This window comes from Grammomys surdaster, unplaced genomic scaffold (assembly GCF_004785775.1).
Source record: "Grammomys surdaster isolate TR1022 unplaced genomic scaffold, NIH_TR_1.0 125849, whole genome shotgun sequence".
Taxonomy (NCBI): Eukaryota; Metazoa; Chordata; class Mammalia; order Rodentia; family Muridae; genus Grammomys; species Grammomys surdaster.
Window position 1 is genome coordinate 3,093,290 of NW_021620675.1, and position 53,145 is coordinate 3,146,434.

Below are 53,145 nucleotides of genomic sequence, written 5' to 3' on the forward strand. Positions count from 1 at the left end.
AGAGAGAGAGAGAGAGAGAGAGAGAGAGAGAGAGAGAGAGAGAGAGAACCCAGAATCACATGGTTTTAGTACAGACTTCTACCAGACTTTCAAAGAAGAGCTAATACCAGCACTCTCAAAATTTCCACAAAATAGAAACAGAAGGAACACTGCCAGACTCATTCTATTAGGCTATAGTAACCATGACACCTAAATCACACAAAGACTCAACAAAGTAAGAGAATTTCAGACTAATTTCATTTATTGAAGACTTATTCACATTGAAGCAAAAATACTCAATAAAATTCTCACAACTGAATCCAAGAACACATCAAAAACATCATTCACCATGATCAAGTAGGCTTCATTCCAGGGATACAGAGATGGTTCAATACACAAAAATCTATCAACCTAATCTATTATATAAACAAACTGAAAGAAAAAAAATCTCAGTAGATGCTGAAAAAGCCTTTGACAAAATCCAACACTCTTTCATGTTAAAAGTCTTGGAGAGAGCAGCAGGGATACAAGGCACATACCTAAACATAATAAAAGCAATATACAACAAGCCAATAGCCAACATTACATTACATTAAATGGAGACATTACATTAAATGGAGAGAAACTTAAAGCAATCCCACTAAAGTCAGGGACAAGGCAAAGCTGCCCACTTTCTCCTTACCTATTCAATGTAGTACTTGAAGTTCTAGCTAGAGCAATAGGACAAAAAAGGAGATTAAGAGGATACAAATGGGAAAGGAAGAAGTCAAGGTATCACTATTCAGGGACAATATGATAGTATACATAAGCAGCCTCCAAATTTCCACCATAGAACTCCTTAAGTTGATAAACAACTTCAGTAAAGTGGCTGAATACAAAATTAACTCAAAGATATCAGTAGTCTTTCTTTATACAAATAATAAACAGGCTGAGAAAGAAATCAGGAAAATAATATCCTTCACAATAGCCACAAATAATATAAAATATCTTGATGTAACTCTAACAAAGCAATGAAAGACCTATATGATAAGAACTTCAAGCCCCTGAAGAAAAAAATTCAAGAAGATATCAGAAGATGGAAATATCTCCCATGCTCATGGGTCAGTAGGATTAAAATAGTGAAATTGGCCATCTTATCAAAAGCAATCTACAGGTTTAATACAATTCTCATGAAATCCTAACATAATTCTTTACAGACTTTGAAAGAGCTATTCTCAACTTCATATGGAAAAACAAAAAATCCAGGATAGCTAAATCAATTCTTAACAACAAAAGACCTTCTGGAGGAATCACTATCCCTGATCTCAAGCTGTATGTACTACAGAGCAATAGTGATAAAAAACTACATGGTATTGGTACAGAAACAGACAGGTTGATCAATGGAATCGAATAGAAGATTCAGAAATAAACCCACATACCTATGGACACTTGATTGTTGACAAAGAAGCCAAAGCCATACAATGGAAAAAAAAAACACCCATCTTCAACAAATGGTGCTGGTCTAACTGGATGTCTGCATTCAGAAGAATGCAAATGCATCCATATTTATCACCCTGCACAAAAATCAAGTCCATGTGAATCAAGGACCTCAACACAAAACTGGATACACTAAGTCTAAAAGAAGAGAAAGTTGGATATATCCATGAATGAATTGTTACAGGAGACAATTTCCTGAACAGAACACCATTGGCTTAGGGTCTAAGATCAATAATAAATGGGACCTCTTAAAACTGAAAAACTTCTGTAATGCAAAGGACACTGTCAATAGGACAAAATGGCGGCCTACAAATCTTTACTAATCCTACATCTGACAGAGGGTGAATATCCAAAATATATAAAGAACTCAAGAGGTTAGACTCCTACAAACCAAATAATCTAGTTAAAATGGGGTTCAGAGCTAAACAGAGAATTCTTAACAGAAGAATCTCAAATGGCCTAGAAGCACTTAAAAAAATGTTCAACATCCTTAGTCATCAGGGAGATGCAAATCAAAACCCTGAGATTCCACCTTATAGCAATCAGAATGGCTAAGATAAAAAATTCAAGTGATAGCACATGCTGGAGAGAATGTGGAGAAAGGAGAACACTCTTCCATTGCCGGTGGAATGGCAAATTTGTACATTCACTCTGGAAATCAATTTGAAGTTTTCTCAGAAAATTGGAAATAGTTCTATCTTAAGGCCCAGCTATACTGCTCCTGCACATACATGCAAAAGATGCTCCACCATACCACAAGGACAATGCTCCATTATGTTCATAGCAGCTTTATTTGTAATACCAACAACTGGAAACAACCCAGATGTCCCTCAACTAGAAACAGAAAATGTGGTTCATTTATATAATAGAATATTATTCATCTATTAAAAAACAAGGATATCAGGAATTTTGCAGACAGATGGATTAGACTAGAAAATATTTTTCTGATTGAGATAACCTAGACCCAAAAGGACATGTGTGGTATATACTCACTTATAAGTGGATATTAGCTATAAAGTACAGGATACCTAAGATATACTCCATGGACCCAAAGATCCTAAACAAAAAGGAAGGCCCAAGCAAGGATGTTTGAATTTCACTTAGAAGGTATAATAGTCATAGGAAGCAGACGGAGGGAGGGAGTTGGATGAAGAGAGGGGATGTGGAGTGTGGGGGGATTAGGATCAGGCAGGGGGAGAGACAGGAGAGAGGCCCAGAGGGCCAGGAGAACGAATGGAAATCTGTAGTTCCTGGGGGTGAGGGATGTGGAGGGAATCTGTAGGCAGTCCCAGAGACCAGGGATGGGGGAGTCTCCCAGGAGTCAATGTAGATGACTGTACCTGAGATGCCTAACAGTGGGGATATGGAACCTGAAGAGGTCACCTCTTGTACCAGGCAGGACTCCTAGTGGAGGGATAAGGACACCGACCCACCCATAAAACTTTTGACCCGAAATTTGTCCTGTCTAAAAGAAATGTAAGGACAAAGATGAAGCAGAGATTGAAGGAATGGCCAACCAATATCCAGCTAACTTGAAACCAATCCCATGGGTAAGCACCAACTCCTGACACTATTAATGATGCTGTTATGCTTGCAACAAGAGTCCAGCGTAATTACCCTTGAGGCTCCACTCAGCAGCTGACAGATACCCACAGCCAAACACTGGGAGGAGGTCGGGGACTCTTATAGAAGAGTTGGGGGAAGGACTGAAGGCTCTGAAGGCTCTGAAGGGGATAGGAACTCCACAGGAAGACCAATGGAGTCAACTAACCTGGACCTCTCAGAGCTCTCAGAGACCGAGCCACCAATCAAAGAGCATATGTGGGCTGGGTCGAGGCCTCCAGTACATATGTAGCAGATGTGCAGCTCAGTCTCCATGGTTGTCCCCCAACTGAAGCAGGGGCTGTACCTAAAGCTGTTGCCTGACTATGGACGTCTTTTCCCAAGGGGTCTGCCTTGTCTGGCCTCAGTGGGGAGGATGAGCTTAATGTTCCAGAGGCATGATGGGCCAGGGTAGGGGGATACCCAGAGGGGCCCCACCCTCTCAGAGGAAAAGGGGGAGGGGAGGAGGCACCCTGTGAGGGGAACAGTATTTGGGATGTAAATAAATAAATTAATTAATCAAAAAAAAGAAAGAAAGAAAAGAAAAAGAAAACCAGATTTTAAAGAGAGAGATGGGTCAGAGGGTAAAGGTTCTTGGTAATAACTCTGATGACCTGAGTTCAATCTTCAGGACCCACATATTTGATGGAGAGAACCAATTCCCTTAAGCGGTCCTTTGACCTTTCCACATACACTGTCATGACACACATGCTCCCACACATACTACACAAATAAATGTGAACACAAGAAGCAAATATGCTTTCTAGAACATTAATCTCCCAATTTATTTTAGCACCTGAACATACACACACACTCAGACAAATAAATAAATAAACATTCACAGAGAGAAATTGGATACAATAGAGAGAAGATGAAAAAGAGATACAATTGGAAATTATGCTGTGTCTAAAAACCAAGGTAAGCTGGATGCTTCCTTGGTAGAAGCCAGGAGAGAGATGTGGAAGTTCCCACACAGAACCTTAGGAAGCAACATTTTGTTAATACTTTTAGACTCTGGTGTTTGGGACTGTGACAGTGACATTTTTGTTTGTTTAAATCAGGTAGCTTGTAGTTCTTCATTATAGTTCCAGAAAGCTAACAGAGCCTTCTTCCAGGGATGACAGCTACAGTGTTTCAAGATACAATAGCACAGGCAGAAACAAATGAACAGTATTTTAATCTCTAGGGCCCCAGACAACTGAGGCATGGGGGCTGTTCCCAGGGAAATGAGCTGTGTTCCCTAATATGACCAGAGATGTTTGTTCAGATACAAACCTAGCTTTGTAACATGCAGTGTGGCTTACGCACATACGCACCTCACTTACTAAATTCCATACATTTATCCCTGCCTTTGGTTTTCTTGCATTTCCATGTTTGCAGTCAAAGTTTCAATACAGTCTTTTTCTCCCCCCCTGCAGTCCACAGCTGAGCAGGTCCTATGCTTGTTAGCTTTAAAGTCTATTCACGTGTCAGAACCACACTTTTGTCCTAAGGAGATACAGATTACTGTCAAGACTCTCCCAGAAAGTACTTCTTATGAAAAATCCAGAAGGTGGAGAGTGAGTCCCTGCAGACTTATTTCAGAGGCTGCTCTGCAGGGGCTTGAGGACAGACTTTCCCTGGGGGATTTAGCAGCTGTGGAGAGATAGGTGCCGCTTCTGGAGGGGGGAGAACCTCATGCAGAACAGTGTGGAACTCACCAGAAGTTCTTTTATGTCAAAGGTTTGTCAGGATCCAGCTTTATAAATAAGGCTAAACCAACAAAAGAACAGATGATTGTAAGTCAACTGTTTGTCATTTGATGAAACCAAGCAAGGAGACACAGAAAGACATTTCTTGTCTCTCTATCTCTCTACTTTCATTTCTTAAAAAACTTAATCGACTTTTGGCTGATGGTAGTGGCATACACATTTAATACCAGCACACAGGAGGCAGAGGCAGGGTGACCTTTTGAGTTCAAGGTGACCCTGTTTTTTATAGTGAGTTCTAGGCCAGTGAGGGCTACACAGTAAAACCCTCTCTCAAAAATAGATTAATTAATTTTTGACTCTTGAAGTCATTACCTTCCATCACTTCTGCCACGTCCCGCACTACTTCATGATTCATTAATACTTCTATTAAGAGGTAGCCCGGATGCAGATTGGAATCACCCACAAATAACTATTTCTAAACAGGTCCACATCCTCTTTTTGCCCTATAACTTTAGATGGTTATATATAACCTTGGTGGATGGTGGGCTAGAAGGGAGGTTAAAGCATTTAAGAGCCTTTATTAAAGTAGGTTTTGAAAAATCTAAGATTATACTTTTTTAAAAAATTTTTGCTCTTGTATAGAAAATAAAAATACATGCTCCTCTGAAAGGTATTTATTGAAATGAAATTAATATATATGCATATAGAGTAAGGTCGCTTAGAACGATTGGGTAAATATTGTTTGGCAAACTCATTGTTATGGATTGACCAATGTATTAGACAAAGCTTCACCTAACATAGCAAAGATAAATGCCTAACGGTAGTTCTGGATTTACCCAGGTAGTTATATCTGCTCAAGTTCCTAGGGTTCTCTTGCCTTTTGTTGTTGTTGTTGCTGCTGCTGCTGCTGCTGTTGTTGTTGTTGTTGTGTGAGTTTGCATGAAAAATGAAAGATCTGAAGTCTGAGGTTCACAAAATGGACTATTCGGCACCTGTCGTTCTAAATAAAACCTTTGCAAAGAAGCAAAAAAAAAAAAAAAAAAAAAAAAAGAGGTAGCCTGAGCTAACTGATATGGAAAGGTTTAGTGAGTATCCTAATAAATTTTTCCTGTCAACCTCTCAGCCTTGGCACATGAGAAAGGGGTCTCAGTTGAGGGATTGCCTATATCAGATTGGTCTGTGGGAGCACAAGTTCTGGACTAAGAAGGCTAGGCATGAGCCTGCTCACTGAAACAGAGTACCTCCGTGGGACACTGCCTTGAGTTCTTATCTAGACGTCCTTCAATGGTGGATTGTGACCTGAAGTGTGAGCTAAAATAAATCTTTTCTTTCTTTAAACTGAATTTGGCCAGGGCATTTTATTACAGCAACAGAAGCAATCTAGAATAGAAAGACTTGGATTACAAGCCTCAGCCTGCAATGGAGCTGCAAACTGACTGTGGACTCAGATCATTAACGCCAGTTTTCCACTAACGTGAATCTATGCTTTGCTCATTTTTTTTTTCAATTGAAAATGAAGTTGGGATGCACCAATCCTGGGACCATAGCAACCTCCTATATTGCTATGAGATACAGTCCTGGAATTGGATCAAAGGATATCTCACTTCCAATTTTGATGGATTATGGCAAATAGGCCTTTCACTAGCAATCTATAAGAATGCCTCTAGTCATAGATCTGGATATATAGCTCAGTGGCAGAGTGCCTGTCTAGTGCCTAGCATGTACAAAGCCTTGAGGTTTGATTAAGCACTGAAATATACCCCACCTGCAAAACCAAACCAAACCAAACCAAACCAAACCAAACCAAACCAAACCAAACAAAAACAAAAACAAAAACAAAACAACCAACTAACCTAAGCCAGGTTTGGTATGGTGACTCAAGTCTATAATTCAGGTACTCAGGAAGTAGAGACAGTTATTTTTTCTACAGAGCAATTTCAAGGCCAGCCCAGGCTACACAAAACCTTGTCTCAAACAATAAACACTCAAATTAAAATCCAACTCCAAAGCATTTAACTTGTTCTGTTCATGGCATGAAACTCAAAATTTCTGTGTGTTAATGAAAGCAAACAACCCTAATCCAACCCAACCTCCAAAAGAGGCAGTGGCAGCTCCTTACCTGTTGCCTCTGTGTATAAAGTCTTCTCATCAATACTTTGAATAGTACAGGAAATAAAAAGTTTCCTTCCTTCAATTTTTTGAAGTTGACTATTTACCACAACAACAGAAAGAAGGGGGATAGGTCTGCAGAAGGAAGAAAACAATTTTTTTCATTAAACCTATGTAATACCAAAAGATCATCAGGTGCACAACAGAGTGGATAGTCATACTCAATGCCAGTGAGCGGTGACTATATTAGCTAGAACATTCCTTAGAGTTCCAACACCAACAGTTTCTCCTGCTTCCTTTCTCTCACACTACTGCCTGCAGGGAGGAGCAGGTATGTGGTCCCAGACTGGGCTTCTGGGCTTCAGTTCAAAGAGATCACTAGGGTTTCCAGCTCTGTTGTGGGAGAGATTTTCCCATTAGGAGACCCAGAACCTAGTCTGATGCCAGTAGGAGGAAAACAGGAAAACAAGCCATGGGGGTAGTTCTTGTCAGCTTCTCTGCGCTTCTCAACATTTCTTGGGCCAGTTAGATGGCTCAGTAGGTGAAGACTTTTGCAGCCAAACCTAAAGGCCTGAGTTCAGTCTCAGGGACACACATGGTAGAAGGAGACCCTGCAAGTTGGCCTCTGATCTCCACATGTATGTTGTGGCATACATGTACCCCACCCAGACATAATGAATATATAGATGTAATTAAAAATTTTCTTATCTACTTCTTTTTGGAGCACTTGTCTGACAACAGCCAGTGCTATCCGTAGAACTTGCTATGATGATATAAACATCCCATAGTTGAGCTGTCCAATGTGGTAGCCACATGTGGCTACTGATCACTTAAAATGTGGTTAGTATAAATGATAAATTGAATGTTACAGTTTATTCAACTTTAATTAACATGTACTTAAATTTAAGTAGCTATAAGTACCTAGTGGCTAGTCATTTGGGGAATCCTGGAGATAGAATGGAGTACCATAATGAAAACGACCTTCTTTGAAGGTCAGAGGCTGATGTGAAAGTCATGGAAGTGTCCTGTGCTCCAACAGCACCACCATGTGGATGAAGGGACTCTAAGACACAAGGAAGTTGTCACTGTGACTGCCCACTGGTGCAGGTGTCCTTCCTGTGACCTTTAAACATTCCCTCTCAATTAGCTTTTGCTGACCCCATTGATATAGAGAGACATCAGGATTTGCTTTTCTCTTGGTATCTCCTCGAGATTTGCCAAGGACCTGGGTTGGGGATATTTTATGTTCTTTTCTGTTCATCATCTCATTTTCGTGTTTCTGCTTCTTGCTATTCTGCAGGATGCAGACACTGACACTGGCCCTGCTGTTGAGACCTGTGTTCTGTACATGCACCATTTACTTGCTCACTGTCTTCTTCCATTGTCTGTCTCTGGTCATTCTGTCATGGCTTTCCTTCCTTCTTTGCTAGTCCTCTGTATGTTCTCTGAGCATTGCCCTATTTTTCTATAACCTTTCTCAAGTTTTGGCTCAATGAAAACCACTTGAGGTGAAGATGCTGTCTCTGCTGTTGCTGTTGGGAGGTTTATTGCTAGGGTAATGGTGCCCTCTTGTGGTGCTCTTTTATGGATGCTGCTTCTCTGTCTCTGGGTTGGTTTTGCTTTTTTTGTTTTTTTTTGTTGTTGTTTTTTTGGTTTTTTTTGTTTTTGTTTTTGTTTTTTTTTTTGAGACAGGGTTTCTCTGTATAGACCTGGCTGTGTTGGACTCACTATATATACCAGGCTGGCCTCAAACTCAGAGATTCCCTCTGCCCTCTGCCTCCCAAGTGCTGGGATTAAAGGTGCGGACCATCACACCAGATTCTTTGTTTTCTTTGGAAACCATCCTCCCCCCCAACCCCAACACACACACACTATTTTGGGACTCTTAGTGGAGCTTTGACCTGTTCCTGTTATATCCCATCCCCCTTTCTCTCTATAATGAATTCAAAGCATCTCTCTCCCTCCCCCTCATTCTTGAAATACATTTAAGCCACTATTTACCATATTAAATTGCCATTTCTGTATACATCAGTAGTCCTAACATCCTTCTAGGAAAGGTGCTCTCACCTCTTATTGGATCTGAAGGGCAGAGAGTAGCCAATGCTGTATTAACTTGGTAGAATCATGTCAAGCTGACTGGAATTCTGCTTCTCACTTTGCATTTAAGCTTGGTATGTCTGACATTAGTTTAGCTGCAGTGAGCATGTTAATAAAATTGTGGGATATACTTGAGCACCTCACTGAAATAATGGAGCAGATGAGTAATGCTGACCAGCACCACCACACCACCACCACCACCACCACCACCACCACACCACTACCACCACCACCACCACCACCACCACCACCACCACCACCACCAAGCATTGCAGTCTGTTGAATGGAATCTGGAATAAATCTTAATAGAAGAGGAACCATCATGTAGGGAGATGTGATTCGAGGTTACACTGGGTTATGAGATCATAAAACCATGAGATTATAGAGGATGTAAGTGAATATTTGGTGAATAGCACAGGGCGGGATTTAATTTAATTGTGAGCTTCCCGAGTGTGTAACTAACTGCACACACTGACCTGAACTTCTGAAAGGCAGGGTATTCACGCTGAAAATTCTGAGAACAAAGTATAACCTAAACTCTTACAAGGACAAAACCCATCTAGCTAAGGATGCCTGCAGCCATTCTCTTTTCTCTTAAAGAACAGGAGCAAAGCTTTGCTTAAGTAATTGTAGTGGACTAGCTAGCATTACAGAGTGATTTTCTAAGCAGTAAGGATTCACTTTCAAAACCCTCATGTGGTAGTGAGACCCTTTATACAGATGCGCCACAAAATGAGGCAATTACAACAGAAAAAGAAAAGGAAGCTTGGGCCATGGGTTTGAATTTCTCTGTCTCTCTCTCTCTCTCTCTCTCTGAGACAATGTTTCTCTGAGTTGTCCTGGCTGTCTTGGAACTTGCTCTGTATACCAGACTAGCCTTGAACTCAGAGATTCTCCTGCCTCTGCCTCTGCCTTCAAAGTGCAAGGATTAAAGGTGTGCACCACCACCATCCAGCCAGTATTTCTGCTACATGGAATCAGGAAGCCCAGTCTGATATGTCATGAAGCAGTTATAGGCTCAAACACTGCCCCTTTCAGCACCACCAGTTTTGAGCTGTTTTGTCCAGTGTATTTAGAGAGAAGGAAATAGCATAGATAGATTGGCTGGCTGGAAGCTGAGATGACTAAGTTTTGCTTCTTAAAAGTAAAAAGGTGACTGAGCATGGGGTCCACAGTGGAGGAGTTAGAGAAAGGACTGAAGGAGCTGAAGGGGTTTGCAACCCCATGGGAAAAACAACAATATCAACCAACCAGACCCCCCAGAGCTCTCAGGGACTAAACCACTAACCAAAGAGTACACATGTAGGGACCCATGGCTCCAGCCGCATATGTAGCAGATATCAATGGGAGGAGATCCTGAAGGCTCAATGTCCCAGTGTAGGAGAATGCCAGGGCAGGGAGGTGGAAGTGGGTAGATGGGTGGGTGGGTGGGGAAACACCTTCATAGAAGCAGGGGGAGTGCAGATGGGATAGAGGACTCTGGGGGGAAACCAGGAAAGGGGATAACATTTGAAATATAAATAAAGAAAATATCAAAAAAAAGTAAAAAGGAGTGGGACTGGAGAGATGGCTCAGTGGTTAAGTGCACTGACTGCTCTTCCAGAGGACCTAGGTTCAAATCCTAGCACCCATATGGCAGCTCCTAACTGTCTGCAACTTCAAGATCTGACATTCTCACACAGATATATATGCAGGCAAAACACAAATGCACAGAAAATAAAATAATTAAAATAAAATAAAATAATATGCAACTTTTTTTTAAAATTAAAAATGCTATTTTGCAATTTGGGTGGGAACACAACTGATCCCATTAGAGCGACCTTGAGAAAGAAGAAAGCTGGCTGCAGCACAATATTTCTTGATTTCAGGATACATTACAAAGCTGGACAGTGGTGCCACAGGCCTTTGAGGGGCTCAGTGTCTGGTGTCTTTCTTGGCCACTCTCCATTTTATTTTCTGAGCCAGGGTCTCTTACTGAACCTGGAGCTCACTGACCTGCTGAGACTGTCTGGTCAGCAAGCCCAAGACTTCCTCCTGTGTCCACCTCCCCAGCACTGCAACTGCAGTCATGTGGCATTAGCCTTTTCTAAAGTGGGTGCTGGGGTTCTGCACTCAGGACTCTCATGCATACACAGAACAACCCTGACCAACTGAGGAATCTTTCCTACCTCATAGTAAGGGTCAAGAATGGGCACAATGGGGAAAATACAAATGGAAAAACTGGATAGCTACATGTAAAAGAATGAATGTAGACCCTTCTCTGTGGGAGCCTGAGTGGCTTGGGACACATTTCCTGATTGCTCTTAGATGATAAAGTGTATAAGTAATTTTAATTTGAGGTTACTATTATTGGCCACTAGAGAGGAAGAGTTAAAATAGCAATCCCTGCTTTTGTTGGAGGGAAGGTAAGGGGCAGCGGAAATGACAAAAGAAGGCAAGTAGCTCTGTCCCTTTTCTAACTGGGCTTCTGGGTAAACAGTGCAGGGTTTGGCAACTACACTGGCTATGATTTTATAAATGAAGTTTTATTCGGGCAAAGCTATCCTTATGCACTATCAGGAAATCCTTCTGTGCCTCCGTGGCTGTGTCTCAGCCTACACAGACCACAAGGATAAAATACTAACAGAAACAATTTCCTCACCTCTGAAATAAACTTCTATAGGATGATCTTAGCATAATACAGCTAAGGATTATCTATAGACAATAAACTTACAATCCATGAAGCATGGCTTCCATAAACTAGTAGTCAAGTAATACAGCTTTTATGACATGAAAGGGGAGATGCTTAATAACTGTGTACTATATGTTTGTGGTAATAACCCATGGCCTTTCTTGGAGATGTCCTTGAAGCCTTTGCTCTTATGCTGTTTTGTCCTACAGTTCATTCTCCATTCCTTGCTAGAGGCCGTTCTGTGGTTTGGTGTAGGACTGTAGCTGGATGGTGAAGATCATGGTGAACCTCGCTTTTGATGGATTCAAACCCATCTTACTTGTACTCGACTTCTCTGTGTGAAGTTATGAGAAATCTCTCTCTCTCTTTTTTAACAGGTGGGGAATATTTAGTTGCTGCTGAGCCTGAGGGTCTGGGTTTAACCTGTGGGATCCACATGGTAGAAAGAAAGAGCTGACTCCCATGGGTTGTTCTCTGACCTCTGTATGCACAACATGGCATGTGCCCTTCTCTCATATATACAAGTTAATAAAAAAAAAACCAAATTATTTCCCTAGATGATGTTCTACTTGAACACAGAGGGCCAGGGCAGTCTTCATCCTACAACTGGCATAGATTCCAGCCTCCTTACTGATGGAAGAACTAATTCTGAAGCATAAATTTCTCTCTCTAGAACTCCTTTGTACAGTTTGTCTGAAGCACTCTGCAGAACTTTGAGAGCTCAGTCTTGGTGGCTTCCTCAATGTCCCTGTCCCTGCTTCTCTATGTCCCTTGCCAGTCCTTGGGGAGTACTTCCTGGATAGCTACAGCCATATGTCTTGACTTAAGATCTGCTGCCGGACAATCTGACTTAAGAACGTAAGGAGAATTATCACAGACTTACTTTTTGTAGTCGATGTTGAGGTTGGCAGTCATGGCAACGCCCTCAGCAATTGCGCACATGCCGGTAGTGATGTCAATGATGGTCGCAATGGCACCTCCGTGAACAAATCTAGTCACAACAGCAGCGGATAAGAAAGTTTAAGAAGTTGAGGAAATAGCCTCTCAAGATAGAAATTATTTAAGTGTCTTTATACATTTACCTTACCTTCAGTATATTTAAAATTAAATAAAATCCATATGCTTAACTTCATCCATAGCAGAAAGGATACTTATAATGAAACTGGAGCTTAGTAGTAATCATATCATAGCACAAAAAGCTAACATTTTATGTAAGAAACATTATGCTTGTATGTATACACATTCCTTGTTTAAGCTTAGAAAGTGAGGCTGGAGCTGTGGCTTAGCAGTTAAGAGCATGTACCCTTGCAGAGGGCAGAAGCTCAGTTCCCAGAACCCATGATGGGTAACTCACAAACACCTGCAACTCCAGCAGGAGCTGACACTCACATGAGTGTGCACACAAACACACATATACACTCACACACATAAACACTCATATGCACACACACACTCACATGCACATATACACTCACACACACATGCACACTCATATGCACACACACTCTCTCACACATACACACACATGCACACACACAGAGTTTAAAATAATAATAAAAAAGAAATCTTTAAAGTTTAGGAAGTGCAGATAAATAGAAGGAAGAAACCTTAAGGACCTTAATACTACCATCACATCATGGCCAAACCAATACAAATGTGTTCATGATACTCCATTGCTCTATGTCCTATAATAACATATTATGTGCATCATTTAATAGTATGTTGACATTTTCAAATGTAACCAATATAGATAATTTTCAATAGTATGCTATAGACATCTTTCCATTTCAATAAATATGTATCTACATTACCATTTTAATGTCGTCTTTGTAGTCCCTGGATATGTGAGAATAAAATCCTATCAGCTCCATGCTGCTAGGACATGGCTCTTACCCAGGTACTCCTTGCAGGTGAAGACCTCCTTGAAATAAGCAGACCATCCTCTTCTCAACGTTATTATAGAACATCACATACTCAAAGCCTAGCCCTTCCTCTAAGCTTCTGGAGAACTGTTGGGCCTTGGACATTTGTTCTTCTTTCTTAAACTTTGAGTCTGTAAAGAAATTGAGATATGAGTAGAGGAGGAAAAAAAACAGATATAAGATAAATGCCATGCCAGAATTAAGCTCCTATACCTTGACAAAATCATACATGGATGGGTAACTGATTAAAATGTCAACACAAGGAATGGAAAAATCACAAGGAATAGCACAGTGGCCAGGGATGTAGTTTAATTGGCAGAGTGCATGCCTAGCATGCTCAAAGCTCTAGTTTCTTGAACTCCAGCACCATGTAGAACTGTATGGGAGTAGATAATTATAATGTTGGCACTGGGAGATAGAAGATGAGAAATTCAAGGTCGTCCTTGGCTACATGGTGAGTTTGAGGCCAGTCTGGACTACATAAAACCTTGTCTCAAAATAAAACTCTGGGTGGTGGTGACACATGCCTTTAATCCCAGCACTCAGGAGGCAGAGGCAGATGAATCCTTGAGTTCGAGGCCAGCCTGGTCTATAGAGCAAGTTCCAGGACAGCCAGGGCTACATAGAGAAACCTTGTCTCGAAAAATTAAAAACCAAACCAAAAACAAACTAACAAATCAACCTACCAAAAACCAATAATAAAAGCAAACAAAGAAAACATACTTGTAAATATACATGGACAGAATTGAAAAGAAAGCAAAGTACCTACACACACATAGGAATTAGTGAATACGGTAAATAAGTGCTAACAGTAAACTGAGCAAAATTGTGAGGTACTCATAGAAAACAGAAACTCTTCTTGGTGTAAGTCTGGTTTAAATGGACTTTAACAAGAATGAACAACCCAATACAAAGGAAATAGGTTTCCTGGTGGATGTGAATGTAATCTGCTATCCTGAATCAGGAACAGGAGTAGTTCAGTCCAATAAGTTACTGTATTTGGGTTAGAACCATTCAGGCTCCTGAAATCAGCTTAGGAGTTCAACATTTCTGGTCAAGAGTATCAAACTGTGAGGGATCTCGTAAAAATGAGAAAAATAAGTCAAACAAATTTGTTGAGAGAATTCAAGTTTCGGGCTCTACCCCTGTTTAACTGAGGCAGAATCTGCTCTTTTGTCAAGATTCCCAGGGGAGTCACATTTGGAATAAAGCCGAAGACTAGATATCACTGAGGGCATTAGTGCAACAGCAGGAGACTGGCACAATGAAGCACATGACTATGGGTAGTAGGAGGGCTCAGATGGAGTACAAGAGGTGAGGGCCAAGTTTACACTAGAAAATGAACAACCACCACCAAAATTGTCACATAGACCAGTAGTAATGGTTTCCATGCCTAGATCATTTCAGTAAAGCTGACCAGGTAGAAGCCAGTTTCCACCATGTCACAAAAGCTGTATTGCTTGAATACTAGTTTTAGAAGCCATGCTTGATAGATTATAAGTTTATTGTCTATAGAGAATTCTTAGTTATATTATGCTAAGATCATCCTATAGAAAAGTTAAGGGTATTCAATAAATTGTGTGATGTCAGAATAATTTTAATTGAAGAAAATACTATTTTTATAGTGCCAGGGATCAGACCCAGGCACTATAAAATACACTCTGCACTCTAGTCAACTCTTCTAAAAAAGTGAATCTGGTGGAATGGGGCAGGGGTTGGTTTCAGTTAGAACTGGGTCTATGCAGCCCAGGGTGGTCTCAAATTCTCATCCTCCTGTCTGTGTCTACTGAGTATTGTAACTAGAGACATCCTCTACCATTCACAGCATTACAATTTTCTTTTAGGTAGTTTAATAATAGGTAAAATTTAATAATGTTAGTTACTTAAAAGTTATTTTTTCTCTTTGATAAGATAGACTAATTCTTGGCTCGAAACTGAAGAATCTAAACAGAAACCTGAAAATGACCAACTATTCTTGTTAAAGTAATTTGACGTTTGTTTTCTTTACCCCTCCAGCCATGAGGACATGGAGACATGGAATGGGAAAGTACTTTACCCAAGCTCACACAGTTTTGTATGCCGTGTAGAACCAGAATTCTAACCTAAGTGTGTATGAAACTTAAGTGTGGTGGTTAGTATCTGACACAAGCTAAAGTCATTCGGGAAGAGGGAACCTTAACTGAGAGACTGCCTCCATCATACTGCCCAAGGTCAAGCTCCAGGGACATTTTCATGATTAGTGATTGATTTGGGAGGGCCTAGCCCACTGTACGTGGGTGTATCCTTGGGTCCTGGGTGGTATAAGAAAATGGGATGAACAAGCCACATGGAGTAAGTCAGAAAGCAGCCTTCCTCTGTGGCTAATGTTCTTGCATCACTTTATGACTGGTTTTTAAGCAGTAAACATGAAATAAACCCCTTCCTCCTCAAGTTGCTTTTAGTCATGGTGTTTATAACAACAGAAAACAAGCCAGGACACTAAGTTCCAATGATTAACTTGAGAAATGATCAGCTTTTGAACAGCTCCTAGGACCATAAGACCAAACAGAATTAGAATGATAAAGAATACTGTGGACTGCAGAGTTCACCCTGCTTATAGGAGTTTGTGGTAAGCTGGCCCGAGAGTGTGAGCATGGGAGAACTGGCCCTGCCACTTGTCTGCCTTGAGGTGGGGTGGCATGGGCGAAGGAGAGATACCCACCTCCAACCCTAACCCTTGAGTAACCCTGACCCTGGGTAACCCTAACTCTAGCCTCCTTCTACCCCCACTACATACAGTAGATAGATGATGTACTGGCTGGTTTTGTGTGTCAGCTTGACACAAGCTGGAGTTATAACAGAGAAAGGAGCCTCCCTTGAGGAAATGCCTCTATGAGATGCATTTTCTCAATTAGTGATCAAGGAGGGAGGATTCAGCCCACTGTGGGTGGTACCATCCCTGGGCTGGTAGTCCTGGGTTTTATAAGAAAGCAAGCTAAGCAAGCCAAGGGAAGGAAGTCAGTAAGCAGCACCCCTCCATGGCCTCTGCCTCAGATCCTGCCTCCAAGTTCCTGCCCTGTGTGAGTTCCTGTCTTGACTTTTGGTGCTGAACAGTGATGGGGAAATATAAGCTGAATAAATCCTTTCCTCCCCAAGTTGCTTCTTGGTCATGAAGTTTTATGCAGGAATACAAACCCTGACTAAGACAGATGAGTTGGCCTCAGGGGTTATGAGAACTGAAGAGCTAGCCCTGTTCCTTACCAGCTGTAGCACTTGGGAAAGCAGGCACTGTACCTGGGCTGGGCAGGTACAGATATGTATAGGTCATAATAGAGCTGACCCTGCTGGTGTGGGCAAGGGTGAGCCACCCCCAACACCCCCTACCACAATAGCAGGGGAGCTGGCTTGCCTCTTGCTGGCTGCATCATTGGATGAGCTAGGTGGGGGCAGGGCTGGAGAGTTTTCCCACATGGTGTGGGTGCAGTAGAGTTGGCTCAGCTACTATCCAGGTCTAGATCCAGGGCTTTTAAGTTGGCCTACCCCAACAGCTACCCCACTGATAAACTGCTGGATCATGTAAAGGGGCCAGTCCTACATATACAAAGCTGCAGGATCTCCATGACACATGGCAACAACAGGATAGCCAAGAAAAGTCTTAGTGAGGATCCATTGTTGATAGTGTAGCAGAAACCAGAGGTCTTGAACCAGACCAGTGACTCACTGTAATGAACATTTGCAAGTAAAGCTGTGTGGGCAAAAGGGTGTGTGGGACACACTGTGACATCCACAATGAGATTTTCTTTTTCTTTTGTGTGGGAGGTTGCAAAGGTGGAGGCAGGAATGAGAGGATAGAGAAATGAGTGGGACTGGGGTGCATGATGTGAAATTCACAAAGAAGCAATAAAAAGTTAAATTAAAAAAAAAGAATACTGTGTACTGAGAAATGGGTACACCCTATGAGAGTCAGGATGGTGGTGTGTTGGAGAATTCCTGAGAGACTAGGAGGAGTAATGCAGTTGTGGAAGGTCTGTTGCTGACAAGGTGTAGCAGGGAGGAATGTCCAGAGCAGGCCAAGGGAAGGGGACACAGTGCACAAGTCATTCATGGTCAGTTCATTCTTGCAGGACAGAAGCAGGTCAAGCTTAGCTTAGGGAGGAAGGGACACGAGGTGGAGGGAGCTTGGGAATGTTCTTCTGTTGGCTTTCATTTTCATATAGTGAAATAGAAAGCAAGACCTGCTGAGAGACCAGGGAAGAATTAGAGGTGTGAGTAAAAAGAAAGGCAAGAAGCAGGCATCCAGAAGAGCAGGAGAGTCAACAGACCAGGAAAACAGGAGACAGACTTGTCAGGAGCCATAATAGGACAAGCTAATAATTAGCAGTTGATCATCCTGAAATGCTTGCCTTGGATTATTATCTGTGACAAGTGTGCCACATCAGCAAGGCTATGCTGGACATATTTTAGGAAAGATCCTGCTATTAATATGCTTTTCCTATTATTATTATTATTAAACATATATAACAATCACTAAGCAATAGCACTCTCCTTTGGAGCAGATCTCTGCAGACCCACCAAGATGTACTATCTTGTAGTGATGCTATATAGACAAATAGGCGACTTCTTAAGTCTTAATGATGATCCTATAAGAATTTCTAAAATTATATCAATGATTATTAAGCTCTTTTATAATGGGATTGCTATTAAGTCCCTTTCTGATAGTCAGAACTGCTATGAAAACTCTGTCAGTCTCCCAAGTGTCATCAGTTATCAGCCCTTAGATAGTTACCAGATTCTCTCCTGCTCAGAGCACATTCCAAGGTGGTTGTAAAACAATTAACCAAAGGTCACTAAAAGGGAACTCACATTTATTATAGGTGCTAGGACAGAAGAGAAAATATTGCTTGGGTTTATCTATACAAAACTTCACTTCTTTCTCTCTCTCTCCCTCACTTCCTCTCTCTCTCTCTCTCTCTCTCTCTCTCTCTCTCTCTCTCTCTCTCTCTCTCCACTCTCCCTTCTTCCTTCTTCCCTGCTTAGAATCTCTCTACTTAGAATTTTTCCTTTGTTAGAATTTTTCCTTTTCCCCACTTAGAACCTTCCCACTTTTCCCCTTAGATAACTTTCATAGGAAACTTATTACACTTAGCAATAAACTATAACAACTTCAAGTGTCTTTTCTTCCTGTGACCTCAAACCAACAGACCTAAGTTAGAGCCTAGCAGCACCTGCAGAGAGAGTACTAAGGTTATTTGCCTAATTCCCTGCTGTCCCTTGGCTGAGGTGTTAAGTGCCAGAAACTGCAGTTTATGGACAGAGGATACCAGAGGGCAGGCCAGCTACAGTAGCCTAACCCTAGGTCTTACCCACTGCCGACGCTCTTCCCAACCCCCTTGGCTGCCTCAAGAAGAACCGACCGGAGGAGAAGAAAGAAGGTCAATTCTCCTCCCACCAAGCCGGGTACAGCTCCCAGGACAGACTGTCAGGAAACATTAAGGGCTAATTTGAAGTCACCAACTTCAGAGAACCAACCAACCAACCAACCAACCAACCAACCAACCAACCAAATAAACCTCTTTGAAAATTAAAATACTTTTTTGATTCAAAGTATGTTAAAAAGCAAACAAACAAACTCAGAATGTCAGGAAGTGTACTTTCTGAGTGTTGGGAATGAGGTAGGTTGTCATTGGGTTTAAAGTCTGAGAGATTAGAGGGTGTACTGGCTAGTTTATGTGAACTTGACACAAATTAGAGTCATTCGAGAAGAGGGAGCCGTAGTTGAGAAAATGTTCCAGTCAGATCTGACTGTAGGGCATTTTCTTAATTAGTGATCAGTGAGGGAGGGCACATACCATCTTGGATGGCGCTATCCCTGGGCTGATGATCCTGGGTTCTATAAGAAAGCAGGTTAAGCAAGCAACGGGGAGCAAGCCAGCATGCAGCACTCCTCCATAGTCTATCAGCTCTTGCCTCCAGGTTCCTGCCCAGTTTCAGTTCCTTTCCTCACTTCCTTTATAGATGAGATGTAACATGCAAATGTAAGCCAAAGAAACCCTTTCCTCCTCAGCTTGGTAGGTGAGGTCATGGTGTTTCATTACAGCAACAGTAACTCCAACTATGACAGAGAGTGATTCAAGTGTTCTGACCTTCTCAGAGGGATGGAGCCAGATTCTGAGATAAAGAGAAAAAGAAATTGGTGGTATCAGCTTCAAGATGCCAGGTTGGGACTGTAAGTGTTGCAGTTCTGAAGAGAAAGGCTTCGCCTACAGGAGTGTTATAGCTCTGCTCTGGCTGAGGAAAAGGTTTCCCCAATGCAAATGTAACAGGTCACTGTTACAGGAATACTACAAAGTCACACTGCACAACAAACCTCACAGAAGAAATTTATTGCAAGGGAAAAGCCCCCTAGGGTGTCTTCGAGATGCAGCAAGGAACTGAACAGAAGCCAGGGGTTACATGAGGTTTCTTGGAGTTGGGGTGGGGTAGTGGAGCTTCCTAGGGTGGAAATTTCCAGAGTGAGAACTGACGGGATTTCAAGTCCTGAGGTTGGGGTGAGATCAGGGATTGGTGGTTTTTTTGTGCTCATGGATTGGCAGGATTCTGTGGCAAGCTCAGTGATTGGTGTGTTTCTGTGGCAAGCTCTGTGATTGGAGGGATTCTGTTTCTTGGCCCTGGTTTTGGGTTTGGGGGTCAAATTCAGGGTATTTTTTCTTTTGGTCCTTTTACCCTACAGGGATCATCTCATTTTTAACAGTGTGTTTTATATTTTCTTATAATCCAGAAAATTTAGCGAGATTTCAGGCCTATAAAACTGGGGACTATCTTTCTCTAAAACCTGGTCTCCATGATCCTTCTTTCTTCCTTCTCTACCCTTCAGTCTCTCCTTGCTCTGCTTTCCACCCCCTCCTCCTATCCTTCCTCCCGATCCGGAAAGGGGTCTTGCTATGTAGCCCATGGTCTGGAACATGCTGTGTGGCCAGGCTGGCCTTGTGCTCAGGATATTCCTGCATCATCCTACTGAGAGGGATTAAACACATGGAAGATCTACCATGTCTAGCTCTTCCTTCTCAATAAGTAGTAATCAGTGCTTCAGTATGTAATACTTTACATTGATATTCAAATACTATTTATGGGGAATAATTTATGGGTTATTCTTACCAACAAAACGGGTTTGGAACTCTTGAAGGGCTTGAGTAGGGTTTTGTCTGTATGAAGGCAAACGTTTCCAGGAACCATCTTCACATTTCTTCATGAACTGGTCAAAAAGGAGTCTCAGGTCCTTAGTCCAGCTGGGGTTAGGGAGAGCATAGTCCTTATGAATGACTTTCTCAGAAGAAGATAACCTCTAAAAGACAGAGACAAGAAAAGAGGAATAGGAGGTACACAGTATTTCATACTTTCTGCAACTTCCTAAGACTACAATGCTGCTTTTCTTACTGCTAGAAAATGATCACTTCAAAATGGTTGGGAACTTCAGAGCTCATTTGTCCCATACCCCTTCACAGAAATAGGAGAATGACAAAGGGCCAGTGATTTGCCTAACTTCTCCCAGCTAGTTACTGGTGGGGATAGCATTAGGCCCAAGTGACCAGTCACCAGACATAGAGAGATGGATAGATATTATCAAAAGTACACAGGTGAGGCACACATAGGTTGCTGGAACACAAGGGAATAATATTGCTTCAGTATTTGGCTCTTTGACATGAATACTAACAAACAGAAAGTAGTCATCTGGAAAGAGTAGTGTATGTAAAACTAAAACCAAAACCAACCAAATAAACAACAACAACAAAACCTGAAACCAATCTGTGCAAATCAAGAAGGCATGAAATAGTTTTGAAGGGTTTTATTGTACTCTAAGCAGTAGTAACTAACAATTGTCCCCATTTTACAGATGATGAAATTAAAGTCTAAAGGAAGCTAGGCAATGTTAAAGTGTAAGAGAATGAACAGAGTCCTGAGAACCTCCCCTATTACAGGTCTCTGTAAGTTTTTAGAGGCTCCTCCCACTCCAGCCCCACCCCTGGCAGCTGTATATTTTCATTCATTCTCCTGGCCCTCTGGGCTTCTTTCCTGTTTCGCCCCCTCATACCTGATCTTACCCCCTTTTATCCTCCCCCTTCTCTCTCCCATGCAGGTCCCTCCCTTCCTCTGTCTCCCATGATGATTTTGGACTCAATGTGAGTGACCTTAGCCGAAATGCCCAATGGTGGGGAGATGGAACCTGAAGAGACCACCTACAGAAGTTAGACAGGAGAATCCCCAGTGGAGGGATGGGGATACCAACCTACCTTCAAAAGTTTTCACCCAAAATTGTTCCTGACTAAAAGAAATGTAGGGACAAAAATGTAGTAGAGACTGAAGGTAAGGCTGTCCAGTGACTGGCCCAACTTGGATCCATTCCATGGGTGAGTACCAAACCCTGACACTATTTCTGATTCTATGTTGTGCTTCCAGACAGGAGCCCAGCATGTCTGCCTTCTGAGAGGCTCTATCAGCAGCTGACTGAGACAGATACAGATATAAGAGCCAAGCATTGGGCTGTGGTTGGAGACCCTTACGGAAGAGTTAGGGGAAGGATTGAAGGAACTGAAGGGGATGGCAACTCCATAGAAAGATCAACAGTGTCAACTAACCTGGACCCCTGGGAGCTCCCAGAGACTAAGCCATTAACCAAAGACCATACATGAGATGGTCAGAAGCCTCTGGCACATATGTAGCAGAAGACTGCCTTGTCTGGCTTCAGTGGAAGAGGATGTGCCTAATCCTGTAGAGACTTGATGGCTCAGGGAAGGGGGACGCCCGGGGTGGGGGTGGGGCTCTCAGAGTTGAAGAGGAAGGGGGAAGAACTCTGAGGGGGGGACCAGGAAAGGGGGCAACATTTGGGATGTAAATAAATAAAATAATTTATTAATAGAAAAAAAGAGAAGGAGCAGAAGGATATAGAGGTGTAGGCAAAGCCTCAATGCTAAGCTAACTGGTTTGAATTCTTTCTGCAGCACTCTCAGATTATTTAAGCAGGGAGTGATGTGATCAGACTTGGCCAAAATAGAAGAGTGGTAATGTCCAAGATTGCAAATGGAGGGTTCTACTTGGAGGCAGTTGGGTAATTCAGTGAGAATTATGAGATTGTAAAGCAGAACTTGGGGACAACTTCCATAAAGCAAGGAAGGAATAAGATAAATGCTGCAGCCAGTCCCTGTGTATCAATGGCACTGTGGAAATAAATGACAGTTAATTACAATAAAGAATACAAGAGGGGCCGGGCGGTGGTGGCGCACGCCTTTAATCCCAGCACTTGGGAGGCAGAGGCAGGAGGATTTCTGAGTTCGAGGCCAGCCTGGTCTACAGAGTGAGTTCCAGGACAGCCCGGGCTACACAGAGAAACCCTGTCTCGAAAAACCAAAAAAAACAAAAAACAAAAAACAAAAAAGAATACAAGAGGGACAAGAGGAAGCCAGGAGAAGGGAGGTTGGTGTCATGGTAACTGTGACTTCCAACTATGATACTTCTCTGGAGCACTGAGTGTTGCCACTGTTCCAGTCAACAACTAGAAGGTTGGAGGCCTGGGAAGACAGGGTGTCATCTAAAGAAGAGCATACTCACATGCTCCCAGACAGAAGACAGGAAAGCTGCTGCAGAAACCTCACAACAGTTATGACTACAGAAGGTATCTACCATGCAGGGTTCTACTTGTAGCCACCATTCTGATTACTGTATGTGTCACTTGGACCACACCCCTGACACCATGCTGCACTCACTGATGGGAGAATCAGCTTCTGCTGATGCCTGGGCTGACTTCAATCCTCGTTCAATAGGAAGAACAGAGTGAACCTGTCTCAAGTACTCTATGAAAACGAAAACAACAGCAGCAGCAGCAGCAACAACAACAACAACAAACTAGATTGGTGAGATGGCTCAGTGGGTAAAGGGTAAAGCCTGCACCAGGCCTGAGGACCCCAGCTGGATCCTTGAAAGTTGTATGCTGGGAGGAGAGAATGAACAGTTGTCCACGAAGCTCCACTCACAAACATATAAATGTAAACAGATCAACAACCAAATCCTTTGTCAGAGATAAAAAGGAAGTCCTGATTTTTTGTGGTACTATGGAATTGAGGAAACAAACAGAAATAGCACTTGTCTGTAGCTCAGGGTAAGTAACTTTATTTTCTACTCCACTTTGATCAGCTTATCCTTTCAGAACTCAGCCTGGATAACCTGAGAAAGATAGACAAACTCCACCCACTGTTTCTTACTCCAAATACAACTGTGGTAAAATATTAATGTATTTCCTCCAAGTTCTTTCCATTTACTGCACTGTACCCTGATTTATACTGTTAAGGTAGTTCATTTTACATTTTCCTGGCAAGCCTCTGGCAGCGAAGACCTTCTTGCATAGTTCCCAAATAGTAAACTTCATTCAACAGGTTTTTTTCCTTCTTTTTATACTGCTCACTCCCATTGACATTGCCATCCATGTTTTGTTTAGTTTTTCAGTGAAAAAAGTTTTAAAGGAGTGGACATATTATAAAAGCCAGAGGATCAGGGCTTTGCTATGAGGCTGTGCTTCCTAGTAATGTCAGAAGCTATACCAGTAAAATATCACCAACGTGATTGCCCAAACCTGAGCTGGACAGGGAAGACGAGGACACCAATAAACAAGCTAAACTACCACAATGAACAGCCCAAGAGGCTTCGGCCCTACACAAAGAACTAGGAGAGAGAGAGAGGTGGTCTTCCCCAAGGAAGGGCAACAAATTGGTTGCCCAGTCCCAAACAATCAGCACTCAAAACATACATACAAGTGACATCATATGGACTCAACAGGCTATATGTCTGGGATTATGTAGAAATATAGAAACACATATAAACATACAGAAACAACTGATCTTAAAAGAGGTCATGAATTTAAAGAAGAATGGGGTGGGGATATGAGGTGCTTAGAGGGTAAAAGGGAAGGGAGAAATGATGTAATTAAAAAGCAATCTCAAAAATAAATTAAAACATTTATTTTATTTTGTTTTTGAGGCAGGGTGTTGCTATAGTCTTAAGTTTGTGATCTTCCTGTCTCCCAAATACTGGGATCACAGGCATGTACAATGGTGTCCAGCTTGAAGCCAATCTCTTTCTCTTTCTCTCTCTCTCTCTCTCCCTCTCTCTCTCTCTTTCTCTCTTATTTATGTATTTATTTATGGATAGGGTCTCATTATATGTAGCCTTGCTTGGCCTGGTACTCAATATATAGACCAGGCTGGCCTCAAACTCAGAAATCCAACTACCTCTGTCTCCTAGGTGCCAGCATTAAAGGCATGCCCCACCATACCTGACCTTGTTGGAGGAGGTGTGTCCCTGGGTAAGGGTTTTGAGATCTTTAAAGCTCAGACATTCCCAGTTAGCTCTTTGCCTCCTACTTTCAGGAAAGGGTGTACACCCTCTGCAGCATCATATCTGCCTGTTAGCATGCACCCCACTGTGACAGCCATGGACTCAACCTCTAAAACTGTAAGCCCCCAATATACTCCTTCTATAAGTTGCCTTGGTCATGGTATCTTCACAGCAATACAAAAGTAACTAAGACAGGCAGGCAGAACTCTTAACCACTAAGTTATCTCTTCAGGACCCAGTAATAATCATTTTTGTTTGCTTGTTTTGATACAGCGTCTCACTATGTAGCCCTGGCTGTCCTGGAATTCACAATGTAGGTCAGGTTGGCCTCAAACTCACAGAGATCAGTCTGCCTTTGCCTTTGGAGTGCTGCGATTAAAGGTGTGTGTCATATCACAATGCTCAGTTTAAAAATCACCCCACTATCCTCCTTTTTGAGACAGGGTTTCTCTGTGTAGCCCTGGCTGTCCTGGAACTTGTTCTGTAGACCAGGCTGGCCTCAGAGATCTACCTGCCTCTGCCTTCTGAGTACTGGGATTAAAGGCATGTGACCTCCCACACTCCCCCAATGCAACCAGAAAAAATAGTTTCACTCCTCTGACTGGGATTTGAACCCCAGCCACATGAGGGAGAGTACTGAATCCTAACCACTAGACCACCAGGGATGCTGGTTTATAATTATGAATCTGGGTTCATTTCATCCTTAGGTCTCTTTTCTTTTTTAATATTTATTAGTGTCTATGTGTGTGTGATGTGTGTGTGTGGTATGTGTATATGTGTGTGTACATACCATGGCACTCATGTGAAGGTCATAGGACAACTTTGTGGAGTCAATTCTTTCTTTCCATCTTTACATGGGTTCCTAGGATTGGATTCAGGTTGTCAGGTTTCAGGACAAATACCTAGCAAGCCATCTTGTTAGTCCCATTCAGATCTCTCAAGTAGGAAACCCCTGCTTAGATCAGTTTTCACATCCTCTTATGGGCTAAAGAAATAGAGTTAATTGAAGACTTTTAGCCATCAGAATGCTCCCTGGGCTCTTCTACTTACCTAACTTAACATTTTATTATTTGAGACAGGGTCTCATTGCTTTGAATCTTCCTGTGTAGACCAGGTTAGCCTACCTACTTCTGCTCCCTGAGTGCTGCTGGAATTAAAGGTGTGCTCCACCACACCCAGTCTGATTTTAACTTTTAAACTAAAATCCAATATATTGTTTTGAGTTCTGTTATGTACTTTGTTTTTATACAGGGGATAGAAAAGACAAAAAGAAAAGACCTAGGTTCTGCCTTTAAGTGTGAGCAGCCTCAGATAATGGGAAATACAACTAGACATAGATATGGATATAAGTGCTTTCATGGAATACTTAAACAAACAAACAACAGGCATCAACAAAAAACCCAGACTGATTTCTTGCTGCCAAAGTTCACGAGAGAGAACTAAAGGCTACTCTAAACAAAGGCTCAGAGGATGAAATGGCTACAGACACACTGGAGGGCTGCTAGGATCTCAGTCTCCACACATGGAAAGTACAGAGAAAAGAGGTGCAGCCAGACATAGTTGACAATACAGAAGAGGGATCACAACTCTTAAATTTAACCTTCTAGGTTAATGGTTAAAAAAAAAATCAGTGTGAAAGGTGATTTTAGGTAGCACAAGGACAAGGATAGACATATGTTTTAAATACTATAAGTGACATAGTATACAATTACAGTAATAAAAATACTTTATATATACTTATGTAACACAGAAAGAAATGAATAGCATATCACACTTGTTATAGTAAAAGTGTTTTTACTTAGGATGAAACTACATGAAGAGGCAATCATGGGGCTGGAGAGATGGCTCAATGGTTAACAGCACTGGCTGCTCTTCCAGAGGATGCAGGGTCAATTTCCAACACCCATATTGCTGCACAACTGTCCATAACTCCATCCCAGGGGGATCCAACACCCTTATCTGGTCTCCATAGGCACTGCCACAGACATACAAGAGGCAATGCACACATAAATAAGCAAGTTTAAAAATAAATTAAGTTTTTTCTGTTTTTGCATAGTTTTGTTTTTGTTTATTTATTTATTTTGGAGACAGAGTTTTCCTGTGTAGCCCTGGCTGTCCTGGAACATCTTCTATAGACCTCGAGGTCATAGAGATCCTCCTGCCTCTGCCTCCTGAGAGCTGGGCTTAAAGGCGTGCACCACCACTGCCCAGCTCTTTTTTTTTCCTTTTTCATAAAGGGCAATCATGAAGTTGGTGTGTTGAAGTATTCACTTTCCAAAATGAGCCTTCAGCAAAGTAACAACATTGGTTTTTAGAAAGTTTCACCAAGTGCAAAGGATGAGTTAAAATGGTGAGAAAAAAGGGAAAGTAGCACAGACTGATAGACATCAGGGTTAGCTATGGCCCAGAGCTGAGTTAGGTACAGAGGAACAAGAAGAAAAGGTTTAAGTGACACCCACCCAGTAGTAGAACCCAGGGAAATGGCAACTACTAACCTCTGGGAAGAGTCTCAGGTGATTCCAGACTTGTGGCTTGGATGGCAAGGTTAGAAGGAAAAGATGCTTGGTAGCGTGAAAGTGCAGATGGCTGAGAATGGGAGTGGAGCTACTAATTTTAGTTGGAAGTATGCTGAGTTACCTTAGATGGACACTACAGTGTTGTGGGAAATAAAAGCAACTCAAATTTCAGTTCAAAGAGGTGAGATCTAAGCGCTACCTTCGGTGAATGCACTTGTAAATTCACAGCACAGACTATGAATGAAGGACAAGTTGTAGGGATAATCATTACTCTGTTCTCAGTAGAGGAAAGGTCATGCTTGATCTTTAGTTATAGATTTATGAAAGTTGGACTTGTAAGTAAAGTTATGACTTTTTATGCCTCCTTTTAAGATAAGTTACTGAGTCAAAAGCAGTACGGTGTAAATAAAGCCTGTAAATGTTAATGCTTAAATGTCTTCAGCACAGACTGCCAGGCTCCAACATGTAATTAAACTAATTTATATTTGTTGTTGTAAGACTAGCACAAATCATTTTCTTTTCTAATCGGTAAGATGGTACCTGACTGATGACAAGCCATCAACACTCATTATTATTTTAAAATTGTGTGTGTGTCCATCACCGAGCAACTCTAGCCCTCTTTTATTGTCTATCAGTAAGCTGCAATAGCTTGAGAGAGATGCCACAGTCACCTAATAACCAAAGTTCTTTTTCTGTTCTCAATACAGAACGGTTCCTGGTTGTTCTTTATTATAATACACATTATACAAACATTGGATTTGGCAAGTCAAAATGACCCCATTGTCTCAAACTAGACCATAAATTCCTTGAGGAGAATGTTATTTTCTTTTTCCCTATCTAACCACAATATGTCTTACTTATCATCAGTGGCCAATCACACCTGACATATAGTTGGAGCTCAACAAGTATTGATTACATCAATGAAACAAAGCAGGGATAAAAATAAGGGCAGGCAACATTTAAGATTTACATTCCAGGTAAATGCTAAATGCTTCCCTTGCATTATCTCATATAGTCTTATCCTCTAAGATGGTGAAAACGGGCTAGAGAGGGCATAATTGATTGTCAAATCAGAAGTCTCCTCTCTCTTCCTGAATTGGTTATAACGAATCAGAGTCCATCAGGAATAGATCCCTGCTAGGGATAAATGGTCCAGGGGTCACGGTTTTCTGGGTGACCTTGCTTATCCTTTATTATCTCAGTAGTGGTGATCCCATCCCTGCTGACCTATTTCAACCTTGAGTCACTTTCCTTTCCCGCTCCTCCCGATTCGAATCTCAGGGCTGAAGATCCCATGAGCCCGGTTACAGCTGGGGACAGGTGTTAGCTTAGCCTCGGTTGTGCTGTCTCCCCTTCTCCACCTACGAAAGCAGCGTCCCGGGACTCACCCTCGCTGCTCCAGGCCGCCTCGCAGGCGTGGCCCCAAAAGTGCGCAGGCGCATAGCGCAGCGTCTCAGCATTGCTCAAGCCAAGGGCAGGACGCTGCTGTCTCCTCTCATCCAGAAAGAGCCACACTATAGCACAAGCTGATTCCGGACTATTAACTGTGGAGGCGGGTGGAGGGCGGAGCCGCGCGCCACCCAGGATGCCGGCACCTCCCCGAACCTGGGCGGACCGAGTCCTCGCCGCTTGCCTTTGGTTCCGGGAGATTTTGCGTCCGGCTCTCACCGACTAGGATTTCCGCACGGGCGCGGCAAGACAGCTGATACGTTTAGTCCCTTGTCCCCAGACAGTTAACGCTCCAACCAGAAAAAGACTCATCTCGGCCGAACAGCGGCACAGACAAGGCGAGGATAACCAATGGGTGTTGGTTGATGGTGTTGAAATTTGATTTTCTGGGTGTAGGACACTTGTACATTTAAAACTCTGTCAGTCTCTTCTATTTAACGTATACACTCTTCAGTTGTCCCCCTCTTTCCGTGTGTGTGTGTGTGTGTGTGTGTGTGTGTATGCGCGCGGATGTGTGTCTGTGTATTGAAATTATATATCAACTTTTACTCTAGCAAGAACCGTCTCTATCAAAGAAATTGCTCTTGGACTGGCTCAATAGAGTTAGCCTGAACTGTCTAATGGGAGCCTGCTAGTTTCACTGCTTTTTCTTTCTGTGCTAGGGGATTGCTAGATAAACAGAATAATCTCCATGTTCCACAAAGGAACACAGAAGCAAAGCAATTATTTTTGTCAAAGGGTGCACCAAGACCCAACTAGAGTTAGCAAGCATACAGGGACAGATGATGACTGCCCTACGGTCCCCCTACCCCAATTGCCCGGGGTCTGTCGTGATTGGCTAGTTTTAAAATAATAATTACAAAGGAAATGAAAAACAAATGTAAGGAGTTGGCCACATAAGGGATACTGATACTGCCCCTTTGCTGCTTGTTTCTACATTTCCCTTGGCTCTGTTCTCACCAGACATACTTCAGGAGGGATGCCCCCTTAAATTGCTATGCACTGGGCAAGGCATAGCAATGGGTCATCGAAAGGCAAATCATCCCTTTGAATGATTGACGAGGTGCTTGGAAGGAGGAAGTACGTGCCCATTTTCAAACTACTACAATTAATTTGCATCATTGATATTTTGATTCAATATTCAGGGTTATTACATATTCTCATTTTATTTCTGAGTAGTCTGGCAGATGATCTCATTTACTGGTGTGTCCCTTGGCCTTCCAGATTTCTTGTCAACTCTTTGAATATCTCATAGTCCTTTCTGTCTTGGTGTCTTCTAGATTGTCCTCTGTTTGCCATGGTTTGCCCTAGCTTCTCCCATAGCTAACTCCTCTCCCCCTTTGGTGTCAGTGTAGCTTCTACTTTCTCAGAAATGGCTTCCCTGTCCAAGATGTTTGCAATGTGACAGACGCTATAATTGCTTCGTGTGCATGATCATTTAATCTGAGTTAGACCTTCATTAAGTTGTCTTAAAGTAGCCAAAATTTCCTTTTAGGTAATTATCATAGTTATAATTCAATCTAAGTTTGTAAGCTTCCTGGTTCCTTCAGAAAACCATGTGGGTTTGTTTTGTTTGTTTTTCATATCTCTTGACTTCGTTCTGCATCTGTAGTACCTAGACACTTGAAAGCAGTTACTGAGAGGAGAAGAAGAAAGCCCTACCCAAGACAGAGTATCACTTGGTCTAAGTTCACTTTGAGCTCATTATATAGCCAAAGGGTGTTCTTCAGCTGTTGGTCCTCCTTTCTTAGCTCTCCAAGTACTGGGACTATAGACATAAGCATCTTGTTTCTCTTAATATACATGCTTCAGGAACCTGGATGTGATCTATGTACCAGTCCATCAGTAGACAGTCAAGTCAATGACACTGGGTTCCAAATCCCTCAAGACTGAGGAATGGGCAAGGAAAAGGAGGAGTTGTAACTGGGTCTTCCATTCCAGACCACTTCAACAGTAATGGAATGAGGGGAATGATAAGATGGCTTAAGATGGCTTAGTGGGTAAGAGTACCTGTTGTCATGCCTAATGACCTGAGATCAATACCTAGAGTCCACATGGTAGAAGAAGAGAACCACTCTTACAGGTTGTCCTCTAATCTCCACATGTGGGCTGTGACTTAACATGTGCACACACACACACACACACACACACACACACACACACAGACAGAGAGAGAGAGAGAGACTAAATCAATAAGTGTTTATAAAAACTTAGAATGATGGTTTGGATTTGACAGTGGGAATTTGAAAGAGGACCAAGTACTGACCTATCTAATTTCATTTTGTTTCAGATTCTACCTTTATTGCCTTCCTTTTGAGTTCTGATTGCTCCAGAGTCTTTCTTCCCCCAGAGTTACCTTAGATTCCAGAAACAAAACACCCAGTTGCTGAACAAAAACAAAGGGAAGTAATTACTCCTTAGGCAGAGAACTTCGTGGTGCCAATATAATTCTGCAAAGTTGATCCTCAGACAATGGACCAAGATTATGACAGGGCAGACCACAGCCAGACCAAGAGAGCCTGTATTTCTATGTAGGACCTCTCCCCCGCCAACCCAACACTTGCCCTTGTTCCTCTTTTCTAGATTATGCTGAGTCTGCTGTAAGCACTTTGAAGATGGATTTTGATCATTAGACTTGATCCTTCCTGGTATGGTCATATTTCATCTAAAGCCTTTAACCTCCTTCCTACCCTCTGAAGTCATTATAGCATGAAGAAATGAGGGGGAAACATTTGGAAGGAGGACTGGGATCTTTTCTCTATAGACTTTTCTGTAATTTATTAAGTCTCATGGTTTTAAGTCCCAACTTTTAATCACTAGCTTAATGTTCTCTTAATTAATAATGAGGTTAATTATGTGAAGTGTCTATTATTATCTCCATTTTACAACTGAAGCACCTGGGGAAAATTATATGTTCTCATGCTATCATCAAATGCAGGATTTCATGGGTGTTTTAATGCATCCTTATAAAATTTCCTCTAAACTGTTTTTATTACAGAATATTTATGTCTTAGTCAGTGTTCTATTGCTGTGAAGAGACACCATGACCACGTCAATTCTTACAAAAGAAAACATTTAATTGGGACTTGTTCACAGTTTCAGAGACTTAGTCCATTATCAGCATGGTGGGAAGTGTGGCAGCATCCAGACAGTTATGGTGCTGGAGAAGAAGCTGAGAGTTCTACACCTAGATCTTTAGGCAATAGGCAGAGAGAGTGACACTGGGCCTGGCTTGATCATCTGAAACCCCAAAGCCCACCCCCAGTGACACACTTCCTCCAGCAAGTTCATACCTACTCAAATAAGGCCACATCCCTTAATCCCTGTCAAGCAGTGCCACTCCCTAATGACCATGCATTCAAATATATGAACCTGTGGGGCCATTCTTATTCAAACTACCACACTTGGCTTCAAAATTATGAGCATTGCTTTTGTTGACTTTAGAGTTAAAGACCACTGTAGGAGTTGTTATGTGGACACCTAATTAATGGATCAGTGAAGCTGATACATGAAGATTCTGGCAATGAATGAAGTGTCAGAAAGTCTTCACAGAATTTCCACTTAAGAAACCTTGGTTTAGTCAGATGTAGTAGTGAATACCTTTAATTCTAGGCTTAAGAGCAGAGATATACTAGTCTATGTGAGTTCAAGGCTTGCTTGGTCTACACAATTTTAAAAAAGACATATTCATTCACTGTTGGTGTGACTGCAATTTGGCACAGCCACTCTGGAAATCAGTGTGTGAATTCTCAAAAAGCTAAGAAAAATATGTCATAGTACCCAGATCAACCATTCCTTGCCATATGTATGCCCAAAGGACTTGACATTCTACCCCGTGGATACTTATTCAATCATGTACAATATTGCTCTAGTCACAATTTCTAAGAAATGAAAATTACCTAAGTGTCCTTCAACTTATGTACTTATAATGGATAATGAAAACGTGATATACAAACTCAGTGGAGTATTATTCATCTATAAAGAAAAGTGAAATAATGAAAGTTGCAGGGAAATGGATGGAACTAGAAAATGTATTTAGCAAGCATCTTAGTCACTGTTCTTTTGCTATGAAGAAGCACCCTTTTTCTTATACAAAGCAAAGCATTTAATTGGGGCTTTCTTTTAAAGTTTAAGTCCTTTATTATCATGATGGGAAGCACAGTAGCATGCATGACAGCTAGAGAAGTAGCTGAGAGGTGTACATCCTGATCCCTAGGCAGCAAGAAGAGAGAGAGATTAGGCCTGGTATGATGGTTTTGTATATGCTCAGCCTGAGGAGTGGCTCTATTAGAAGGTGTGGTCCTGTTGGAGTAGGTGTGTCACTGTGGGTGTGGGCTTTAAAAGACCCTCATCCTATCTGCCTGGAAGTCAATATTCTGCTAGCAGCCTTCAGGTGAAGATGTAGAACTCTCAGATCTTCCTGCACCATGCCTGCCTGGATGCTACCATGTTCCTGCCTTGATGATAATGGAGTGAATCTCTGAACTTGCAGACAAACTGAGAAGTCATCAGGTTTGGTAAGTCATCTGGCAAGCCCTTAAAGAGAGAATTAAGGATGGGAAGTACCATAATAGAAGGCTTTAGGACCCTGTATAGTGCTACTCTACATGGCTTGAAAATAGAAGGAGAAAGTGAAAAGTTAAATAATTTAACTGAAATTGGCTCAATACAGATTACGATTATTATCATTTTGGTATTTTATAATATCCTTATCAGCCAAAATGACTTTCTATACTCATTCAAAGAAAAATAACTTTAGAGATACAGGAAAAAGAAAACTATGAAAAATATGTTGGTAAAATATAAACATTAGAAAGAAAATTAGAAATGTATAAATAAAAAGGAGAAAAACAGACAGATGGAGGAATTTAGACAAGAATTGGAAGACCTAAAAAAATACTCAGACACAGACAGGAATTTAGACAAGAGCCTACAACACCACTGCATAATGAAACTGAAAGGGGGTGGCCCAAGGTTGTTAGAAAACCAACCTTAGTTACTATACAAGACCTACCAGGAGAAGATAGGCACCCCAAAGATTATGAAGAAGTTTTTTTTGTTTTTGTTTTTGTTTTTTTTGTTTTTTGTTTTGGTTTTTCGAGACAGGGTTTCTCTGTGTAGCCCTGGCTCTCCTGGAACTAACTCTGTAGACCAGGCTGGCCTCGAACTCAGAAATCCACCTGCCTCTGCCTCCCAAGTGCTGGGATTAAAGGCGTGCGCCACCACCGCCTGGCTGATTATGAAGAAGTTAAATGGGAACCTATAACATATTAGATTTGAGGAAATTTAAAGACATGGTAATTTCCTATGGTGTGCATTCATCCTATGTAAAGCAGATTATTAAATTCATGGGCAACTCAGAATAGAATTATCCTCAAGACAGGAAAGATTTGGCAACAGCAATATTGGAAGCTGGTCCTCAGTTACAATGGCAAACATAGTGGAAAGAGAAAGGCAGGGCCTTAGAACAAGGAAATCAAACTAGAGGTATTGATATTTCCCGGGATAAGGTGCTACATAAATGTCAATATGCTGAATTACAAAAGCAGCTTGAATTTGGTGATCACACCTTGGCACTATGCAGTCTAGCAGCTTTAAATGTTTGGGACAAAGTTGAAGGATCCTGAAAGAGGTCTGTGTCATTTACTAAAATTATACAAGGACCAAAAGAAGCCTTCACTGATTTTTTTCCCAAATATTGACTTTAGCTGTAAATAGAATGATATCAGATTCAGAAGTCAGAAAAATACTGACTGAATCTTTGGCTTTTAGAAGTGCTAATTTAGAATGCAAAACTGATTAGACCTTTAAAGGCAAGATCACCACCAATAGAGGAGTGGATTAGAGATACAGCTGATTATGGGTCTCATGTTTATGATAGAAGTAATTTCTAATAGAATTTGATAGAAGTAATTTCTAAAAATATTAAAGAAAAATAAAAATGTTTTAATTGTGGTAAGCAAGGTCATTTGAAAATGGATTGTCAAGGCATTCTTAGACACAATGTTTTTTTCCTAGAAATAATCCAAAGAGAAGACCTCAGCCTTCTGGAATATGCAGAAGGTGTGACAAAGGCTGGCATTGGACTAATGAATGCAGATCAACAAGGGATAGGCAAGGTAACCCTTTGCCATCAGAAAAGGGGGCCTCCTGCAGGCTCTGATATGAAATTTGATTCAGTCATTTCCTGTCAGTATGAGAGAAACTCAGTCACAGAGTAATTAAAAGATTTAATGCTTGTTGTTAAAAACAGCATTGCTCTGGAGCTAAAGTCAAGACAGCTTCAGTAGCTAAAACAAAAGTTCAGAGAGACCAGCAAACAAATATTTTGGCCAACTGCTATAAAGGATCAGAGACCAAAGCTAAAAATACAAATAAATGACATTGAAATCCAGGGTTTAGTAGACAGAGGAGCAGATGTAATAATGATTTCATCAAAATCTTGGCATCTAGATTGATCTCTATAGGAGGTAAATATTCAGCTTCTAGGAGTTGGAACTATATTTCAGGTAAAACCAAGTGCAAGATGGATATAGGGTCAGAAGTACAAATAGGCAAAGTTATATATAGCTAGTATAGCCATGAATTTATGGGGGTATGATTTGTTATAACAATAGAAAACACAGGTTAACATTCCTTCAAAATCAGGAACAAACTGTAAAGTAAAGAATGCTTCTGAGAATAATATTAAAATGTATTATCAAGAACAATCACAGGCTCTCCAGGTAGTTTATGAGGGAGACATGGCAGGTGTTAGTCTTTCAAAAGTATCAACCACCCTACCTTTAAAATCATTAAGTAATAAGCCTGTGTTGGTAGATCAGTGTCCTAGGACAAAAGAAAAATTACAGGTGGAATTTGGTTTTGGTAGGGGATTTTTCAGGAGGACACAAAAGGGCCAAAATTTCAGTTTCAGATCCCCCAAACAGGAGGGTGCCCAGGTCTTGAACCAGGGTAGGGTCTTAAGTCCTTATATCAGAGAAAGTTACTGTTCATAACAGAAAAAACGGACAGAAACACAGAGAAACACACACACACACACACACACACACACACACACTGCATAAAATGTCAATACATATTCATACCCCTGGACAGACAGGGAGACCCTAGTGATGTCTCTCTCACACAGATTTTGAATCATGGATAGTGGCTGCTTCAGATCTCTCCAATGTGTCCAAACAGAAGACTCCTTCACCAAACTTCCCTCCAGACTTGAGAGACCAGTTTACCTTCTGATCTGTTTCCTTTATAGTGCAGGTATCAGATCTCTCTAAAGTGTTAGACAGCAATTGATCAAAGCAGGTTTTGGGTACTTAGAACTCAGCAGAGCACTTTCAGGAGCTCCTTGAACACCTTACTCACCCACGTCCGAGAGGCTCTGAGACCATAAGTATATACATGTCTAGTCTCTGGAATCTTAGTGGAAGAACCTTCAGAAATATAGAGTAGCCACTGAGAAGATTGCTTAGTCTTGGATTTAAGTGACTAGAATGTATGTATTAGCAGTCTGGCAAATACATTAGGCATTTGGGAACCTAGTTTCCTAGGGAACCTTTCTTGGAGCGAGCTTTTAAGTAAAAACAGTATTCTGTATTGATATAATTTGTTGGGAGCCAACTCCTAGCAGAAAGTGGCTATCATTTTTGCAGCCATCTTGGGCCATATATTTGAAGGTTGATCCTTTTCCATCCTGGCAAGAGACTTGCAAGCAGCCTACAACAGCTGAGCACACTCTAATAAACATCTTGCTTTTCTCAGACATATCCTGGACTTGTTGTTTAGTGCCCCCAGCTGCAAGGCACTCATGGTAAAGTGTCTCCAGCTGCACTCCCCTACTTGTGCTTATATACCCATGATTTTCTTTCAATAAATGAGACTTGATCAGACACTCTGTCTTGGATCCATTCTTTGCATCTCTTGCCCCTCCATCCCCACTCTCTCTTTTGCAGATTCCATTGACTGACCCGCGGGCCAGGTCAATAATTTAGTTAACAAGAAGAGTTAAGGAGGAGTAGAAATTTGGAAGACAAAAAAGTAAGGTTTGTATATTTAGAAAATTCTCCAGCACTATGGACTGTGATGGAAGAGGCCTTAGTTTTAGTTTTGGCCAATGGTGCTCTCTAAATACTGGGTTTGGAAGCTGAATGACTTCTAAGACTGAGTCCATTGACATATCGAACATATTCTGGACATTGAATCAGATGATAATGTTCAATATCTCCTACCTGTCCAAATAGAAGTGCTTAACCAGATTCAGCATAGAGAGGTGACAGCCCAGATAGAGGTCTCTGATTCCTCTAAAGTGTTAGGCAGAGATTGATCATAGAATCTTGAGGACCAGGAAGTCTGATTTTGCAATTCCTACAGATTCATTGACTACCACAATATTCCTTCTCTGAGGGACATTGAGACCCCTGGTGTCTCAGTTCTTGTCTCTGGAATCTTGGTTGAACTGAGTAATATTGTGGGGTAACCTGAGATTCTCAAGTGTTGAAGATATTCTAGGAGCCAAATAAGTCTAGACACATGTGTTGCAGACTCTACTAGACCACAGATGCCAGCCCAGACTATTATACCCAACTTTCAATCACCACAGATAAGGAAACAGGTATTCCATGATAGAGTCAAATTTAAGCAATATTTTTGTATAAAGCAGACATACAGGAGCCATTACAAGGAAAACTATAACATAAGGAGATTAATTAGTACCATAAAAAATTACAGGAAATATGTAGTCACACATATATGCATGCATGCATGCACAAACACCACCACCACCACCACCACCACCACAAGAATAATAACAAGATATAGGGAATCAACAATTATTGGCTATTAATATCTCTCAGTATCGGTAGATTTGATTCCCCAATAAAAAAAGACACAGAGTAACAGAGTGCATGTAAAAACAGGTTCCCATCTTTCTGCTGATCCAAGAAACCCAACTCAACTCAAGGATAGAGAATACCTCTGAGTAAAGGGTTAGAAAAAAAGATATTCCAAGCAAATGGACCTAAGAAGCAAGCTGTTGTAGACATTTTGAGATCTAACCCAATAGACTTTAACTGACAACTGATCAGAAAAGATAGAAAAGTAAAGCCATTACATACTCATCAAAGGAAAAAGACCCCAAGCTGACATTTCAATTCTTACCATGTGTGCACCAAATCAAAGGCACCTAAGCTTGAAAGGGCGACACTCCTCCAGTTTAAATTGCAGGATGGTCCTCATATACTGATAGTGACAGACTGTTAGTAAAATAGCAGCAGCCGTTAAAAGTATCCCCATCAAAAAATGCCCAGGGACAGATGATTTCACACAAAATTCTACTAGCCATTCCAAGAAGAGCTCTTGCCTATACTCCTCAAATTATTTCACAAAATAGAAACAGAAGGAATGTGGGTCTGTCTCCAGATGGGTCCCACAAGGATCTCTGACCTGGCTGAGGACAGGGTGCGAATGGTGACTGCCTGACTTCCTCTGCCTGCGGGTGGTCCGAGAGGGATGGAGTGCAGACAGGGAGAGTGTGCTGCTGCTCCCACCACCAACTGAGTCTCAGTGGTGGCAGAGAGGGGAAAAGTGTTACAGCTCTTTGAAAAGTGTTACAGCTCTTTGAAGTGCCCTGGTGAGGGTGAGGCACTGGCTGGCCGGCGAAGAGGGGGAGGGACCTCCACAGAAGCTCTCAGACATCAGGAAGAATCTCATACACCTTTACTTCTGAATTTGGCCCATATATATAGTTTTGGGGTGGGTTAAGGTCTGGCAGCAGGTAACTCCTATTGGCTTGGTCTGAGAGCTTGGGAATGCCTCATCTGCATGATGGTGCTACTCCTGTGTGATCAATGACCATGGGCCTCTCTGGGGGAGGGACTGTGGAGGGCTGAGGCTGAGAGAGCCAGAGGCCTAGGAAGAGCTTGAATGCCTTCCATCCCAGTAGTTTATCCAGGGTGCTGGGGTTCTAAAGCTCTTCTACCAGGCATCTGACCTTTTCTCATAGCTCACTGCCCCACAACTTCCCCTTTTTCTTTTATAAAGGAGAGATGTCATCAGAATAAGTGTCTCCTATGTTGGGAACAGTTTGATTCTGAACCAAGACCTGATTGGTAGTCACCTTTGCAATGCTACTCATCTGTTGCTTTAGAAACTGAGTGAGGCAGGGTGCCAGGAGAAGTAAGGCTCCAATGGCTAGTATGGGGCCAAGGAGGGGAAGAATCCAAGCCATCAAGGGATTAGAGTACCAAGGGGTAGGAGTATTGGGAGCATAGCATGCTCGGAGGTTCCCCTGGAGCTCCTTGAGCATTTGTACATCTTGTTCTACCAGCCCAGATTCATTGACATAGAAGCAACATTCCTCCCCCAGCAAAACACAAGTCCCCCCATGTTCAGCAGTCAACAAGTCCAGGGCCCTCCGGTTTTGGAGAGCCAGTCGTGCTAAAGAGGTTATCTGGCGTTGAGGGGATTCAAGGCTGTCCATAGTAGAGGCCATTGCCTGGTCAAGCTTGTCCTGGAAGTCACCAACCAGATGTTGTGTTTGGACAAGGGCTGCTCCAGCAGTTCCAGCAGCACCAAGCGGAACAGCAAGACATAGTCCAATGAGCAGAGGGATGAAGATCTATCTCTTCTTTTGGCTTCCTCCCATCTGCAAGGCGAGTTCTTCAGGTTTGTAGAGATAAACCTGGGGGACAACAATCACGGGGGCGCAGGAACCCTGAAAATGAGGGTTGATACAGGCACCTGTAGTGCCTTAGCACCAGAGGAGGGCAGGAGGGCTAACACATACTGATTTGGTGATGGTGATGTCATGGGCACAAGTGAGATGGGGTTTTGAGGAGGGCCCTACAAGGCAAAGAGGTGGGGGTAGGTCAAAGAGAGGAATATCCTGTGTTTTCCTCATGGGCAGGGGTCCATGGAAGTCGTAAAGGGAAAAGTTAATGGGAACAGCTGTTAATAATGGTCGGGAAAGAGAGGCACAGAAGAAGCATTGGGAAGAATTGGGGTGGGTCGTTAAGGGAAGGAGGTCTGCTGCATATTGAATGTACTGTAGCCAGGATAGGGTAGCTTGTAGTTCCTCCTGAGACTGGTTTTTCTGTTGGATAATATTAGCATGGGTAAAGGCAGATTTGGCAGCAGGGACAAGTTCATGGGAGACATTTAGGTCAGCTACCGGGTATCTAGCATAGCCATTGGGGTAAAGTTTACCCATGACTCTGGTTCGCCAACGTTCATTCCAGGGATCACTGATGGAAAGCTGAAAATGAGTTTTAAGGTTGGTGAGCATGGTGCCACCACGGCTGGTGGATTCCATCCTGCAGCTCCAATATCTGCAACCTCCATATGTGGAGACCTCCTGGAGACATTCACCTGTGTTTTGGTAAGGGAAGAAGAGAAAAGGGCTGGGGATAGTGGAGATGGATTCAGGGTGTAGGGGGATCTCAAGCCTGGACATCCTTCAAGTGGGCAGTCCTGGGTTCCTATAACTTTGTCATGTCTGTTGTAGGTTTCCCTAGCATAGAATCTCCAGTGGTAGGTGTTGGGAAGGCTGGGGAGAGGCTGGGCAGTAGCAGAATTAGTGTGAAGGATGACAAAAACTGCCAAGGGAATGGGGGAGAGAGGGGGGTTTGTGGAGGGCACATGGCCTGGGCAGCTGTCATTAGGTCATGGATGTCCTTCCAGGAGATCCTGCTGCTCCTCTGGGCACGGTGTCTCCTTTGCCTTCTCCTCCCCTTCCTTGGTTCTTGATCTGTCAGTGAGAGGTGGGCCATCTTCTTGGTTGGTGGTGTCGGACATTTCTGGCAGGGACCCAGATAGGCTTGGGTTGGTCCTGTGGAAAGACACAAGCAAAACCCCTCCCGGTTTTAAGGAGGGGGTCTGGTCCCTTCCAAATTCCATCTAAAGGATCTTGCCATCGTACCAGGATAGGGGGAGCTAATTTTGGTGTGTGCCAATGGAGAGAAATAGGAGGGTATTTGGAGGTTTTGTAGATAGATGTTAAATATGTTTAGGGTAGCCAAGGCCATCATTAATTGTACATTAGGGGGATAAGTGGTGGGTTGTTGTTTCAGGAGTTGGGGCTTCATGGTCTGGTGTGTTCTTTCTATTATTCCTTGGCTCTGAGGGTTGTGGGGAATTCCTGTATGATGGGCAATTTCCCAGTGTGCGAAGAAGGTTTTAAATTGAGAGCTAATGAAGGTGGGGCCATTGTCAGTTTTTATCTGTTGAGGAATGCCCATGATGGCAAAGGTAGAGAGTATATGGAAAATTAACCTTTTTGAGTTTTCACCTGTTTGAGCTGTAGCCCATATAAAATGTGAGTAAGTATCTATGGTGACAAAAACATATTTTTGTCTACCGAATTGGGGAACATGAGTAACATCAATTTGCCATAAGGCATTAGATTTGAGGCCTCGGGGATTAGTGCCCATGGTTTGTAAAGCTGGGGTGGTAATAAGGGATGCACAAGAGGCACATGTTTTTATTATTCTTTGGAGCTGAGAAAGGAGGATGTGGGGGAAGCGAGCATGAAGCCCCTTTAGATTTGTATGTGTGTGTGAATGAAATTGGTCTGCCTGCTCAGTGGAGGCTATGAATGTCCCTGTTGAGGCAATTTGGTCAGCGAATGCATTTCCCTCGGATATAGGACCCGGCAGGGGACTGTGAGATCGGATGTGTTGGATATAGATGAGGGAGGCTCTCTCCTGTAGGAGGGGAGAGACCTGTATGAGTAGAGGGGAAAGTGGGTTGTCATTTAGTTTGACAAATGATCTTGACAACCATGGAAGCAAATTGACAGCATATACACTGTCTGAAAAGAGGTTAAGGGGGCCTTTGACTTTAGAGCTAGGTAAATGGCATATAGTTCTTTGTATTGGAGGAGTGGTGGGGGAGCTCTTTGGATTGGAGGATAGGGGGAAGTAGTATATTACTGCTGCAGCTCCCCTCTTCCCCTCATTGGTAAATGTTGAGGGGGCTCCTGCTATGGGGTCTCTGGAGAATAGTTTGGGGGTAGCCATCATAACAGGGGGAGGGCAGAGGCCCATTTTTCATCAGGATAATGATTGTCAATTTGTCCTGGGAACCCTATTAAGCTGATAGCGAAGTGGGAATGAGTTTTGATTAGCCATTGAACATCGGAGAGGGAGAAAGGGGGTGACAAGAACATCAGGTTCTTTTCCTAGGGTTTGTATGGCTCTATCTCTGCCATTTTTAATCATATTGGCAAGTGCATCCACTTTATTTAAAACTCAGGGTGCACCACCCATAGGGGTATGGAGCCATTCCAGTACCCCCTGTGGCTGGTAAAGGGCTCCTACAAGGGTGGAGTTAAAGATAAGGAGATGTACAGGTATTGTTGGGTCATATCTAGCAAGCATCATATCTTTTAGGACTGAATTGACAGGTTTTAAGGCTTGGATGGCTTCTGGGGACAGTGTCCTTGTGGAGGAGGGACTTTTATCTCCTTTCAGGAGGTTAAAGAGGGGTTGAAGGGTGCTTGTGGGAAGGTGGAGCCAGGGTTGAAGCCAATTAAGGTTGCCCAAAAAGCTCTGGAGGGAGGCAAGAGTTAATTTTTGAGGGAAGGAAAAGGTGGGTTTGAGGGGGGCATATTGAAGTAAGGGAGATCTCTGTCCCTGAAAATACAATGGGAAAAGCAAGTTGGATTTTGTGAGGGGCTATTTTGAATCCTAGGGCAGATAAGGAAGGTATTAGCTGGTCTTTAAGTTGGGAGGGGGAGGTAGACGCATCCCCCCATAAAAGAATGTCATCCATGTAATAATAGACATTGAGTCCTTTGTCAAAGTAGGGTTTTAATGCAGTGGCTACAGCCTCCTGGCAAATCATAGGACTGTTAGCCATTCCCTGGGGAAGATCAGTCCATTCATATCGTGAGGCTGGGCCAGAGTTGTTAATGGGGGCACTGAGAATGCAAAGCATTCACAGTCCTGGGGGTGGAGAGGGATGGAAAAAAAGCAGTCTTTTATGTCTATTGCTAATAGGGGAACATTGGCAGGAATGGCTGAGATGTAGGGTAACCCCCTTTGCAGGGAGCCCCAGATTCGCATGGTTTTATTAATTGCCCTCAAATCTTGTAATAGTCTCCACCCTCCTGAGCTCTTTTTTATAGCAAACACAGGGGTGTTCCATGGACTGTGGGAGGGGCAGATGTGTTGTAGAGACAGCTGCTCCTCTACAAGTTCTTTGAGGGCTCTAAGTTTCTCCCTTGATAGAGGCCACTGTGGGACCCAGACAGCTTCGTTGGAGAGCCAATCAAGGCAGGGAGTATTAAGTCTGACAGTGGCCTCTAGAATTGGGGGTAATTTGGAGGGGGGTTATTTGGGTTTCCTTGGGTACTATTTTTTTCATAAGTAATATCTTTTATCTTAATGTGATCTCTTTCTGGTTGGGTGGTAAGAACCACATCTAGGGCCTGTAAGATATCTCTCCCCAAGAGATTGGTGGCCACTTGAGCCACCAGGGGGCGTATGAGGCCTGTAACCCCATCCGGGTCTTCCCACCTATAGGTCTGTTTGGTGATACACCCGTGAAAGGTACCCCCTATGCCTAGGAGCTGGGGCCCAGGGATCAATTGCCAGTCTTGTGGGACTTCTTGCTGCCTTAAGATTGTCCAATCTGCCCCAGTATCAATAAGACACTTGAATGGCTTATCATCTATTTTAATGGTTAACTTTGGGTGGGAGCCTTCTGAGATGTTGGACACCCATAAGGCTTCTACGGGAGTAGTTCTCCCTCTTACTGTCAGGGTTGAGGGTTGCCCCATTTGAAGTTTAGAGGCTCTAGTAGCTTGCCATCCTTATCATATCGGGTGGTACAGTGCCTCCCCCAGTGGAAACCTTTTCTACAGCGGGGACAGATGGCCTTAGGGGGATTGGAGTCTGTTATAGGAGGGGAGTTTAGTGGGCATTCGTCCCTCCAATGTCCTGCCTCTCCACATTTGAAGCAGATTCCTTCTGTTTTTACTGCTGCCACAAATGCCTGAGCTACAGATGCAACCTGGTGTGATGAGGTTCCTATTTCTTGGATTGCCACAGTCCACCTGTCATGATGCTCTTCCCAGAGACCCTGGCAAGCTAGCCTAGACTCCGAAGTCATGCCTTCCCAAACAGTGGTTTTAAGAAGAAGGTCCCTAGCTATGGGGTTGGAGATTTTTCTTTCTAAGCTCATTTTAGTTCTGAGAATGAAATCAGACAGGGATTCTCCAGGCTTCTGATGGAGGGAGACCAGGGAGTAAGTGGGGTCTTGTGACCCTGAGGGTGGAGTTAGCCTGTTCCAGGTCTGAATGGAGCAGAGGCGGACCTGCTCATAGTACCCTGCTGGCTGAGTTGCCTGCTGCGCTCCAGTAGAGAAATCTTCCTGGCCAAAGAGTTCTTTAAAACTCCATGGGATGTCATCAGCTCTCTCCTGGTTTTGCCTGTCTTGTTGAAGACATTCGTCATGAAAGTAAGCTTCCCATTCTAGAAACATTGGGCCAGGAAGAGCAGAACGGCAAATATCTCTCCAATCTTGGGGGGTGTTTAAGTTGGCAATATGGCTCTGCAGGAGACATTTTGTCAGGGAGCATGAATGCCATTTTCCTTCACTGCTTGCCTGAGTTCTTTTAGGTCTGAGGCTTGGAGTGGGTACAGTTAAGTGGTTTAGCTCGAGTAGGGTTGATATTAACTGGGAATGCTCGAGAAGTTTGGGTTTCGAGCTCTGTATAAGACTCCTGAGTAGCATGGGAGGCGGGGTTAGTTTTTGTATGAGAATCCCTGAAATTGCAAAGTTGTTGAGTGGTTGAGGGTTGAGTATAAGGGACTATGGAATTTGGCAGAGTTTTATCTGCAGGTTCTAAAGGCCTCTCACTCTTGTGGCTTGGAGAAGGGGGAGGGGATTTATCTCTCTTTGGTTGGGAAGTAAGGGGGGAGGCAGGCGAGAGCTCCTTTGGTATTTTAACAGAGCCTTGTCTTTGGATGGGGGAGGGGGAGTAGAAGGAGCAGATGGCCTGTTTTGCATTTCCTCCAAGGCATAAAGGGGAAGGGGTGGGTAGATAGATTTTATCTCTCTTATTAATTGGGTAAGGGATGCGAGGTCTCAACTAGGGTGATTTTGGGGACCTTGATCTTTGGATTCCTTTGAATGAGGGGTGTCAAAAGCTGTATTGTTCTCAGTGTGTCCTATTTTAGATGGCTCTATACATTGCCAAATTGCAGCTAAGTGGCAAAAAACCATGAGGAAGCCTTTTTCCTTCTTGGATATTTCTGTTTTTTATAAGGGAAGCTACTCTGCTCCATGAATCTGCACTGTAGATATTGTCCTCCGTCATGCATGGGGCTATCTGAAGGACTTCCTCCCAAAACAAAGAGGCTTGTTTTTTGGTTATTTTCACCCCTTGGGATTCTAGTAGGGCGCATATTTGCCTGACCTGGGGTGGTTTTTTATGTGATATTGAGTTGCCCATGACAGAAAAGAGGAGAAACGCTTTGTCCAATAGGGACGTTCCCTTGGCCTGATGGCCTTGGGGGATTCCACAAAAGCCCAAAAATGCTAAGCCTCACCGCAGATTTTTAAAGATACTGGCAGCCACCCTGTGGCTTTTAAATCTGTGTGATGGCTCTGACTGAAAACACAGGAGGAAGTAATAGGTTGTTCGTCTCTAGCATTGGGGGACTTACCTTCCAGCGGTATTAGTTCCTGTGGTGTTTTTTCAAGCTCATGATCAGGGAGGCAGAGCAGAATAGAGACAGGGCGCCCAAGTGCAGCTGGCGGCTTGGTGCAGAGAGACTGGTGGCTCTGGTAACGCCTCATTGGTTGGACGGCTCAGTTCTTGTAGTCTCGTGGGTGTTCGAGGCCCTATGTTGGGCTCCAGCTGTGGGCCCATCTCCAGATGGGTCCCACAAGGATCTCTGACCTGGCTGAGGACAGGGTGCGAATGGCAGCTGCCTGGCTGCCTCTGCCCGCAGGCGATCCAGGAGGGATGGAGTGCAGACAGGGAGAGTCTGCTGCTGCCCCTGCTACCAACTGAGTCTCAGTGGTGGCAGAGAGGGGAAAAGTGTTACAGCTCTTTGAAAAGTGTTACAGCTCTTTGAAGTGTCCCAGTGAGGCACTGGCTGGCCAGCGAAGAGGGGAGGGACCTCAACAGAAGCTCTCAGACAACAGGAAGAATCTCACACACCTTTACTTCTGAATTTGGCCCATATATATAGTTTTGGGGTGGGTTAAGGTCTGGCAGCAGGTAACCCCTATTGGTTTGGTCTGAGAGCTTGGGAATGCCTCATCTGCATGATAGTGCTACTCCTATGTGATCAATGATCATGGACCTCTCTGTGAGAGGGACTGTGAAGGGCTGAAGCTGAGAGAGCCAGAGGCCTAGGAAGAGCTTGAATGTCTTCCATCCCAGCAGTTTATCCAGGGTGCTGGGATTCTAAAGCTCTTCTACCAGGCATCCAGCCTTTTCTCATAGCTCACTGCCCCACAAAGGAACATTTATTTATTTTATGAGACTACAGTTACATTGATACCCAAACCACAGATCAATTTTCCTTATGGACTCTGATGCAAAAATACTCATTATTGCAAACAGATTCCAAGAACACACTAAAAATATCATTTACAACAACAAAGTAGGCTTTGTCTCAAGATGTCTAAGGATGCTTCAATATACAAAAATCAAAAAAAAAATCGATCACATAAATCAACTGAAAGACGAAAACAAAAAACAAAAAGCAAAACAAAAACAAACAAAAAACAAACAAAAAAACCCGCCATGATCATTAAACTGTGTCCAGGTAACTTCTTTAAGAAGGCACCCTTACATGATAAAAGTTCTGGAGATGTTGGCTCACAGGTGATATACCTAAATATAATTATGGCAATATAGGACAAGCCCATAGTCAATATCAACTTTCATGGAGAGAAACTCAAAGTTATTGTACAAAAACCAAACGCAAGTCATGGTTTCTCACTCTCTTAAAGCTACTCAATAAAACAATTGAAGTTTTCATTGGAGCAATAAGGCAACTGGCAATCAACAGGATAAATACTGGAAAGTCAGAAGAAAGAATCTTTATTTGCAGATAATACACATAAGTTAGGTGAAAATTGTACACCTAAATTAGTACAAATAAGTAAAAGTAGTACACATAAGTTAGGTGAAAAATTGAACCAGGAAATTCCTTAGCTAATAAACTCTTTCAGCAAATTAGCTTGATAAAAAATGTAAGGAAATGGAAACTCTGGTCAGGATGTATGCATGAGAGAAAAATCTAATTTCAATAATAATAATACAATAACAACAAAATAATAAATAATCAAATTCATATATATCAGTATATATGATACTTTTTAATGGCTATTTTTGGTTATCAACATGACTACGTCTGGAATGAACTATGATCTAGAAATGGAGGCTATACCTATGAAACGTTTACTACTTGGTCTGTAGTGTTTAAATCCCCTTCTAGTCTGGAGCTTTGATGTAGGAAGACCCACCAGTGATCCAGATACTGAGGAAGGAAAAGACACCCTTAATCTGGGCTACACCTTCTGCTGGAAGACTATGTAAGAACATGGATGAAGGAAGGTTTTGCTCTTTGTCTGCTTTGGAGCCTAGTTCTTCAGAATTCCAGCATATACAGAAGGCCACCTGAGGCAGACACACAGCCTTTTGGGACCGAGTAGCTACTAGATTCTTGGACTTAACAATTTACAGTTAGCCATTTTTGGATTACTTCAACTGCTGTCTGTAATTTATTGCTCTCTCTCCCTCTCCATCTCGATCTCCCTCTCCCCTTTCCTTTCTCCTCCCCTCTCCTACTGCATTTCCTTGTCCACCTTGATATGAATCTTTGTACCAAATTAGGCTAAAGTCAGTGAACATCCCTGGGAGGCCTCCTGATTTATTTGAAGGGAAATGGAAATGGTGTATCTGGAGGAGAGGGAAATAGGGGTGGGAGTGGGAGGAGTAGAGAGACTGAAAACTGAGGTTGGGGTGTAATGTATGAGAGAAGAATAAGAGAAAAACATGATATTTTTGTCTTGATAAGGGTTTGTAAGAACCAGTGTTAATCTAAGAATATAAAACTCCGTTAAAGCACAATGCCAAGCAAGCTCTAAACCTTCTTATCAGTACATAGAATAATATGGCAATTATAATGATAATGAAACAATTCAGTTGGATCCAGATTTTCCTTACCTGTTTCTGCTATTAAGACCTGAAGATACAGATTTATCCTGAAGTTTTTCAGGAGTCTCTAGATGACACACTGAATATCAACCTCAATGGCACTGGCTCAGTTTTGGAAAGTCTATGGTTGTTTCCAGTTTCTAGCATTATAAATCAAGCATCAATGAACAGGTTTGTGTAAGTGTCTTTGTGATACTATACAGCATCCTTTAGATGTGTGCCAAAGAGCGGTATATCTGGATTTGAGGTAGATGAATTTCCAACTTTCTGAGGAATAGCCATCCTGACTTTCATAGTTGCAGTACAACTTTGCACTCCCATAAGAAAGTGAGAAGTGTTCCCCTTGCTCCAATTCCTCAACACTTGTCTTATTGTCACCTGTCTTATTGATCTTCAATATTCTTCTAGCGTAAGATGGATCCTCAAAGTAGTTTGGATTTGCCTTTCCTTATGGCTAAGGATGATGAACAGTTCTTTAAGTGTTACTTGGCCATTTGAGTTTCTCTATTGAGAAATTTCTGTTTAGATGTATACCCATTTGTCTTCCTTAGGGTCTCTATTGCTGTAGTAAATCACTATGACCAAAAACCAACTTGGGGAGGAAAGGGTTTATTTGACTTATAATTCCAGATTATAATCATCATTGGAAGAAGTTAGGACAGGAACTCAAACAGATATGGAACCTGGAGGCAGGAGCTGATGAAGTGGTCATGGAGGAATGCTGCTTACTGACTTGCTTCTACATGGCTTGTTCTGCCTGCTTGTCTATGCATAACCTGGGTTCACCAGTCCAGGGATGGCACCACCAACAGTGCAATGGACCCTCCCACATTGATCACTAATTGAGAAAATGCCTTACAGCTGGATCTCATAAGGCATTTCCTCAACTGAGGCTCTTTTCTCTCTGATGACTTTAGCTTGTGTCAAGGTGACACAAAACCAGCCAATACACCAGTTTTTACTTAGATCATTTGTTTTTTTTGATATCTACTTTTTTGAGATACATATACACACATATGTATGTACATACATACGTACATACATACACTATATGTATTCCAAACTCTAGAGCCAGCTTTTAATTGAAGTGGAACAGCACAAAACAATAGTCAAATGCCACTCATTCCTAAATGACACCTGAATCCCTGTAAAACTGAATACAATAAGCTGAGAACAAATAGGGCTTAGAGATAGGACAAAAAATTTGACCTCTAGAAATAGAGGATATTGCAGTAGGCAGCTGCTAAGATATGCAGCGGCCTGGGGGAAATGTGTGTGTGTGTGTGTGTGTGTGTGTGTGTGTGTATTTTTGTGTAGGGACAGTGCAGGGGTAGGGACAGGGGAGAGAACTGACAAAATCAAACAGGGCTTGGAGTGGACAAAGGAAAAATAGGAAATAGGGAATCTCTCTCCATTTCCCTGATCACCTCTAGTATCTGTAAAAGTCTCTAATAATATTAGGATCAGGAGTGTCATTAGGTGACCCTTTGGATTGATTATTTAAGGGGTATTATGTCCAAATTCAATTGGAAGGGTGAATAAATTTAGGACCATTCAGATCAGGTGCAAGCTGAAGAATCTGGAGATTTTCTAAAAGACATCCCTAGGAGTGAGACAGCATGGAAAACACATTTCCTGTGGATGAAAGAGGGGGCTGGGGAAGATTTCACTGCAGTGCATAGTCATGGGAAACTCCAGGACACAGGTCGAACTGGAGGAAGACACAAGCAGTTCAATGGGTTTTCACCTCATTCAAAGGAGGTCAAGAACAGCCTGGATAATCCCAAGGAGAGACTGGGCATCTGGCACCAGGGATTTTGTGGAGACCAGAAGGCAAGGATGAAGAAACAATCTCTAGGAGGCTGCTCTCATCCACAAGAAAGGGTCAGGGAAACACAGGGAGTCACAAAAGCCATGAGGAGCTAGGGGAGGTGTATGATGACAGGCAACTCTGAAAGGAGGGCAGGAGAAGAGGGCAGGAGGGTGAGCAATAGCCCTATTGTGTTAAGGAAACTGCAGCATTGCAGCTCCAAAGTGACAGGGTCAGATGAAGAGGGTCAGCCATGGAGTCTAGATCCATGTTGGGACCTGGGACACAGTGAAGAGGAGAGAGAGAGGGATAAGGGATAGTCTTGCAGTGGAGGATCACTGAGAGCAGAATATGTCTGTGAGAAGGTGGCCTGCCTGAATTCTCATGGCCTAGCCTTTGTGGCCTTTGGTCCAGGAGGGACTCTCTCCGTGAGTAGGAGGCTTGTACACAGCAACAAGGTGGAAAGTGAGGTTGGGGGAACACTGTTTGGAATTGGGGGAAAGTGAGGTGACTTTTATTGACTGCTTCTATTTTACTAGGAGTTACATCTGTCTAATTGACTATCTGACTATGATTTGGCCTTGATAAGTGTTACCTATTGAAAAAACTATCAAGTTATCTTAGACTTTCCAATGTGCTGAAGTGTTTTAAAAGTGTGTCCTTGTGACTCTCTGGATTTTCTCAGTATCTGTTGTTATGTCTCACTTTTAAATTCTGATTAGGTGAATATGTATATTCTCTCTCTACACTTATGTTAGTTTGGAATAGGATTTACCCATCTTGTTGATTTTCTCAAAGAATGAACTCTTATTTTATTGACTCTTTGTAAGGAAATTTTAAATTCTTCATTTCCAGAATTCCCTCAGTGTTTGTTTTCCTTATGGATTCTATTTCCATTTTCAGGCCTTGAGCATTTTTTATTCATTTCCTTCCACTGTTTGTTTTGTTTTCCTGGATTACTTTAATGTATCTCTTTCTTTCCTCGCATTGTTTGTATTGTATTGCTTTCATGAATTGTATAAGGGATTTCCTCCTTCTCACCAGAATGACCTCTATCACCTTCATACAGATTGTTTTAAGGTCTTTCCTTGTGCTTCAGCCATGTTTTAATGTTCAGGGACTGCTGTCTTAGGATAGCTGGGCATCTCTAGAGTAAACATAATGTTAACATGTTGTTATCCCTTGTGTTGTTTATGCTAGAATCTAAGATACTGGGATTGCAATGGTAAAGTATTTATATCCTAGTTTCTACATTTGTGTGTGTTGGGTAGCAGTTCTGCTTCTTGTCTTCTGTTTCCTCTCTGGATTTTTGAAGAGTGTGATTGCTGTATGTTGTCTTAGGGATTTTTGGCTGTGAAGATACATCCTGACCAAAGCAACTCTTATACAGACAAACACTTAACTGGAGCTGGTTTGCCATTTTGAAGGTTCAGTCTATTATCATCATGGTGGGAATCATGTAATCATGCAGGCAGGCTTGGTACTGCATGCCAACAGCTTTACATCTTGATCAAAAGGCAACTCTAACCTAGAGCGACATGTCCCAAGCTGCCCACCGCTGTGAACCGACCTGTGGGTCCTAGTTATTTGTGGGGGCGGGGAGGACCGCAACCTGAAAAAGAACGAGCGAGAGAGAAGAACGGACTCAAGGAAGGAATTGCTTGTCAAGAGCCATCTATTTGAATGCAAAGCACCTTTATATAGTATATTTTACAAAAGGAGGGGGTAAGAGGGGCCAGGCGGTGGAAAAGTACAGAATCTTTTTGGCCTGTGCCCTGAAACATTTCATGGTCTACACGGTACACTGCCTTGAATTATGGTCTACCTGCTTTCCTCAGAAGATATGGTACACTGCCTTGACTCTATCTGCAGCTGCCAAGCAGGATCGTGCGGTTGCCAAGCTGCAGGAGACATTGTGGAGATGGGGAAAGGTAGGGGGTGAGGGTAAGGGCGAGGGTCCTGACTTCTGGCATCTCTCCCCTTCTCTGTTTAGTTAGAGAAGGCGTCTTATGATCAATCCCAACTATGTGAATTTTGAATTTATAAGTCTAATTATGGGGGGTCTTGGACAAGTTCACAACCCCAAAACATTGATGTGAGACGAGTCATGTCGATGGTCGAAGGCTTTAGGCTGTCGACGATGGGCAATGTCAAGGGGCCCCGAGGTGGGTGAAAGGAGGGTGAGAGCCCTGTCTTAGGCCATGTAGTCTGCACCCACTCCCAGCATCACACACTCCTTTCCAGCTGCATTGGGTGGGCCCCTGGGAAGTGGACCTACAATAATCCCGCCATTGGGCTAACTCACACCCATTCTAGTCCCTTGTGAATGTTCAGGTTACCAGCCATTTGTCAGTTTGGGGTGTAATATTGTCATAAAGGAAGGCTCCCCAATGTTAGCGGGCCACATCAAGGGTGACCTTGGTTTAGGAAAAAGCCAGTTTTTGTTGGGATGATCAAGAAGCCAGGCTCCCTAGTGAGAGAAATGAGGGCAGAGCCAGGCATACCAGGAACCCTTCTGGAGGGCATTGAAGTCTAGGGGTCAACCGTAGGGGGGGGGAGGGGGGCTGGCAGCTGTGTCAGTCTCCGTCGGAATCACTTTTGAATCTTCTTCAATCTTCAGTTGATGGTAATGAACTTCGACCGGCTTCTTGATGGCAGAATCAACCTGGTTCTTAACAAAACTTGTGAGATGATTAAAGGCCCAGGGGCCAAACAAGAGAAGCCCAAGAATGCCAACAAGGGGTCCTAATATACTAGGCAACAGGGTGGTGAGCCAAGGAGAGGTAGAGAACCAGTTTTGATGCCATGACTCTTGTTGTTCTCTCACTCTTTTTCTTTCTTCTAAACTCCTTTTGACGTTGTCCAGGCTATTTTGGACAAGGCCTGTCTTATCAGAGTAAAAGCAACACTCTTCTCTGAGGGCCAGGCAGAGACCCCCTTCCTTAAGGAAGACAAGGTCAAGTCCTCTCCTGTTTTGTAACACCACCTCAGAAAGGGAAGCCACAGAGTCCTTAAGATCTTGTACTCCCTCCCTCAAATTATTTAAATCTTTATCAATGAGGGATTGGAGATGAGCATAGTGATTATTGGAAGTCACCAAGGAAGCTATACCCGTGCCTGCACCGATGGCACTAATTCCTAGTATGACAGACAAGGTGAGGGCAGTCAGGGGTTCTCTCTTTGTTCTTAGAGAAGATCCTTAATCTATAATATTGAGGAAGGACTCTGGATCATGTATAAAAAATGTGGAAGAATGGTAACAATTACACAATAATCTCTAAAATG

The 53,145-nt window shown here is 42.6% G+C and overlaps 1 protein-coding gene across 2 annotated transcripts; it reads right to left on the reverse strand.

The window, feature by feature from the left end:
* Window positions 1-3,816: 3,816 nt before the first annotated feature.
* Window positions 3,817-28,970, reverse strand: Them4 (thioesterase superfamily member 4). 2 transcript variants are annotated; one of them, XM_028789778.1, is made up of 6 exons: window positions 28,813-28,970; window positions 20,682-20,868; window positions 13,519-13,678; window positions 12,509-12,616; window positions 6,868-6,992; window positions 3,817-4,809 (listed from the first exon to the last, which is right to left on the reverse strand). In XM_028789778.1, exons 1-6 carry the CDS (start codon window positions 28,882-28,884, stop codon window positions 4,769-4,771), a joined length of 693 nt encoding a protein of 230 aa, XP_028645611.1. In that variant the 5' UTR covers window positions 28,885-28,970; the 3' UTR covers window positions 3,817-4,768. The 2 variants fall into 2 exon arrangements, with proteins under 2 accessions (XP_028645611.1, XP_028645612.1); XM_028789779.1 differs by lacking the exon at window positions 3,817-4,809 and adding an exon at window positions 5,640-5,759 and having other exon boundaries at window positions 28,813-28,939.
* Between the last annotated feature and the right edge of the window lie 24,175 nt (window positions 28,971-53,145).

Excerpts from the sequence above, each read along its gene's own strand:
- Them4 (XM_028789778.1), bottom strand. The coding sequence starts at position 28,884 with ATGCTGAGACGCTGCGCTATGCGCCTGCGCACTTTTGGGGCCACGCCT. Across the intron at positions 13,679-20,681 it reads GTTCCAAACCCGTTTTGTTG|ACTCAAAGTTTAAGAAAGAA; the intron begins GTAAGAATAACC and ends ATTTCTTTACAG. Across the intron at positions 6,993-12,508 it reads CTCAACATCGACTACAAAAA|ACCTATCCCCCTTCTTTCTG; the intron begins GTAAGTCTGTGA and ends TTCCTTCTGCAG.